Source organism: Salvelinus namaycush, chromosome 5, assembly GCF_016432855.1.
Source record: "Salvelinus namaycush isolate Seneca chromosome 5, SaNama_1.0, whole genome shotgun sequence".
In the NCBI taxonomy this organism is placed as follows: domain Eukaryota; kingdom Metazoa; phylum Chordata; class Actinopteri; order Salmoniformes; family Salmonidae; genus Salvelinus; species Salvelinus namaycush.
The window spans coordinates 50893022-50964843 of NC_052311.1; the positions used below are offsets into that span (position 1 = coordinate 50893022).

The window sequence follows — 71822 nt, forward strand, 5'->3', positions numbered from 1 at the left end:
ACTAGCCTACCTGGTTAAATAAATGTGAAATAAATAAAAAATATGGTGTAATTTGAGACTCTACCTTTAATGCACCATGTAAAGTGTTGGTCCCATGTTTCATGAGCTGAAAAAAGATCCCAGAGATGTTCCATAGGCACAAAAAGCTTTCTTCTCTTAAAATTAGTGCACACACATGTATTTACATCCCCATTTCTCCTTTGCCAAGATAATTCATCCACCTGACAGTTGTGGCATAACAAGAAGCTGATTAAACAGTATGATCAATACACATGTGCATCTTGTGCTGGGGGCAATAAAAGACCACTGTAAAGTGTACAGTGATGTCACACAACACAATGCCACAGATTAGATTAGCGCCTAATATTTTTTTTTAAATTGACTGATTTCCTTATATGAACTGTAGAAAAGGCCAATGGAGTTGGTGGAATAATCCTCTAATTCATGGCCACTTACTCAGCTGGGCCAGAGCGCTTTAATTAGGTCAGGTGGCAATGACCGACAGATCTCATCCACATAAAAGGAGGAAAACGGCATCGCCTGATCTCGCTGCTTTCTCTTCCTTAACTCCGTCTGCTTGAAGTTCTGTGCGTCCATGAATCCACGTAAGTCCACCGACTCTGTTACCTTTCATCTGAACTATCTGTTGCGAGCGGGAGAGTGGGCCATCAGTTATTGTTTATAGTTATTATCGCGGAGCGCGGCTTGGAGCGCACGCTTCAAACATATTGTGTAATGTGAATTGTAAATGATCGCGGCCATACGGATCCTCATAGGCCAATTATGCAATCGATATGGTTAATATGTAATTAAATTAATTCCATGTACACATGAAGACCAATTGAAAGGGTGAAATGAGAAACGTCATTGTTTGCTAACTGATCGACTTTGATATCAAACTAAAGGAGATTATAGATTGAATGACCATTCACTGTTTGTATTTATTTCATGATTTATGAGAAATAGTTAAGAGCCTAAATGACTCACAGGTGATTACTATTGACTTCTTAATGAACTGGATTGTTGAATTCCCTAATTATGTTAATAATGAATGATTGTTATGATTTGATCTTTGTGATTATGAATTTGATTGGATACGTGTTATTTTGTTTCCTTTGTTATGCAGCACAGACTACTCAGTAAATATACCACTTTATGGTTAAAGGAATTCCTGCCTCAGTCTCATCCATTCTTCTGTCACCTGACACGTGACCACCTGTTCACCTTCACTGTCAGTCATCCTACCTGTCCAGCTACCCACACAGATTCCACTAATCTTTCAATGGTCTGTCGAGCCGGATGATGACTGAACCAAAGACAGGTGAAATGGAGGAGGAGAGGGAAGAATTGTCTCCACTGGAAGGAAGAGAGGAGGAGAGGGCAGCTGAGGGAAAGGTCTTGGAACAAAGGAAATATCCAGGAGCTAAGCCTAAAGCAACAAAGGCTTCATCCTCAACCACCAGCAGCACTAGAAGAACCAGGCAAGCACCTGGTTATCTTAAGGATTATGTGGTCGAGATTTCAACATCAAAGGGCAAGCCCACTAGAGCTCAAGGTGGTGATGGATCAACTGTACGTTTCAGCCATCAACCATCTCCTCTGAGCCAAGCACCGGAAACTGCGTTGGAGCAGGAAAGTGGTCTACAGGAAGAACCCATGGAGGTGACTCCCACAGCACAGGTCAACCAGCTTCCTGAGGCAGGCTCCGCTCACTCCTTAACTAAAGGGAAATCGTCGAGGCACTCTAGACGGAGTGGGAGTTCGACCAGTGGATACCCCTTTGGAAGTGGCCATGGCAGCCGCCATTCACTAGCCCTCAGCGATTCACAGACCGCTGTCCTACAAGAGAGGATGAAACTATTAGCTTTGGAGGAAATTGAGCGTCAGATTGAGGAGGAACGACAGGCTGATGAACGATGTCACCTATTGGATGTGCAGGCCCGTAGTGCTCTACAGGAACGGGAATTCATTGCCAAGGACCTGGCACAACAGCGACGGCACCGTCAAGCCAGAAGGGAATTGGAGGAGGCACGGATGGTCTCATCCTTCCTGGAGAGGAACGAACAGGGAGTTGACCTGACCACCCCTCCACATGGACCTGACCTGTCTGCCTTTCTTTCCCAATCTGCCCCTCTGGTACAGCATGGCACACAGTCCCCGGAGGCTCCGGGGTCAACAGCCAACACGGAGCACGGGGGACAGGCCGCTCCACCAACGCCCTCTATGCCAGTGACACCAGTTAGCATTCCTCCATGTGGACAAAGCATCACTCCTTCGCCTTTCCGCCAATTACCAACCACGGCAAATCATTCCTCTCGTCCAGGGCCAGGCCAGTCCTCAAACATCAGGTGGAAGGGCTCTCACCCAATTCCGTCTGCCACCAATGGAGAGTCTGGGACAGTAGGGGACCGGCCCAATGAGGCCACAGTGGGCTCATCAGAAGTCCCGGGTTTATCCTTCACGCAACCAGAAGAGGGAGCCAATATTATGAAACTTCTAGTAGCCTCAGCCTATGGAATTCCCAGACCCAAACTGCCATACTTAGAGAGCGGAAAGGAGAGTGAATTTGTCCTTTTGGAAATGGCATTGGAGAGCCTACTGGGTATTCACAGTCATCTGTCAGAACGCTACAAATACCAAGTACTAATGGATCATTTGCGGTTTCCCAGTGCATACAGGCTGGCCCAATCTTTTATGCACTCCGCAACACCATACACTGCCGCTCTCCAGGCCCTGAAGGCGAGATATGGTGAGCCACGCCAGCTAGTCCAGAATGAACTAAACAACATCCTGAACACGTCTCCAATTAAACTGGGAGACCATGCTGCCTTCCAAGAGTTCTCCCTGGCTGTCCAATCCCTGACCTCAATGCTCCAATCTGTTGAAGGAGAAGATGGGAACGAGCTGAAATGTGGCTCCCACGTGGACAGGCTTCTCAGCAAGCTTCCAGTGTACCTCAGAGACAGTTTCATTGAACATTGTTTGAACAAGGGCATCCTGAAAGAGGGCTCGAGAAGCACCTATGCTCTCAGAGACCTGGCCGCATGGTTGGAGGTGAAGGCAAAGGCGAAGAGTATCGCTCACCAGGCCACAATCTCAGCCATAGCCACCGGGGGAAGGAAGGAGTTTGAACGCCAGGGGGGACAGAAAAGACCAAATCCCACTACCATGTACTTAAATAGTGAAGCCGGGGAGGAACCCGGGAAGAAGACCCCTCTCAAGAGCAAGAACATCAAATTCCAGCCTTACTGCCCATATTGCAATAGTAAGGGACACTTCCTTGGCTCATGCACCAGGGTAAAAAAGCTCACTCAAACTCAATTGAAGGCCTGGATCACTTCAGGCGAGCGATGCTACAAGTGTGCCCGTAGCCATAAGGCGGAGATCTGCACATTGAGGAAACCCTGCAATCGCTGTAAGGAAATCCATCTCACAGTGTTGCATGATGTAATTCCCCAAGCACAGAAGGAGCAGAGTATGCTCATGGTAGGAGCTGCAAAGGAGCTGTACCTCGACCAGCAGAACCGGTCTCCAAGGGTCATGTTGAAGGTGGTCAAGGTCACTCTGCAAAGTGAAGGGAGAAGCATTGATACATTCGCCGTTCTAGATGATGGGTCAGAAAGAACGATCATTCTCACGGCGGCCACCCGTCAGCTAAACCTGGAGGGGACTCCCGAGACCCTTAACCTCAGAACGGTGCGACATGATGTTATCCAAATGAAAGGCTCTGCTGTGACCTTTAGCATTTCACCTTCAGGAAACCGGGACGTGGCCTATAACATCCCCAATGCCTTCACGGCAGATGGCTTGAATCTTGCGGAGCACTCCTGCCCGGTAAGTGTTCTACAGAAACAATATCCTCATCTACGAGGATTGCCTCTTCCTAACCTGGCCAGAGTAGCGCCACTTATCCTGATTGGGTCAGACCACCCACATCTCGTCACCCCGACTGAGCCTATACGAGCTGGACCAGAAGGAGGGCCCATTGCTGTCCATACAGCCTTGGGTTGGGCTGTGCAAGGTCCAGTCCATCTACTTCTCTCCACCCAAGCTGTACAGACACAGCAAGTCCTCTTCACCAGAAGCAATCCAGCTCCATCCCCCTGTGCGGCCACTGACCTCCTTCGGAATGTAGAGATGCTCTGGAAGATGGACACCTTCTCCAACCGGAAGCTACAGGAGGTCACCCGCTCAAAACATGACTCCTATGCATTAGACCTCCTGGAGAAGCGCACCACCACTGAACTGGATGGCGTTCAGAGGTACGCAACCCCACTGCTACGGGTGCCCAACCATCCTCTTCTGGCAACCACAACACGGGCTGTACTCCCACTACTGCGTGGAACGGAGCGACGCCTGGTGAAGAATCCTGAGCTTGCTGAAGTTCATAACCGGGAGATTCATAACCTTGTGAAGGCAGGCTATGTCACAAAAGTGACCGCTCATGAAGAGGGAAACCCACTCAGCGAATCCTGGTATCTCCCTCACCATGTTATCCAGCAACACGGTGGGAAGTACAGACTTGTCTTCAACTGTTCATTCCAAGCTGCTGGTCAAAGCCTGAATGACTGTCTACTCCTGGGACCAACCTTAGGTCCTTCCTTGCTCGGTGTCCTTCTCCGGTTCCGGCAGCACTCTACAGCCATCAGTGGAGACATCAAAGCCATGTTTCATCAGATTCGTCTACTGCCTTCCGACACCACACTGCTCCGGTTCAAATGGCGAGATATGGAACGAGACGCAGAGCCCACCATCTATGAATGGCAAGTACTCCCATTTGGCACCACCTGCAGTCCTTGCTGTGCCATATACGCTCTGCAGAGACACGCACGGGAGCACCCAGACAGTGACCCAGAAGTATGGGATTCAGTGGAAAATGCCTTCTATGTGGATAACTGCTTACAGAGCATCCCATCCATGGCTGAAGCGAAAGCACTCCTCGATAAAGTACGGAATCTCCTGTTCAAAGGGGGATTTGAGGTCCGACAGTGGGCGAGTAACAGAGCGGAGGTTATCCAGCACCTCCCGCCACAAGCTAGGTCCAGTAGCAGTGAACTCTGGCTATCGCAGTCTGGTGCTAACCCACAAGAGCCCACTCTAGGACTGAGATGGAGCTGCATACCGGATACCCTTGGGTACAAGCACCGCTCAGCCCTGAGTACCGAAACCCCCACTCTGCGCACCATCTATCGGACACTGGCCAGTCAATACGATCCCCTTGGGTATATCCTGCCATACACAACCCGGGCCAAAGTCTTAGTCCAGGACCTGTGGCAGACCAAGAGGGACTGGGATGAACCGATCCATCCGGCTGACCTAGTGGAACGATGGATCTGTTGGGAAACAGAGTTATCCGAGCTCTCTGAAGTCCAAATGCCAAGATGTTATGTACCACCCTGTGCTGACCAACTGGGATCATGCCTGGAATTGCATGTGTTCTGTGACGCTTCGGAGCGAGCTTATGGGGCGGTTTCCTATCTAAGAGTGGAGGATAAGGCAGGACACACCCATGTCTCCTTTGTCATGGCCAGGTCCAGGGTCGCACCCAAGAAGTAGTTGTCAATGCCTAGGCTGGAACTCAGTGCTGCCCTTTCCGGAGCCCAGTTGGCCTCTACCTTGCGAGCCGAGCTCACCTTGCCAATCCAAAGGGTCATCTACTGGAGTGATTCGACCACTGTATTGACCTGGCTCACATCGGAGTCCTGCAGGTATAAGGTGTTTGTCGGAACTCGCATTTCGGAAATCCAAGACCTGACAGAAGTCCAGGACTGGAGGTATGTTGATAGCATAAACAATCCTGCTGATGACGTTACTCGCGGTAAAACCCTTAAGGAACTGGCTCAACCCCATCGCTGGAGCTTGGGACCACCATTCTTGTCCCAACCAGAGAACGAGTGGCCGAAAGCCCCCAGGCGTGCGGCTCCTCCGCAACCAATTGAAACTCATGAGTTAAGGAAGTCCGCCCAATGTTACAGCATCTCTACGGAACCAACAACAGCTCTCCCTGACCTAGCACAATCCCAAACACTGCCGGATCTGATCGCCGCCACAAACCAGACCTCAGGTGGGGTGGCTTCTATACCCACCTCCCTCGCGGCAGAGACACTACTCCTCCAGCATGCACAAGCAGTTAGCTTCCCTGAGGAGCTAAAAGCTCTGAAAGCTGGTAGGGAAGTTGCTAAGGAGAGCCGTCTTCTCTCTCTCGCCCCAGAATATGATCAAATCCTTGGAGTGATCAGTGTCGGAGGGAGGCTGCGCCGAGCAGAAGTTTTGGACCCCGACGCTATCCACCCAATTATCCTTGACTCCAGACACCCTCTTACCAGGCTCCTCATCAAGAGTTATGATGAAAAGCTTCTCCACCCAGGGCCAGAGAGGGTCTATGGGGAGATGAGGCGGAAGTACTGGATACTTGGAGGACGAGGAGCCATTCGTAAGCACCAATACGCCTGCGTAGAATGTCAGAGATGGCGGGCTGGAGCCACTGTGCCCAAAATGGCAGATTTACCCCCTGCTCGCTTGCGCCTTCTCAAACCACCCTTCTGGTCAACAGGAGTAGATTGCTTTGGCCCCTTGACGATCAAGCTAGGTCGTCGAGTGGAAAAGCGCTGGGGCATTCTATTCAAGTGTTTGACGACTAGGCGTGTCCACCTGGACCTACTGGAGAGTTTGGATACTGAAGCCTTCCTCATGGCCCTACGGCGGTTTATCTCCCGACGGGGGAAACCCTACGAGATCCTGGCTGACAGAGGCACAAACTTCAAGGCAGGAGAAGCCAGGTTGGAGGAAGCCTTCCAAGCCATGGAACCCAGCCTCCAGGATAGGCTGATGGACCAACAAATCTTATTCAAATTTAACCCTCCAGGAGCTCCTCATTTTGGAGGAACATGGGAGCGAGAGATCAAATCTGTAAAGACGGCCTTACGAGTCGTCCTGGGGGACCAAACTGTCACTGAAACTGTCTTGCGGACCGTCCTGATAGAGGTGGAAGGGATATTGAACTCCAAACCCTTGGGATATCTCTCTGCAGATATCGCTGACCCCGATCCGGTTACACCGAATATGCTCTTGATGGGACGCCGAGATGCGTCACTTCCTCAAGCCATGTATGCTGATACCAACCTCGTTGGCAGACGCCGGTGGCGACACAGCCAGATCTTGGCTGACCATTTCTGGGCCCGATTCATTCGGGATTACCTACCAAGCCTACAGCACAGAGGGAAATGGCGGAGAGAAATGGCCAGCCTGGAAACTGGCCAAGTAGTAATGGTGGTGGACCCTCAGCTGCCTCGAGCCTCCTGGCCGGTGGGACGTATCACTAAGACCATGCCTGGGACCGATGGTCGCGTTAGATCAGTGGAGATCCAGGTAAAGAACCGGACATATATTAGGCCAGTTGCTCGACTAATTCCTCTCCCTGAGATGACGGAGGACGGGGAGCAATGAGCCTTTTTGAGGAGTGTGGAATTTAACAAATTTCCAGGGTGGCTGTAGAAAAGGCCAATGGAGTTGGTGGAACAATCCTTTAATTCATGGCCACTTACTCAGCTGGGCCAGAGCGCTTTAATTAGGTCAGGTGGCAATGACCGACAGATCTCATCCACATAAAAGGAGGAAAACGGCATCGCCTGATCTCGCTGCTTTCTCTTCCTTAACTCCGTCTGCTTGAAGTTCTGTGCGTCCATGAATCCACGTAAGTCCACCGACTCTGTTACCTTTCATCTGAACTATCTGTTGCGAGCGGGAGAGTGGGCCATCAGTTATTGTTTATAGTTATTATCGCGGAGCGCGGCTTGGAGCGCACGCTTCAAACATATTGTGTAATGTGAATTGTAAATGATCGCGGCCATACGGATCCTCATAGGCCAATTATGCAATCGATATGGTTAATATGTAATTAAATTAATTCCATGTACACATGAAGACCAATTGAAAGGGTGAAATGAGAAACGTCATTGTTTGCTAACTGATCGACTTTGATATCAAACTAAAGGAGATTATAGATTGAATGACCATTCACTGTTTGTATTTATTTCATGATTTATGAGAAATAGTTAAGAGCCTAAATGACTCACAGGTGATTACTATTGACTTCTTAATGAACTGGATTGTTGAATTCCCTAATTATGTTAATAATGAATGATTGTTATGATTTGATCTTTGTGATTATGAATTTGATTGGATACGTGTTATTTTGTTTCCTTTGTTATGCAGCACAGACTACTCAGTAAATATACCACTTTATGGTTAAAGGAATTCCTGCCTCAGTCTCATCCATTCTTCTGTCACCTGACACGTGACCACCTGTTCACCTTCACTGTCAGTCATCCTACCTGTCCAGCTACCCACACAGATTCCACTAATCTTTCAGAACTGTAATTCAGTAAAATCTTTGAAATGTGAAATGTTTGTTCAGTGTATATGGAAAGATTGTCTGAGCTATATGCTGCTACTGCCTGTGTGTTTGTGTGTATAGAGCAGTTGGCCTATGATGTCATGTCCTGTCTGTCACTCTTCGGAACATTCTAGAACACACACACTCACTCACCCACCACATCACATCAAGGAATAAAAATAAGAATCCTTGCATCACATCACTCTGCAGTGTTCCCGGACTCACATTAACCAACTGACTAGATCACTGATCCAAACTGATACATTGAGGAGATTGAAATATTGTTAACCTAAACATTTTCCTCCGCATGCTACCTAGCAGTAGCCACCACAGCCATTTTGAAATGGCCGTGTCAGCCAATCAGCTCCGTTGTTGCTCAAACGGGGACATGCCATTCCATAATGGCTGCTTTGTCTACTGCTAGCTAGCATGAGGACGGAAAGGGCATGTTGCCGGAAAACAAGCAGTATTTCAATCTTTTCGATGTATCAGTTTGGATAAAAGTAACATTTGGAGAACAGTGTTATATCCCATCACTGCACTGAGGCAGCAGGTGGCCTAGTGGTTAGATTGTTGGGCCTGGTACCAAAAGGTTGCTAGATCGACTCTCTGAGCTGACAAGGTAAAAATCTGTTTCTCCCCTGATCAAGGCAGTTAACCCACTATTCCTAGTCTGTCATTGTAAATAAGAGTTTGTTCTTAACTGACTTGCCTAGTTAGACAAAATGGAGGTATGTTTTCAGACCCATATCTCACACCAGCTCCGCAGGGTCTTAATCTAACCACGATGGCGTTCCCTCTAATTGTTTTCGGCACTGAGCAAATTTCAGTCCTAGTATTTTCCCAAACTAACTGATCTTAGAAGTCTGGATAGTTGAAGGGAATATGGAGGTAACTACACCGAGCATAATGGAAGGCCATATTGCTTTCACCCATTCAGGCATCAGTGTCCTTGTATCCAACTGGGACAGAGGCTAGGATTCAATCCAAAAAGCTAGCTCGCTTCCGTCTATATACGTTTTTACTCACCTAGACCAAGGTTAGTGACACAATATAGACAATATGGTTCTAGCTCTATCTAGCCAATAGAGAATGATAGAGATATCATCTTTATAAACACTGAATGTACAAAAAGTTAAGAATACCTGCTCTTTCCATGACATAGACTGACCAGGTAAATCCAGATGAAAGCTATGATCACTTACTGATGTCACTTGTTAAATCCACTTCATCAGTATAGATTTAGGGGAGGAGACAGGTTAAAGGATTTTTAAGCCTCGAGACAATTGAGACATGGATTTTGTATGTGTTACATTCAGAGAGTGAATGGGCAAGACAAAACATTTACGTGCCTATAAAACGGGGTATGTTATTAGGTGGCGGTTTCCCGTGTGTATCAAGAATGTCCACCACCCAAAGGACATCCAGCCATCCTGACACAGCTGTGGAAAGCCATGGAGTCAACATGGGCCAGTATCCCTGTAGAGTCCATGCCCCGATGAATTTAGGCTTTTCTGAGGACAAAAGGGGGGGGATGGGGTGGGACTTCCTATAGGTTAAGGTAAGATCACAGAATTCCATACAGGTCACCAGGGGGGATCAGCCAATGAATTATGCTCATGAGAAAACATTCCATATCTGCAGCTGGCAGTAAACCACCAACCTTGGCTTTATACCTGTTCAAACACACTCTTGTTGGCAGTGTGCACTCTTTCAGTTTGTTTGCCAACTCATAGACGTAGTAGAAGAAGAAAATGGACTACTTAAAAAGGGAGATGGCCTCAATGGCGCTGCCCGTGCTCTTGCAGACACCATAATGGGCCAGATACAATGATACGATGTCTATCTAAGTATATGGTTACGGAGAATAGTCCCATATGAGATTGTTAGGTCACGTCATCCCCTTTCGTGTTGTCGTCGTGGCAACAGGTCGGGAACAGTTCCTGAGTGAAGGCGAGGCATGCAGCCGTGTCTGCCCGTCTCCGTAGTTCGTCAGTTTTCCAGCCTCGTAGTCCAGCAGCATTCTGATGCGGGAGTGGTGACAGTGGCCAGCCACCGTTTCCAGGTGTAACAGTATAACTTTAGTCCGTCCCCTCGCCCCGACCCGGGCGCGAACCAGGGACCCTCTGCACACATCAACAACAGTCACCCACGAAGCATCGTTACCCATCGCTCCACAAAAGCCTCGGCCCTTGCAGAGCAAGGGGAACCACTACTTCAACGTTTCAGAGCAAGTGACGTCACCGACTGAAAGGCTGCTAGCGCGCACCACCGCTACCTAGCTAGCCATTTCACATCGGTTACACAGGCACCCATTGTGCCAGGTGCTCAGCTGGCGCTCATCCAGCTGGAGGCTCTAGGGAAGATCGTTCATTCCCACCATACACCGTTTCCCCTTTTCCTTCCTAGGGATGCCCTCGTACGTTCTCCTGGGAGAGGAGCAGGTGATCGTTGGCCGTGCAAGGGTCAAAGGTCAGGGTGCAGCGGTCTGAGGAGGAGGGCGAAGGGAACATGTGAGAAGACAATTAGGTGTACATAATATCTATGATAGTTTTATGTTAAAGTAAGGAACAACCACATACATTCGCTGAGGTCCTGCTTCCCAGCTAGGTTACATGGAGCAGCTGGACTGGGGATCACAGCCAGGATGGTGCACTTATCCTGGGCTGAACCTACTGAAGTGGGTTGGGGGATGGGGAAGAGAAGGGAGATTGGTGGAGAGACACAGAGACATATTTTAAAAGATTGGAGATTACTATCCCTAACAATAAAATCCTTCATACATTGAGGTAAGGTTACCATGCTTGTCCTGCCCCACAGCTGTAGACACAGCCTCGTACAGGTCCTCAGACACTAGCTGGAGATCCCTTACAGGATGTCTGTCACCCCACTGAGCCCCTCCTACAGTTTAGGGGTCACACCCACTTGAATGTTCTTCATATGACAAACCTCCACCAGCCGAGTCTCCAACAGAGCAAATGAGGAAAATATGATATATTATGATTTATGTTAGTAACAATACAATATGGGAATTTTATCCCAAAGCTACCTACAGCTAACATATATATTTATGTATGTGATCTATGTAAATAAAGGAGTATAACACAGCTGTAAAACTGTGAAGGACTATATGGTGGAGGCCTACCCATTTCCCAGGAGCATTGTAAAAAGTGGATTTGGGTACAGTGTTTATTTCCCCCTAATATCTTTGAAGATTACACCTAAAATAATTAGGCCTACTTCTTTCTACTGCTGATCTGAGACCATTAGGGTTAAACATTACAGATATAAATGCAATACATGGAGTAGAAAAGATTGCCTGCCCACCAAAGAATCAACATACGTTCTACATGGTCTATTTCTATCTGAATGTAACACCTCAATCAAGCTTGTTAATTGATCGTTAAGTCCTGTTTGTCAGGTAAAAGGTCATTAGTGGCCTATATAAGCCTCATACAGGCCACGGGAAGACATTACCTGTTGATAACACAGACTATTCTCATGATCATGGGAGGTGTGAGAGAATTACTGCTCTTTGTGATGACTGTGGGGGTTGTCAAAGGTTGGTTCACTAATGTTTTATTTGGATTGAAGGGATTTGTTCGGGAAATATGCGGAACTTTACAAGTGTGAGATTAAAATTTGACTGTCTGTTTCTTCCGCGTTGGTCAACTTTTATTCTTCACTGCTATTAATATATGTAGTTATTTTGTGTCAACTCCACTTCTGTTAACACTTTCTCCTCAGTTTCTTGTTACCCTGTTGGAAAGTCCCAGAAGCAAGAGCAAGTCTCTCTGCAGAGCAGACTTGGAGGTAAGTGTTTCTTTCCACAACCCTTCTAGCTTTGTACTGTGTCTATGGTGCTGCTGTGTTTGACACTCATTCAACACCATAGAGTAACTCAGTTGTCTAAATAATGTTGTCAAACCCTTTGATTTGGTCATTTTGCTTGTGTACCTTAACCTACGTTTTTCAGAGCTGTCATCAAATGACGTCTCCATTGTGCATGCCCTGGCCTTGCTCCGATCCATAGGGTCTGACGCTAAACAAGACAGAGAAGGTACGGCCTGAAACATACTTTTAAATCTGTGTTGGGTTCATGTTGCTCAATATTCGAATGGCAATTTGGCCTAGACCGTGTAGAACAGCTGTGTTGCTGTAGAATACCCAACTGTTCCTTTATGTTTTCTCTCTAGAGTATTTAGAGACTAATGAAGTAGAATCCCAAGCTTCTCCAAACCATGGTAGCTCTACGGCAAATGATGCCCTGTCCTCTGACGACGCTACCTCTGAAGCAGCCACTGGCCCGTCTGACGACGCTACCTCTGAAGCTGCCACTGGCCCGTCTGACGACGCTACCTCTGAAGCTGCCACTGGCCCGTCTGACGACGCTACCTCTGAAGCGGCCACTGGCCCGTCTGACGACGCTACCTCTGAAGCGGCCACTGGCCCGTCTGACGACGCTACCTCTGAAGCGGCCACTGGCCCGTCTGACGACGCTACCTCTGAAGCGGCCACTGGCCCGTCTGACGACGCTACCTCTGAAGCGGCCACTGGCCCGTCTGACGACGCTACCTCTGAAGCGGCCACTGGCCCGTCTGACGACGCTACCTCTGAAGCTGCCACTGGCCCGTCTGACGAGGCTACCTCTGACACTGCCACTGGCCCGTCTGACGACGCTGCCAATGGTCCGTCTGACGACGCTAGCGCTGCCACTGGTCCATCTGACGACGCTAGCGCTGCCACTGGTCCGTCTGACGACGCTACCGCTACCTCTGAAGCTACCACTGGCCCGTCTGACGACGCTACTTCTGAAGCTGCCACTGGCCCATCTGACGACGCTACCTCTGAAGCTGCCACTGGCCCGTCTGACGACGCTACCTCTGAAGCTGCCACTGGCCCGTCTGACGACGCTACCTCTGAAGCTGCCACTGGCCCGTCTGACGACGCTAGCGCTGCCACTGGTCCGTCTGACGACGCTACCTCTGAAGCTGCCACTGGCCCGTCTGACGACGCTACCTCTGAAGCAGCCACTGGCCCGTCTGACGACGCTACCTCTGAAGCAGCCACTGGCCCGTCTGACGACGCTACCTCTGAAGCTGCCACTGGCCCGTCTGACGACGGTACCTCTGACGCTGCCACTGGCCCGTCTGACGACGCTGCCACTGGCCCGTCTGACGACGCTGCCACTGGCCCGTCTGACGACGCTACCGCTGAAGCTGCCACTGGCCCGTCTGACGACGCTACCGCTGAAGCTGCCACTGGCCCGTCTGACGACGCTACCTCTGATGCTACCACTGGCCCGTCTGACGACGCTACCTCTGAAGCAGCCACTGGCCCGTCTGACGACGCTACCTCTGAAGCAGCCACTGGCCCGTCTGACGACGCTACCTCTGAAGCAGCCACTGGCCCGTCTGACGACGCTAGCGCTGCCACTGGTCCGTCTGACGACGCTACCTCTGAAGCTGCCACTGGCCCGTCTGACGACGCTACCTCTGAAGCTGCCACTGGCCCGTCTGACGACGCTACCTCTGAAGCTGCCGCTGGCCAGTCTGACCATGCCATTGAGGAACTGTTCACTTCTGCATCTGAGCCCCCGTTGACCACAAACATGGATATCTGATGTGGGACATGGTGCTCGGGGTCCATGCAAGAGTTCATGGGTATTCTAGTCCAGGTTGTGTGTGTAACTGCATTTTCTTGTTTTGGCTCAATTAAACGTTAACTGTAATACTTGTCCTCAGTATTGTTTTGACGGTTCCTACTTGGAGTTGAGGTCTATGACTTGAGTAACTGTGGTGATGGCAACATTTATTTTGCATTATAACCATGCTTTGGCATCAGCAATGTTTACTTTGACCCCTGTGCTTAAATCACCATTTGCCTTAAGCTACATTTGGTCAAATTATGCTAGTAGCATCACATGATGTGGAATGGGTTCTTGTTCATTTAAACTTGATGGTTGTGGAACTGAGTGTTTGGGGTTGGTACATATGAGGCTGTTGCTAGAATCGGGGTTAATGGTGTCAGTGCTAACTAATATCACGGTTGTCAACTTGCATTTAAATGACTCTGCTGGGTGTCTTCTCTCGTAACTGACTTGGTTTCCTATTAGTGAATGCTTACATGTAAAACCAGCTCTCGTATCATTAGCCCATCGTTTTGGCGGTTGGTCTTCATATCCCAGTGCCAATCCAAACTTTCAGGTTTAAATAAGTCAATGCTAACCTGTCTTAGCTGGCAGGCTGCTATCAGGTCCAGGCTCTCCCAGAGTTGCTTGTAGCGCCGCTAACCTAGGGTTTGAGGGCAGGAACAGTTTGACCAGGATTTCCCACCCACTCCGATTTACATGGGATAAACCATTGGAAGAAACCGGTAAATTTCTATGAGAAGCGTGAGGAAGTCTGTTCATACAGGCCTTCTCTAGCCGCATGATGAACGCTCAGGGTGTGCGTCGTAGCAAACCGTACTTAGTCGCCATGAATTCAAAAAGCATGTACACGCAACCTTTAAATGCAGTTAATACAGCAACAAAATTGGCTCCAACTTTTGAGCTACCGGTAGGTATCTGCTGTAATTCAAACATTTCTGTGGCACCGCTTTACTCATTTATGCCAACCAAATCCAGATAGCTAATGTTCTGAAAGAGCTGTAAAACCTGGACCCATACAAATCAGCTGGGCTTGACAATCTAGACCCTCTATTTCTGAAACTATCCTCCGCCATTGTCGCAACCCCTATTACCAGCCTATTCAACCTCTCATATCGTCTGAGATCCCCAAGGATTGGAAAGCTTCCGCTGTCATCCCCCTCTTCAAAGGGGGAGACACCCTGGACCCAAACTGTTACAGACCTATATCCATCCTGCCTAAGGTCTTCGAAAGCCAAGTTAATAAACAGATCACTGACCATCTCGAATTCCACCGTACCTTCTCCACTGTGCAATCCGGTTTCCGAGCCGGTCACGGGTGCACCTCAGCCACGCTCAAGGTACTAAACGATATAACCGCCACCGATAAAAGACAGTACTGTGCAGCCGTCTTCATCGACCTGGCTAACGCTTTCGACTCTGTCAATCACCATATTCTTATCGGCAGACTCGGTAGCCTCGGTTTTTCTGATGACTGCCTTGCCTGGTTCACCAACTACTTTGCAGACAGAGCTCAGTGTGTCAAATCGGAGGGCATGTTGTCTGGTCCTCTGGCAGTCTCTATGGGGGTACCACAGGGTTCAATTCTCGGGCCGACTCTTTTCTCTGTATATATCAATGATGTTGCTCTTGCTGCGGGAGATTCCCTGTTCCACCTCTACGCAGACGACACAATTCTGTATACTTCTGGCCCTTCCTTGGACACTGTGTTATCTAACCTCCAAACGAGCTACAATGCCATACAACACTCCTTCCGTGGCCTCCAACTGCTCTTAAACGCTAGTAAAACCAAATGCATGCTTTTCAACAGTTCGCTGCCTGCACCCGCCCGCCCGACTAGCATCACCACCCTGGACGGTTCCGACCTAGAATATGTGGACATCTATAAATACCTAGGTGTCTGGCTAGACTGTAAACTCTCCTTCCAGACTCATATTAAACATCTCCAATCCAAAATCAAATCAAGAATCGGCTTTCTATTTCGCAACAAAGCCTCCTTCACTCACGCCGCCAAACTTACCCTAGTAAAACTGACTATCCTACCGATCCTCGACTTCGGCGATGTCATCTACAAAATAACTTCCAATACTCTACTCAGCAAACTAGATGCAGTTTATCATAGTGCCATCCGTTTTGTTACTAAAACACCTTATACCACCCACCACTGCGACCTGTATGCTCTAGTCGGCTGGCCCTCGCTACATATTCGTCGCCAGACCCGCTGGCTCCAGGTCATCTATAAGTCAATGCTAGGTAAAGCTCCGCCTTATCTCAGTTCACTGGTCACGATAACAACACCCACCCGTAGCACGTGTTCCAGCATGTATATCTCACTGGTCATCCCCAAAGCCAACACCTCTTTTGGCTGCCTTTCCTTCCAGTTCTCTGCTGCCAGTGACTGGAACCAATTGCAAAAATCGCTGAAGTTGGAGACTTTTATTTCCCTCACCAACTTTAAACATCAACTATCTGAGCAGCTAACCGATCGCTGCAGCTGTACATAGTCCATCTGTAAATAGCCCATCCAATCTACCTACCTCATCCCCATACTGTTTTTATTTTATTTACTTTTCTGCTTTTTTGCACACCAGTATCTCTACTTGCACATCATTATCTGCTCATTTATCACTCCAGTGTTAATCTGCTAAATTGTAATTATTCGCTCCTATGACCTATTTATTGCCTACCTCCTCATGCCTTTTGCACACACTGTATATAGACTTTCTTTTTTCTACTGTGTCATTGGCTTGTTTATTGTTTATCCCATGTGTAACTCTGTGTTGTTCTCTGTGTCACACTGCTTTGCCTTATCTTGGCCAGGTCGCAGTTGCAAATGAGAACTTGTTCTCAACTAGCCTACCTGGTTAAATAAATGTGAAATAAATAAAAAATATGGTGTAATTTGAGACTCTACCTTTAATGCACCATGTAAAGTGTTGGTCCCATGTTTCATGAGCTGAAAAAAGATCCCAGAGATGTTCCATAGGCACAAAAAGCTTTCTTCTCTTAAAATTAGTGCACACACATGTATTTACATCCCCATTTCTCCTTTGCCAAGATAATTCATCCACCTGACAGTTGTGGCATAACAAGAAGCTGATTAAACAGTATGATCAATACACATGTGCATCTTGTGCTGGGGGCAATAAAAGACCACTGTAAAGTGTACAGTGATGTCACACAACACAATGCCACAGATTAGATTAGCGCCTAATATTTTTTTTTAAATTGACTGATTTCCTTATATGAACTGTAGAAAAGGCCAATGGAGTTGGTGGAATAATCCTCTAATTCATGGCCACTTACTCAGCTGGGCCAGAGCGCTTTAATTAGGTCAGGTGGCAATGACCGACAGATCTCATCCACATAAAAGGAGGAAAACGGCATCGCCTGATCTCGCTGCTTTCTCTTCCTTAACTCCGTCTGCTTGAAGTTCTGTGCGTCCATGAATCCACGTAAGTCCACCGACTCTGTTACCTTTCATCTGAACTATCTGTTGCGAGCGGGAGAGTGGGCCATCAGTTATTGTTTATAGTTATTATCGCGGAGCGCGGCTTGGAGCGCACGCTTCAAACATATTGTGTAATGTGAATTGTAAATGATCGCGGCCATACGGATCCTCATAGGCCAATTATGCAATCGATATGGTTAATATGTAATTAAATTAATTCCATGTACACATGAAGACCAATTGAAAGGGTGAAATGAGAAACGTCATTGTTTGCTAACTGATCGACTTTGATATCAAACTAAAGGAGATTATAGATTGAATGACCATTCACTGTTTGTATTTATTTCATGATTTATGAGAAATAGTTAAGAGCCTAAATGACTCACAGGTGATTACTATTGACTTCTTAATGAACTGGATTGTTGAATTCCCTAATTATGTTAATAATGAATGATTGTTATGATTTGATCTTTGTGATTATGAATTTGATTGGATACGTGTTATTTTGTTTCCTTTGTTATGCAGCACAGACTACTCAGTAAATATACCACTTTATGGTTAAAGGAATTCCTGCCTCAGTCTCATCCATTCTTCTGTCACCTGACACGTGACCACCTGTTCACCTTCACTGTCAGTCATCCTACCTGTCCAGCTACCCACACAGATTCCACTAATCTTTCAATGGTCTGTCGAGCCGGATGATGACTGAACCAAAGACAGGTGAAATGGAGGAGGAGAGGGAAGAATTGTCTCCACTGGAAGGAAGAGAGGAGGAGAGGGCAGCTGAGGGAAAGGTCTTGGAACAAAGGAAATATCCAGGAGCTAAGCCTAAAGCAACAAAGGCTTCATCCTCAACCACCAGCAGCACTAGAAGAACCAGGCAAGCACCTGGTTATCTTAAGGATTATGTGGTCGAGATTTCAACATCAAAGGGCAAGCCCACTAGAGCTCAAGGTGGTGATGGATCAACTGTACGTTTCAGCCATCAACCATCTCCTCTGAGCCAAGCACCGGAAACTGCGTTGGAGCAGGAAAGTGGTCTACAGGAAGAACCCATGGAGGTGACTCCCACAGCACAGGTCAACCAGCTTCCTGAGGCAGGCTCCGCTCACTCCTTAACTAAAGGGAAATCGTCGAGGCACTCTAGACGGAGTGGGAGTTCGACCAGTGGATACCCCTTTGGAAGTGGCCATGGCAGCCGCCATTCACTAGCCCTCAGCGATTCACAGACCGCTGTCCTACAAGAGAGGATGAAACTATTAGCTTTGGAGGAAATTGAGCGTCAGATTGAGGAGGAACGACAGGCTGATGAACGATGTCACCTATTGGATGTGCAGGCCCGTAGTGCTCTACAGGAACGGGAATTCATTGCCAAGGACCTGGCACAACAGCGACGGCACCGTCAAGCCAGAAGGGAATTGGAGGAGGCACGGATGGTCTCATCCTTCCTGGAGAGGAACGAACAGGGAGTTGACCTGACCACCCCTCCACATGGACCTGACCTGTCTGCCTTTCTTTCCCAATCTGCCCCTCTGGTACAGCATGGCACACAGTCCCCGGAGGCTCCGGGGTCAACAGCCAACACGGAGCACGGGGGACAGGCCGCTCCACCAACGCCCTCTATGCCAGTGACACCAGTTAGCATTCCTCCATGTGGACAAAGCATCACTCCTTCGCCTTTCCGCCAATTACCAACCACGGCAAATCATTCCTCTCGTCCAGGGCCAGGCCAGTCCTCAAACATCAGGTGGAAGGGCTCTCACCCAATTCCGTCTGCCACCAATGGAGAGTCTGGGACAGTAGGGGACCGGCCCAATGAGGCCACAGTGGGCTCATCAGAAGTCCCGGGTTTATCCTTCACGCAACCAGAAGAGGGAGCCAATATTATGAAACTTCTAGTAGCCTCAGCCTATGGAATTCCCAGACCCAAACTGCCATACTTAGAGAGCGGAAAGGAGAGTGAATTTGTCCTTTTGGAAATGGCATTGGAGAGCCTACTGGGTATTCACAGTCATCTGTCAGAACGCTACAAATACCAAGTACTAATGGATCATTTGCGGTTTCCCAGTGCATACAGGCTGGCCCAATCTTTTATGCACTCCGCAACACCATACACTGCCGCTCTCCAGGCCCTGAAGGCGAGATATGGTGAGCCACGCCAGCTAGTCCAGAATGAACTAAACAACATCCTGAACACGTCTCCAATTAAACTGGGAGACCATGCTGCCTTCCAAGAGTTCTCCCTGGCTGTCCAATCCCTGACCTCAATGCTCCAATCTGTTGAAGGAGAAGATGGGAACGAGCTGAAATGTGGCTCCCACGTGGACAGGCTTCTCAGCAAGCTTCCAGTGTACCTCAGAGACAGTTTCATTGAACATTGTTTGAACAAGGGCATCCTGAAAGAGGGCTCGAGAAGCACCTATGCTCTCAGAGACCTGGCCGCATGGTTGGAGGTGAAGGCAAAGGCGAAGAGTATCGCTCACCAGGCCACAATCTCAGCCATAGCCACCGGGGGAAGGAAGGAGTTTGAACGCCAGGGGGGACAGAAAAGACCAAATCCCACTACCATGTACTTAAATAGTGAAGCCGGGGAGGAACCCGGGAAGAAGACCCCTCTCAAGAGCAAGAACATCAAATTCCAGCCTTACTGCCCATATTGCAATAGTAAGGGACACTTCCTTGGCTCATGCACCAGGGTAAAAAAGCTCACTCAAACTCAATTGAAGGCCTGGATCACTTCAGGCGAGCGATGCTACAAGTGTGCCCGTAGCCATAAGGCGGAGATCTGCACATTGAGGAAACCCTGCAATCGCTGTAAGGAAATCCATCTCACAGTGTTGCATGATGTAATTCCCCAAGCACAGAAGGAGCAGAGTATGCTCATGGTAGGAGCTGCAAAGGAGCTGTACCTCGACCAGCAGAACCGGTCTCCAAGGGTCATGTTGAAGGTGGTCAAGGTCACTCTGCAAAGTGAAGGGAGAAGCATTGATACATTCGCCGTTCTAGATGATGGGTCAGAAAGAACGATCATTCTCACGGCGGCCACCCGTCAGCTAAACCTGGAGGGGACTCCCGAGACCCTTAACCTCAGAACGGTGCGACATGATGTTATCCAAATGAAAGGCTCTGCTGTGACCTTTAGCATTTCACCTTCAGGAAACCGGGACGTGGCCTATAACATCCCCAATGCCTTCACGGCAGATGGCTTGAATCTTGCGGAGCACTCCTGCCCGGTAAGTGTTCTACAGAAACAATATCCTCATCTACGAGGATTGCCTCTTCCTAACCTGGCCAGAGTAGCGCCACTTATCCTGATTGGGTCAGACCACCCACATCTCGTCACCCCGACTGAGCCTATACGAGCTGGACCAGAAGGAGGGCCCATTGCTGTCCATACAGCCTTGGGTTGGGCTGTGCAAGGTCCAGTCCATCTACTTCTCTCCACCCAAGCTGTACAGACACAGCAAGTCCTCTTCACCAGAAGCAATCCAGCTCCATCCCCCTGTGCGGCCACTGACCTCCTTCGGAATGTAGAGATGCTCTGGAAGATGGACACCTTCTCCAACCGGAAGCTACAGGAGGTCACCCGCTCAAAACATGACTCCTATGCATTAGACCTCCTGGAGAAGCGCACCACCACTGAACTGGATGGCGTTCAGAGGTACGCAACCCCACTGCTACGGGTGCCCAACCATCCTCTTCTGGCAACCACAACACGGGCTGTACTCCCACTACTGCGTGGAACGGAGCGACGCCTGGTGAAGAATCCTGAGCTTGCTGAAGTTCATAACCGGGAGATTCATAACCTTGTGAAGGCAGGCTATGTCACAAAAGTGACCGCTCATGAAGAGGGAAACCCACTCAGCGAATCCTGGTATCTCCCTCACCATGTTATCCAGCAACACGGTGGGAAGTACAGACTTGTCTTCAACTGTTCATTCCAAGCTGCTGGTCAAAGCCTGAATGACTGTCTACTCCTGGGACCAACCTTAGGTCCTTCCTTGCTCGGTGTCCTTCTCCGGTTCCGGCAGCACTCTACAGCCATCAGTGGAGACATCAAAGCCATGTTTCATCAGATTCGTCTACTGCCTTCCGACACCACACTGCTCCGGTTCAAATGGCGAGATATGGAACGAGACGCAGAGCCCACCATCTATGAATGGCAAGTACTCCCATTTGGCACCACCTGCAGTCCTTGCTGTGCCATATACGCTCTGCAGAGACACGCACGGGAGCACCCAGACAGTGACCCAGAAGTATGGGATTCAGTGGAAAATGCCTTCTATGTGGATAACTGCTTACAGAGCATCCCATCCATGGCTGAAGCGAAAGCACTCCTCGATAAAGTACGGAATCTCCTGTTCAAAGGGGGATTTGAGGTCCGACAGTGGGCGAGTAACAGAGCGGAGGTTATCCAGCACCTCCCGCCACAAGCTAGGTCCAGTAGCAGTGAACTCTGGCTATCGCAGTCTGGTGCTAACCCACAAGAGCCCACTCTAGGACTGAGATGGAGCTGCATACCGGATACCCTTGGGTACAAGCACCGCTCAGCCCTGAGTACCGAAACCCCCACTCTGCGCACCATCTATCGGACACTGGCCAGTCAATACGATCCCCTTGGGTATATCCTGCCATACACAACCCGGGCCAAAGTCTTAGTCCAGGACCTGTGGCAGACCAAGAGGGACTGGGATGAACCGATCCATCCGGCTGACCTAGTGGAACGATGGATCTGTTGGGAAACAGAGTTATCCGAGCTCTCTGAAGTCCAAATGCCAAGATGTTATGTACCACCCTGTGCTGACCAACTGGGATCATGCCTGGAATTGCATGTGTTCTGTGACGCTTCGGAGCGAGCTTATGGGGCGGTTTCCTATCTAAGAGTGGAGGATAAGGCAGGACACACCCATGTCTCCTTTGTCATGGCCAGGTCCAGGGTCGCACCCAAGAAGTAGTTGTCAATGCCTAGGCTGGAACTCAGTGCTGCCCTTTCCGGAGCCCAGTTGGCCTCTACCTTGCGAGCCGAGCTCACCTTGCCAATCCAAAGGGTCATCTACTGGAGTGATTCGACCACTGTATTGACCTGGCTCACATCGGAGTCCTGCAGGTATAAGGTGTTTGTCGGAACTCGCATTTCGGAAATCCAAGACCTGACAGAAGTCCAGGACTGGAGGTATGTTGATAGCATAAACAATCCTGCTGATGACGTTACTCGCGGTAAAACCCTTAAGGAACTGGCTCAACCCCATCGCTGGAGCTTGGGACCACCATTCTTGTCCCAACCAGAGAACGAGTGGCCGAAAGCCCCCAGGCGTGCGGCTCCTCCGCAACCAATTGAAACTCATGAGTTAAGGAAGTCCGCCCAATGTTACAGCATCTCTACGGAACCAACAACAGCTCTCCCTGACCTAGCACAATCCCAAACACTGCCGGATCTGATCGCCGCCACAAACCAGACCTCAGGTGGGGTGGCTTCTATACCCACCTCCCTCGCGGCAGAGACACTACTCCTCCAGCATGCACAAGCAGTTAGCTTCCCTGAGGAGCTAAAAGCTCTGAAAGCTGGTAGGGAAGTTGCTAAGGAGAGCCGTCTTCTCTCTCTCGCCCCAGAATATGATCAAATCCTTGGAGTGATCAGTGTCGGAGGGAGGCTGCGCCGAGCAGAAGTTTTGGACCCCGACGCTATCCACCCAATTATCCTTGACTCCAGACACCCTCTTACCAGGCTCCTCATCAAGAGTTATGATGAAAAGCTTCTCCACCCAGGGCCAGAGAGGGTCTATGGGGAGATGAGGCGGAAGTACTGGATACTTGGAGGACGAGGAGCCATTCGTAAGCACCAATACGCCTGCGTAGAATGTCAGAGATGGCGGGCTGGAGCCACTGTGCCCAAAATGGCAGATTTACCCCCTGCTCGCTTGCGCCTTCTCAAACCACCCTTCTGGTCAACAGGAGTAGATTGCTTTGGCCCCTTGACGATCAAGCTAGGTCGTCGAGTGGAAAAGCGCTGGGGCATTCTATTCAAGTGTTTGACGACTAGGCGTGTCCACCTGGACCTACTGGAGAGTTTGGATACTGAAGCCTTCCTCATGGCCCTACGGCGGTTTATCTCCCGACGGGGGAAACCCTACGAGATCCTGGCTGACAGAGGCACAAACTTCAAGGCAGGAGAAGCCAGGTTGGAGGAAGCCTTCCAAGCCATGGAACCCAGCCTCCAGGATAGGCTGATGGACCAACAAATCTTATTCAAATTTAACCCTCCAGGAGCTCCTCATTTTGGAGGAACATGGGAGCGAGAGATCAAATCTGTAAAGACGGCCTTACGAGTCGTCCTGGGGGACCAAACTGTCACTGAAACTGTCTTGCGGACCGTCCTGATAGAGGTGGAAGGGATATTGAACTCCAAACCCTTGGGATATCTCTCTGCAGATATCGCTGACCCCGATCCGGTTACACCGAATATGCTCTTGATGGGACGCCGAGATGCGTCACTTCCTCAAGCCATGTATGCTGATACCAACCTCGTTGGCAGACGCCGGTGGCGACACAGCCAGATCTTGGCTGACCATTTCTGGGCCCGATTCATTCGGGATTACCTACCAAGCCTACAGCACAGAGGGAAATGGCGGAGAGAAATGGCCAGCCTGGAAACTGGCCAAGTAGTAATGGTGGTGGACCCTCAGCTGCCTCGAGCCTCCTGGCCGGTGGGACGTATCACTAAGACCATGCCTGGGACCGATGGTCGCGTTAGATCAGTGGAGATCCAGGTAAAGAACCGGACATATATTAGGCCAGTTGCTCGACTAATTCCTCTCCCTGAGATGACGGAGGACGGGGAGCAATGAGCCTTTTTGAGGAGTGTGGAATTTAACAAATTTCCAGGGTGGCTGTAGAAAAGGCCAATGGAGTTGGTGGAACAATCCTTTAATTCATGGCCACTTACTCAGCTGGGCCAGAGCGCTTTAATTAGGTCAGGTGGCAATGACCGACAGATCTCATCCACATAAAAGGAGGAAAACGGCATCGCCTGATCTCGCTGCTTTCTCTTCCTTAACTCCGTCTGCTTGAAGTTCTGTGCGTCCATGAATCCACGTAAGTCCACCGACTCTGTTACCTTTCATCTGAACTATCTGTTGCGAGCGGGAGAGTGGGCCATCAGTTATTGTTTATAGTTATTATCGCGGAGCGCGGCTTGGAGCGCACGCTTCAAACATATTGTGTAATGTGAATTGTAAATGATCGCGGCCATACGGATCCTCATAGGCCAATTATGCAATCGATATGGTTAATATGTAATTAAATTAATTCCATGTACACATGAAGACCAATTGAAAGGGTGAAATGAGAAACGTCATTGTTTGCTAACTGATCGACTTTGATATCAAACTAAAGGAGATTATAGATTGAATGACCATTCACTGTTTGTATTTATTTCATGATTTATGAGAAATAGTTAAGAGCCTAAATGACTCACAGGTGATTACTATTGACTTCTTAATGAACTGGATTGTTGAATTCCCTAATTATGTTAATAATGAATGATTGTTATGATTTGATCTTTGTGATTATGAATTTGATTGGATACGTGTTATTTTGTTTCCTTTGTTATGCAGCACAGACTACTCAGTAAATATACCACTTTATGGTTAAAGGAATTCCTGCCTCAGTCTCATCCATTCTTCTGTCACCTGACACGTGACCACCTGTTCACCTTCACTGTCAGTCATCCTACCTGTCCAGCTACCCACACAGATTCCACTAATCTTTCAGAACTGTAATTCAGTAAAATCTTTGAAATGTGAAATGTTTGTTCAGTGTATATGGAAAGATTGTCTGAGCTATATGCTGCTACTGCCTGTGTGTTTGTGTGTATAGAGCAGTTGGCCTATGATGTCATGTCCTGTCTGTCACTCTTCGGAACATTCTAGAACACACACACTCACTCACCCACCACATCACATCAAGGAATAAAAATAAGAATCCTTGCATCACATCACTCTGCAGTGTTCCCGGACTCACATTAACCAACTGACTAGATCACTGATCCAAACTGATACATTGAGGAGATTGAAATATTGTTAACCTAAACATTTTCCTCCGCATGCTACCTAGCAGTAGCCACCACAGCCATTTTGAAATGGCCGTGTCAGCCAATCAGCTCCGTTGTTGCTCAAACGGGGACATGCCATTCCATAATGGCTGCTTTGTCTACTGCTAGCTAGCATGAGGACGGAAAGGGCATGTTGCCGGAAAACAAGCAGTATTTCAATCTTTTCGATGTATCAGTTTGGATAAAAGTAACATTTGGAGAACAGTGTTATATCCCATCACTGCACTGAGGCAGCAGGTGGCCTAGTGGTTAGATTGTTGGGCCTGGTACCAAAAGGTTGCTAGATCGACTCTCTGAGCTGACAAGGTAAAAATCTGTTTCTCCCCTGATCAAGGCAGTTAACCCACTATTCCTAGTCTGTCATTGTAAATAAGAGTTTGTTCTTAACTGACTTGCCTAGTTAGACAAAATGGAGGTATGTTTTCAGACCCATATCTCACACCAGCTCCGCAGGGTCTTAATCTAACCACGATGGCGTTCCCTCTAATTGTTTTCGGCACTGAGCAAATTTCAGTCCTAGTATTTTCCCAAACTAACTGATCTTAGAAGTCTGGATAGTTGAAGGGAATATGGAGGTAACTACACCGAGCATAATGGAAGGCCATATTGCTTTCACCCATTCAGGCATCAGTGTCCTTGTATCCAACTGGGACAGAGGCTAGGATTCAATCCAAAAAGCTAGCTCGCTTCCGTCTATATACGTTTTTACTCACCTAGACCAAGGTTAGTGACACAATATAGACAATATGGTTCTAGCTCTATCTAGCCAATAGAGAATGATAGAGATATCATCTTTATAAACACTGAATGTACAAAAAGTTAAGAATACCTGCTCTTTCCATGACATAGACTGACCAGGTAAATCCAGATGAAAGCTATGATCACTTACTGATGTCACTTGTTAAATCCACTTCATCAGTATAGATTTAGGGGAGGAGACAGGTTAAAGGATTTTTAAGCCTCGAGACAATTGAGACATGGATTTTGTATGTGTTACATTCAGAGAGTGAATGGGCAAGACAAAACATTTACGTGCCTATAAAACGGGGTATGTTATTAGGTGGCGGTTTCCCGTGTGTATCAAGAATGTCCACCACCCAAAGGACATCCAGCCATCCTGACACAGCTGTGGAAAGCCATGGAGTCAACATGGGCCAGTATCCCTGTAGAGTCCATGCCCCGATGAATTTAGGCTTTTCTGAGGACAAAAGGGGGGGGATGGGGTGGGACTTCCTATAGGTTAAGGTAAGATCACAGAATTCCATACAGGTCACCAGGGGGGATCAGCCAATGAATTATGCTCATGAGAAAACATTCCATATCTGCAGCTGGCAGTAAACCACCAACCTTGGCTTTATACCTGTTCAAACACACTCTTGTTGGCAGTGTGCACTCTTTCAGTTTGTTTGCCAACTCATAGACGTAGTAGAAGAAGAAAATGGACTACTTAAAAAGGGAGATGGCCTCAATGGCGCTGCCCGTGCTCTTGCAGACACCATAATGGGCCAGATACAATGATACGATGTCTATCTAAGTATATGGTTACGGAGAATAGTCCCATATGAGATTGTTAGGTCACGTCATCCCCTTTCGTGTTGTCGTCGTGGCAACAGGTCGGGAACAGTTCCTGAGTGAAGGCGAGGCATGCAGCCGTGTCTGCCCGTCTCCGTAGTTCGTCAGTTTTCCAGCCTCGTAGTCCAGCAGCATTCTGATGCGGGAGTGGTGACAGTGGCCAGCCACCGTTTCCAGGTGTAACAGTATAACTTTAGTCCGTCCCCTCGCCCCGACCCGGGCGCGAACCAGGGACCCTCTGCACACATCAACAACAGTCACCCACGAAGCATCGTTACCCATCGCTCCACAAAAGCCTCGGCCCTTGCAGAGCAAGGGGAACCACTACTTCAACGTTTCAGAGCAAGTGACGTCACCGACTGAAAGGCTGCTAGCGCGCACCACCGCTACCTAGCTAGCCATTTCACATCGGTTACACAGGCACCCATTGTGCCAGGTGCTCAGCTGGCGCTCATCCAGCTGGAGGCTCTAGGGAAGATCGTTCATTCCCACCATACACCGTTTCCCCTTTTCCTTCCTAGGGATGCCCTCGTACGTTCTCCTGGGAGAGGAGCAGGTGATCGTTGGCCGTGCAAGGGTCAAAGGTCAGGGTGCAGCGGTCTGAGGAGGAGGGCGAAGGGAACATGTGAGAAGACAATTAGGTGTACATAATATCTATGATAGTTTTATGTTAAAGTAAGGAACAACCACATACATTCGCTGAGGTCCTGCTTCCCAGCTAGGTTACATGGAGCAGCTGGACTGGGGATCACAGCCAGGATGGTGCACTTATCCTGGGCTGAACCTACTGAAGTGGGTTGGGGGATGGGGAAGAGAAGGGAGATTGGTGGAGAGACACAGAGACATATTTTAAAAGATTGGAGATTACTATCCCTAACAATAAAATCCTTCATACATTGAGGTAAGGTTACCATGCTTGTCCTGCCCCACAGCTGTAGACACAGCCTCGTACAGGTCCTCAGACACTAGCTGGAGATCCCTTACAGGATGTCTGTCACCCCACTGAGCCCCTCCTACAGTTTAGGGGTCACACCCACTTGAATGTTCTTCATATGACAAACCTCCACCAGCCGAGTCTCCAACAGAGCAAATGAGGAAAATATGATATATTATGATTTATGTTAGTAACAATACAATATGGGAATTTTATCCCAAAGCTACCTACAGCTAACATATATATTTATGTATGTGATCTATGTAAATAAAGGAGTATAACACAGCTGTAAAACTGTGAAGGACTATATGGTGGAGGCCTACCCATTTCCCAGGAGCATTGTAAAAAGTGGATTTGGGTACAGTGTTTATTTCCCCCTAATATCTTTGAAGATTACACCTAAAATAATTAGGCCTACTTCTTTCTACTGCTGATCTGAGACCATTAGGGTTAAACATTACAGATATAAATGCAATACATGGAGTAGAAAAGATTGCCTGCCCACCAAAGAATCAACATACGTTCTACATGGTCTATTTCTATCTGAATGTAACACCTCAATCAAGCTTGTTAATTGATCGTTAAGTCCTGTTTGTCAGGTAAAAGGTCATTAGTGGCCTATATAAGCCTCATACAGGCCACGGGAAGACATTACCTGTTGATAACACAGACTATTCTCATGATCATGGGAGGTGTGAGAGAATTACTGCTCTTTGTGATGACTGTGGGGGTTGTCAAAGGTTGGTTCACTAATGTTTTATTTGGATTGAAGGGATTTGTTCGGGAAATATGCGGAACTTTACAAGTGTGAGATTAAAATTTGACTGTCTGTTTCTTCCGCGTTGGTCAACTTTTATTCTTCACTGCTATTAATATATGTAGTTATTTTGTGTCAACTCCACTTCTGTTAACACTTTCTCCTCAGTTTCTTGTTACCCTGTTGGAAAGTCCCAGAAGCAAGAGCAAGTCTCTCTGCAGAGCAGACTTGGAGGTAAGTGTTTCTTTCCACAACCCTTCTAGCTTTGTACTGTGTCTATGGTGCTGCTGTGTTTGACACTCATTCAACACCATAGAGTAACTCAGTTGTCTAAATAATGTTGTCAAACCCTTTGATTTGGTCATTTTGCTTGTGTACCTTAACCTACGTTTTTCAGAGCTGTCATCAAATGACGTCTCCATTGTGCATGCCCTGGCCTTGCTCCGATCCATAGGGTCTGACGCTAAACAAGACAGAGAAGGTACGGCCTGAAACATACTTTTAAATCTGTGTTGGGTTCATGTTGCTCAATATTCGAATGGCAATTTGGCCTAGACCGTGTAGAACAGCTGTGTTGCTGTAGAATACCCAACTGTTCCTTTATGTTTTCTCTCTAGAGTATTTAGAGACTAATGAAGTAGAATCCCAAGCTTCTCCAAACCATGGTAGCTCTACGGCAAATGATGCCCTGTCCTCTGACGACGCTACCTCTGAAGCAGCCACTGGCCCGTCTGACGACGCTACCTCTGAAGCTGCCACTGGCCCGTCTGACGACGCTACCTCTGAAGCTGCCACTGGCCCGTCTGACGACGCTACCTCTGAAGCGGCCACTGGCCCGTCTGACGACGCTACCTCTGAAGCGGCCACTGGCCCGTCTGACGACGCTACCTCTGAAGCGGCCACTGGCCCGTCTGACGACGCTACCTCTGAAGCGGCCACTGGCCCGTCTGACGACGCTACCTCTGAAGCGGCCACTGGCCCGTCTGACGACGCTACCTCTGAAGCGGCCACTGGCCCGTCTGACGACGCTACCTCTGAAGCTGCCACTGGCCCGTCTGACGAGGCTACCTCTGACACTGCCACTGGCCCGTCTGACGACGCTGCCAATGGTCCGTCTGACGACGCTAGCGCTGCCACTGGTCCATCTGACGACGCTAGCGCTGCCACTGGTCCGTCTGACGACGCTACCGCTACCTCTGAAGCTACCACTGGCCCGTCTGACGACGCTACTTCTGAAGCTGCCACTGGCCCATCTGACGACGCTACCTCTGAAGCTGCCACTGGCCCGTCTGACGACGCTACCTCTGAAGCTGCCACTGGCCCGTCTGACGACGCTACCTCTGAAGCTGCCACTGGCCCGTCTGACGACGCTAGCGCTGCCACTGGTCCGTCTGACGACGCTACCTCTGAAGCTGCCACTGGCCCGTCTGACGACGCTACCTCTGAAGCAGCCACTGGCCCGTCTGACGACGCTACCTCTGAAGCAGCCACTGGCCCGTCTGACGACGCTACCTCTGAAGCTGCCACTGGCCCGTCTGACGACGGTACCTCTGACGCTGCCACTGGCCCGTCTGACGACGCTGCCACTGGCCCGTCTGACGACGCTGCCACTGGCCCGTCTGACGACGCTACCGCTGAAGCTGCCACTGGCCCGTCTGACGACGCTACCGCTGAAGCTGCCACTGGCCCGTCTGACGACGCTACCTCTGATGCTACCACTGGCCCGTCTGACGACGCTACCTCTGAAGCAGCCACTGGCCCGTCTGACGACGCTACCTCTGAAGCAGCCACTGGCCCGTCTGACGACGCTACCTCTGAAGCAGCCACTGGCCCGTCTGACGACGCTAGCGCTGCCACTGGTCCGTCTGACGACGCTACCTCTGAAGCTGCCACTGGCCCGTCTGACGACGCTACCTCTGAAGCTGCCACTGGCCCGTCTGACGACGCTACCTCTGAAGCTGCCGCTGGCCAGTCTGACCATGCCATTGAGGAACTGTTCACTTCTGCATCTGAGCCCCCGTTGACCACAAACATGGATATCTGATGTGGGACATGGTGCTCGGGGTCCATGCAAGAGTTCATGGGTATTCTAGTCCAGGTTGTGTGTGTAACTGCATTTTCTTGTTTTGGCTCAATTAAACGTTAACTGTAATACTTGTCCTCAGTATTGTTTTGACGGTTCCTACTTGGAGTTGAGGTCTATGACTTGAGTAACTGTGGTGATGGCAACATTTATTTTGCATTATAACCATGCTTTGGCATCAGCAATGTTTACTTTGACCCCTGTGCTTAAATCACCATTTGCCTTAAGCTACATTTGGTCAAATTATGCTAGTAGCATCACATGATGTGGAATGGGTTCTTGTTCATTTAAACTTGATGGTTGTGGAACTGAGTGTTTGGGGTTGGTACATATGAGGCTGTTGCTAGAATCGGGGTTAATGGTGTCAGTGCTAACTAATATCACGGTTGTCAACTTGCATTTAAATGACTCTGCTGGGTGTCTTCTCTCGTAACTGACTTGGTTTCCTATTAGTGAATGCTTACATGTAAAACCAGCTCTCGTATCATTAGCCCATCGTTTTGGCGGTTGGTCTTCATATCCCAGTGCCAATCCAAACTTTCAGGTTTAAATAAGTCAATGCTAACCTGTCTTAGCTGGCAGGCTGCTATCAGGTCCAGGCTCTCCCAGAGTTGCTTGTAGCGCCGCTAACCTAGGGTTTGAGGGCAGGAACAGTTTGACCAGGATTTCCCACCCACTCCGATTTACATGGGATAAACCATTGGAAGAAACCGGTAAATTTCTATGAGAAGCGTGAGGAAGTCTGTTCATACAGGCCTTCTCTAGCCGCATGATGAACGCTCAGGGTGTGCGTCGTAGCAAACCGTACTTAGTCGCCATGAATTCAAAAAGCATGTACACGCAACCTTTAAATGCAGTTAATACAGCAACAAAATTGGCTCCAACTTTTGAGCTACCGGTAGGTATCTGCTGTAATTCAAACATTTCTGTGGCACCGCTTTACTCATTTATGCCAACCAAATCCAGATAGCTAATGTTCTGAAAGAGCTGTAAAACCTGGACCCATACAAATCAGCTGGGCTTGACAATCTAGACCCTCTATTTCTGAAACTATCCTCCGCCATTGTCGCAACCCCTATTACCAGCCTATTCAACCTCTCATATCGTCTGAGATCCCCAAGGATTGGAAAGCTTCCGCTGTCATCCCCCTCTTCAAAGGGGGAGACACCCTGGACCCAAACTGTTACAGACCTATATCCATCCTGCCTAAGGTCTTCGAAAGCCAAGTTAATAAACAGATCACTGACCATCTCGAATTCCACCGTACCTTCTCCACTGTGCAATCCGGTTTCCGAGCCGGTCACGGGTGCACCTCAGCCACGCTCAAGGTACTAAACGATATAACCGCCACCGATAAAAGACAGTACTGTGCAGCCGTCTTCATCGACCTGGCTAACGCTTTCGACTCTGTCAATCACCATATTCTTATCGGCAGACTCGGTAGCCTCGGTTTTTCTGATGACTGCCTTGCCTGGTTCACCAACTACTTTGCAGACAGAGCTCAGTGTGTCAAATCGGAGGGCATGTTGTCTGGTCCTCTGGCAGTCTCTATGGGGGTACCACAGGGTTCAATTCTCGGGCCGACTCTTTTCTCTGTATATATCAATGATGTTGCTCTTGCTGCGGGAGATTCCCTGTTCCACCTCTACGCAGACGACACAATTCTGTATACTTCTGGCCCTTCCTTGGACACTGTGTTATCTAACCTCCAAACGAGCTACAATGCCATACAACACTCCTTCCGTGGCCTCCAACTGCTCTTAAACGCTAGTAAAACCAAATGCATGCTTTTCAACAGTTCGCTGCCTGCACCCGCCCGCCCGACTAGCATCACCACCCTGGACGGTTCCGACCTAGAATATGTGGACATCTATAAATACCTAGGTGTCTGGCTAGACTGTAAACTCTCCTTCCAGACTCATATTAAACATCTCCAATCCAAAATCAAATCAAGAATCGGCTTTCTATTTCGCAACAAAGCCTCCTTCACTCACGCCGCCAAACTTACCCTAGTAAAACTGACTATCCTACCGATCCTCGACTTCGGCGATGTCATCTACAAAATAACTTCCAATACTCTACTCAGCAAACTAGATGCAGTTTATCATAGTGCCATCCGTTTTGTTACTAAAACACCTTATACCACCCACCACTGCGACCTGTATGCTCTAGTCGGCTGGCCCTCGCTACATATTCGTCGCCAGACCCGCTGGCTCCAGGTCATCTATAAGTCAATGCTAGGTAAAGCTCCGCCTTATCTCAGTTCACTGGTCACGATAACAACACCCACCCGTAGCACGTGTTCCAGCATGTATATCTCACTGGTCATCCCCAAAGCCAACACCTCTTTTGGCTGCCTTTCCTTCCAGTTCTCTGCTGCCAGTGACTGGAACCAATTGCAAAAATCGCTGAAGTTGGAGACTTTTATTTCCCTCACCAACTTTAAACATCAACTATCTGAGCAGCTAACCGATCGCTGCAGCTGTACATAGTCCATCTGTAAATAGCCCATCCAATCTACCTACCTCATCCCCATACTGTTTTTATTTTATTTACTTTTCTGCTTTTTTGCACACCAGTATCTCTACTTGCACATCATTATCTGCTCATTTATCACTCCAGTGTTAATCTGCTAAATTGTAATTATTCGCTCCTATGACCTATTTATTGCCTACCTCCTCATGCCTTTTGCACACACTGTATATAGACTTTCTTTTTTCTACTGTGTCATTGGCTTGTTTATTGTTTATCCCATGTGTAACTCTGTGTTGTTCTCTGTGTCACACTGCTTTGCCTTATCTTGGCCAGGTCGCAGTTGCAAATGAGAACTTGTTCTCAACTAGCCTACCTGGTTAAATAAATGTGAAATAAATAAAAAATATGGTGTAATTTGAGACTCTACCTTTAATGCACCATGTAAAGTGTTGGTCCCATGTTTCATGAGCTGAAAAAAGATCCCAGAGATGTTCCATAGGCACAAAAAGCTTTCTTCTCTTAAAATTAGTGCACACACATGTATTTACATCCCCATTTCTCCTTTGCCAAGATAATTCATCCACCTGACAGTTGTGGCATAACAAGAAGCTGATTAAACAGTATGATCAATACACATGTGCATCTTGTGCTGGGGGCAATAAAAGACCACTGTAAAGTGTACAGTGATGTCACACAACACAATGCCACAGATTAGATTAGCGCCTAATATTTTTTTTTAAATTGACTGATTTCCTTATATGAACTGTAGAAAAGGCCAATGGAGTTGGTGGAATAATCCTCTAATTCATGGCCACTTACTCAGCTGGGCCAGAGCGCTTTAATTAGGTCAGGTGGCAATGACCGACAGATCTCATCCACATAAAAGGAGGAAAACGGCATCGCCTGATCTCGCTGCTTTCTCTTCCTTAACTCCGTCTGCTTGAAGTTCTGTGCGTCCATGAATCCACGTAAGTCCACCGACTCTGTTACCTTTCATCTGAACTATCTGTTGCGAGCGGGAGAGTGGGCCATCAGTTATTGTTTATAGTTATTATCGCGGAGCGCGGCTTGGAGCGCACGCTTCAAACATATTGTGTAATGTGAATTGTAAATGATCGCGGCCATACGGATCCTCATAGGCCAATTATGCAATCGATATGGTTAATATGTAATTAAATTAATTCCATGTACACATGAAGACCAATTGAAAGGGTGAAATGAGAAACGTCATTGTTTGCTAACTGATCGACTTTGATATCAAACTAAAGGAGATTATAGATTGAATGACCATTCACTGTTTGTATTTATTTCATGATTTATGAGAAATAGTTAAGAGCCTAAATGACTCACAGGTGATTACTATTGACTTCTTAATGAACTGGATTGTTGAATTCCCTAATTATGTTAATAATGAATGATTGTTATGATTTGATCTTTGTGATTATGAATTTGATTGGATACGTGTTATTTTGTTTCCTTTGTTATGCAGCACAGACTACTCAGTAAATATACCACTTTATGGTTAAAGGAATTCCTGCCTCAGTCTCATCCATTCTTCTGTCACCTGACACGTGACCACCTGTTCACCTTCACTGTCAGTCATCCTACCTGTCCAGCTACCCACACAGATTCCACTAATCTTTCAATGGTCTGTCGAGCCGGATGATGACTGAACCAAAGACAGGTGAAATGGAGGAGGAGAGGGAAGAATTGTCTCCACTGGAAGGAAGAGAGGAGGAGAGGGCAGCTGAGGGAAAGGTCTTGGAACAAAGGAAATATCCAGGAGCTAAGCCTAAAGCAACAAAGGCTTCATCCTCAACCACCAGCAGCACTAGAAGAACCAGGCAAGCACCTGGTTATCTTAAGGATTATGTGGTCGAGATTTCAACATCAAAGGGCAAGCCCACTAGAGCTCAAGGTGGTGATGGATCAACTGTACGTTTCAGCCATCAACCATCTCCTCTGAGCCAAGCACCGGAAACTGCGTTGGAGCAGGAAAGTGGTCTACAGGAAGAACCCATGGAGGTGACTCCCACAGCACAGGTCAACCAGCTTCCTGAGGCAGGCTCCGCTCACTCCTTAACTAAAGGGAAATCGTCGAGGCACTCTAGACGGAGTGGGAGTTCGACCAGTGGATACCCCTTTGGAAGTGGCCATGGCAGCCGCCATTCACTAGCCCTCAGCGATTCACAGACCGCTGTCCTACAAGAGAGGATGAAACTATTAGCTTTGGAGGAAATTGAGCGTCAGATTGAGGAGGAACGACAGGCTGATGAACGATGTCACCTATTGGATGTGCAGGCCCGTAGTGCTCTACAGGAACGGGAATTCATTGCCAAGGACCTGGCACAACAGCGACGGCACCGTCAAGCCAGAAGGGAATTGGAGGAGGCACGGATGGTCTCATCCTTCCTGGAGAGGAACGAACAGGGAGTTGACCTGACCACCCCTCCACATGGACCTGACCTGTCTGCCTTTCTTTCCCAATCTGCCCCTCTGGTACAGCATGGCACACAGTCCCCGGAGGCTCCGGGGTCAACAGCCAACACGGAGCACGGGGGACAGGCCGCTCCACCAACGCCCTCTATGCCAGTGACACCAGTTAGCATTCCTCCATGTGGACAAAGCATCACTCCTTCGCCTTTCCGCCAATTACCAACCACGGCAAATCATTCCTCTCGTCCAGGGCCAGGCCAGTCCTCAAACATCAGGTGGAAGGGCTCTCACCCAATTCCGTCTGCCACCAATGGAGAGTCTGGGACAGTAGGGGACCGGCCCAATGAGGCCACAGTGGGCTCATCAGAAGTCCCGGGTTTATCCTTCACGCAACCAGAAGAGGGAGCCAATATTATGAAACTTCTAGTAGCCTCAGCCTATGGAATTCCCAGACCCAAACTGCCATACTTAGAGAGCGGAAAGGAGAGTGAATTTGTCCTTTTGGAAATGGCATTGGAGAGCCTACTGGGTATTCACAGTCATCTGTCAGAACGCTACAAATACCAAGTACTAATGGATCATTTGCGGTTTCCCAGTGCATACAGGCTGGCCCAATCTTTTATGCACTCCGCAACACCATACACTGCCGCTCTCCAGGCCCTGAAGGCGAGATATGGTGAGCCACGCCAGCTAGTCCAGAATGAACTAAACAACATCCTGAACACGTCTCCAATTAAACTGGGAGACCATGCTGCCTTCCAAGAGTTCTCCCTGGCTGTCCAATCCCTGACCTCAATGCTCCAATCTGTTGAAGGAGAAGATGGGAACGAGCTGAAATGTGGCTCCCACGTGGACAGGCTTCTCAGCAAGCTTCCAGTGTACCTCAGAGACAGTTTCATTGAACATTGTTTGAACAAGGGCATCCTGAAAGAGGGCTCGAGAAGCACCTATGCTCTCAGAGACCTGGCCGCATGGTTGGAGGTGAAGGCAAAGGCGAAGAGTATCGCTCACCAGGCCACAATCTCAGCCATAGCCACCGGGGGAAGGAAGGAGTTTGAACGCCAGGGGGGACAGAAAAGACCAAATCCCACTACCATGTACTTAAATAGTGAAGCCGGGGAGGAACCCGGGAAGAAGACCCCTCTCAAGAGCAAGAACATCAAATTCCAGCCTTACTGCCCATATTGCAATAGTAAGGGACACTTCCTTGGCTCATGCACCAGGGTAAAAAAGCTCACTCAAACTCAATTGAAGGCCTGGATCACTTCAGGCGAGCGATGCTACAAGTGTGCCCGTAGCCATAAGGCGGAGATCTGCACATTGAGGAAACCCTGCAATCGCTGTAAGGAAATCCATCTCACAGTGTTGCATGATGTAATTCCCCAAGCACAGAAGGAGCAGAGTATGCTCATGGTAGGAGCTGCAAAGGAGCTGTACCTCGACCAGCAGAACCGGTCTCCAAGGGTCATGTTGAAGGTGGTCAAGGTCACTCTGCAAAGTGAAGGGAGAAGCATTGATACATTCGCCGTTCTAGATGATGGGTCAGAAAGAACGATCATTCTCACGGCGGCCACCCGTCAGCTAAACCTGGAGGGGACTCCCGAGACCCTTAACCTCAGAACGGTGCGACATGATGTTATCCAAATGAAAGGCTCTGCTGTGACCTTTAGCATTTCACCTTCAGGAAACCGGGACGTGGCCTATAACATCCCCAATGCCTTCACGGCAGATGGCTTGAATCTTGCGGAGCACTCCTGCCCGGTAAGTGTTCTACAGAAACAATATCCTCATCTACGAGGATTGCCTCTTCCTAACCTGGCCAGAGTAGCGCCACTTATCCTGATTGGGTCAGACCACCCACATCTCGTCACCCCGACTGAGCCTATACGAGCTGGACCAGAAGGAGGGCCCATTGCTGTCCATACAGCCTTGGGTTGGGCTGTGCAAGGTCCAGTCCATCTACTTCTCTCCACCCAAGCTGTACAGACACAGCAAGTCCTCTTCACCAGAAGCAATCCAGCTCCATCCCCCTGTGCGGCCACTGACCTCCTTCGGAATGTAGAGATGCTCTGGAAGATGGACACCTTCTCCAACCGGAAGCTACAGGAGGTCACCCGCTCAAAACATGACTCCTATGCATTAGACCTCCTGGAGAAGCGCACCACCACTGAACTGGATGGCGTTCAGAGGTACGCAACCCCACTGCTACGGGTGCCCAACCATCCTCTTCTGGCAACCACAACACGGGCTGTACTCCCACTACTGCGTGGAACGGAGCGACGCCTGGTGAAGAATCCTGAGCTTGCTGAAGTTCATAACCGGGAGATTCATAACCTTGTGAAGGCAGGCTATGTCACAAAAGTGACCGCTCATGAAGAGGGAAACCCACTCAGCGAATCCTGGTATCTCCCTCACCATGTTATCCAGCAACACGGTGGGAAGTACAGACTTGTCTTCAACTGTTCATTCCAAGCTGCTGGTCAAAGCCTGAATGACTGTCTACTCCTGGGACCAACCTTAGGTCCTTCCTTGCTCGGTGTCCTTCTCCGGTTCCGGCAGCACTCTACAGCCATCAGTGGAGACATCAAAGCCATGTTTCATCAGATTCGTCTACTGCCTTCCGACACCACACTGCTCCGGTTCAAATGGCGAGATATGGAACGAGACGCAGAGCCCACCATCTATGAATGGCAAGTACTCCCATTTGGCACCACCTGCAGTCCTTGCTGTGCCATATACGCTCTGCAGAGACACGCACGGGAGCACCCAGACAGTGACCCAGAAGTATGGGATTCAGTGGAAAATGCCTTCTATGTGGATAACTGCTTACAGAGCATCCCATCCATGGCTGAAGCGAAAGCACTCCTCGATAAAGTACGGAATCTCCTGTTCAAAGGGGGATTTGAGGTCCGACAGTGGGCGAGTAACAGAGCGGAGGTTATCCAGCACCTCCCGCCACAAGCTAGGTCCAGTAGCAGTGAACTCTGGCTATCGCAGTCTGGTGCTAACCCACAAGAGCCCACTCTAGGACTGAGATGGAGCTGCATACCGGATACCCTTGGGTACAAGCACCGCTCAGCCCTGAGTACCGAAACCCCCACTCTGCGCACCATCTATCGGACACTGGCCAGTCAATACGATCCCCTTGGGTATATCCTGCCATACACAACCCGGGCCAAAGTCTTAGTCCAGGACCTGTGGCAGACCAAGAGGGACTGGGATGAACCGATCCATCCGGCTGACCTAGTGGAACGATGGATCTGTTGGGAAACAGAGTTATCCGAGCTCTCTGAAGTCCAAATGCCAAGATGTTATGTACCACCCTGTGCTGACCAACTGGGATCATGCCTGGAATTGCATGTGTTCTGTGACGCTTCGGAGCGAGCTTATGGGGCGGTTTCCTATCTAAGAGTGGAGGATAAGGCAGGACACACCCATGTCTCCTTTGTCATGGCCAGGTCCAGGGTCGCACCCAAGAAGTAGTTGTCAATGCCTAGGCTGGAACTCAGTGCTGCCCTTTCCGGAGCCCAGTTGGCCTCTACCTTGCGAGCCGAGCTCACCTTGCCAATCCAAAGGGTCATCTACTGGAGTGATTCGACCACTGTATTGACCTGGCTCACATCGGAGTCCTGCAGGTATAAGGTGTTTGTCGGAACTCGCATTTCGGAAATCCAAGACCTGACAGAAGTCCAGGACTGGAGGTATGTTGATAGCATAAACAATCCTGCTGATGACGTTACTCGCGGTAAAACCCTTAAGGAACTGGCTCAACCCCATCGCTGGAGCTTGGGACCACCATTCTTGTCCCAACCAGAGAACGAGTGGCCGAAAGCCCCCAGGCGTGCGGCTCCTCCGCAACCAATTGAAACTCATGAGTTAAGGAAGTCCGCCCAATGTTACAGCATCTCTACGGAACCAACAACAGCTCTCCCTGACCTAGCACAATCCCAAACACTGCCGGATCTGATCGCCGCCACAAACCAGACCTCAGGTGGGGTGGCTTCTATACCCACCTCCCTCGCGGCAGAGACACTACTCCTCCAGCATGCACAAGCAGTTAGCTTCCCTGAGGAGCTAAAAGCTCTGAAAGCTGGTAGGGAAGTTGCTAAGGAGAGCCGTCTTCTCTCTCTCGCCCCAGAATATGATCAAATCCTTGGAGTGATCAGTGTCGGAGGGAGGCTGCGCCGAGCAGAAGTTTTGGACCCCGACGCTATCCACCCAATTATCCTTGACTCCAGACACCCTCTTACCAGGCTCCTCATCAAGAGTTATGATGAAAAGCTTCTCCACCCAGGGCCAGAGAGGGTCTATGGGGAGATGAGGCGGAAGTACTGGATACTTGGAGGACGAGGAGCCATTCGTAAGCACCAATACGCCTGCGTAGAATGTCAGAGATGGCGGGCTGGAGCCACTGTGCCCAAAATGGCAGATTTACCCCCTGCTCGCTTGCGCCTTCTCAAACCACCCTTCTGGTCAACAGGAGTAGATTGCTTTGGCCCCTTGACGATCAAGCTAGGTCGTCGAGTGGAAAAGCGCTGGGGCATTCTATTCAAGTGTTTGACGACTAGGCGTGTCCACCTGGACCTACTGGAGAGTTTGGATACTGAAGCCTTCCTCATGGCCCTACGGCGGTTTATCTCCCGACGGGGGAAACCCTACGAGATCCTGGCTGACAGAGGCACAAACTTCAAGGCAGGAGAAGCCAGGTTGGAGGAAGCCTTCCAAGCCATGGAACCCAGCCTCCAGGATAGGCTGATGGACCAACAAATCTTATTCAAATTTAACCCTCCAGGAGCTCCTCATTTTGGAGGAACATGGGAGCGAGAGATCAAATCTGTAAAGACGGCCTTACGAGTCGTCCTGGGGGACCAAACTGTCACTGAAACTGTCTTGCGGACCGTCCTGATAGAGGTGGAAGGGATATTGAACTCCAAACCCTTGGGATATCTCTCTGCAGATATCGCTGACCCCGATCCGGTTACACCGAATATGCTCTTGATGGGACGCCGAGATGCGTCACTTCCTCAAGCCATGTATGCTGATACCAACCTCGTTGGCAGACGCCGGTGGCGACACAGCCAGATCTTGGCTGACCATTTCTGGGCCCGATTCATTCGGGATTACCTACCAAGCCTACAGCACAGAGGGAAATGGCGGAGAGAAATGGCCAGCCTGGAAACTGGCCAAGTAGTAATGGTGGTGGACCCTCAGCTGCCTCGAGCCTCCTGGCCGGTGGGACGTATCACTAAGACCATGCCTGGGACCGATGGTCGCGTTAGATCAGTGGAGATCCAGGTAAAGAACCGGACATATATTAGGCCAGTTGCTCGACTAATTCCTCTCCCTGAGATGACGGAGGACGGGGAGCAATGAGCCTTTTTGAGGAGTGTGGAATTTAACAAATTTCCAGGGTGGCTGTAGAAAAGGCCAATGGAGTTGGTGGAACAATCCTTTAATTCATGGCCACTTACTCAGCTGGGCCAGAGCGCTTTAATTAGGTCAGGTGGCAATGACCGACAGATCTCATCCACATAAAAGGAGGAAAACGGCATCGCCTGATCTCGCTGCTTTCTCTTCCTTAACTCCGTCTGCTTGAAGTTCTGTGCGTCCATGAATCCACGTAAGTCCACCGACTCTGTTACCTTTCATCTGAACTATCTGTTGCGAGCGGGAGAGTGGGCCATCAGTTATTGTTTATAGTTATTATCGCGGAGCGCGGCTTGGAGCGCACGCTTCAAACATATTGTGTAATGTGAATTGTAAATGATCGCGGCCATACGGATCCTCATAGGCCAATTATGCAATCGATATGGTTAATATGTAATTAAATTAATTCCATGTACACATGAAGACCAATTGAAAGGGTGAAATGAGAAACGTCATTGTTTGCTAACTGATCGACTTTGATATCAAACTAAAGGAGATTATAGATTGAATGACCATTCACTGTTTGTATTTATTTCATGATTTATGAGAAATAGTTAAGAGCCTAAATGACTCACAGGTGATTACTATTGACTTCTTAATGAACTGGATTGTTGAATTCCCTAATTATGTTAATAATGAATGATTGTTATGATTTGATCTTTGTGATTATGAATTTGATTGGATACGTGTTATTTTGTTTCCTTTGTTATGCAGCACAGACTACTCAGTAAATATACCACTTTATGGTTAAAGGAATTCCTGCCTCAGTCTCATCCATTCTTCTGTCACCTGACACGTGACCACCTGTTCACCTTCACTGTCAGTCATCCTACCTGTCCAGCTACCCACACAGATTCCACTAATCTTTCAGAACTGTAATTCAGTAAAATCTTTGAAATGTGAAATGTTTGTTCAGTGTATATGGAAAGATTGTCTGAGCTATATGCTGCTACTGCCTGTGTGTTTGTGTGTATAGAGCAGTTGGCCTATGATGTCATGTCCTGTCTGTCACTCTTCGGAACATTCTAGAACACACACACTCACTCACCCACCACATCACATCAAGGAATAAAAATAAGAATCCTTGCATCACATCACTCTGCAGTGTTCCCGGACTCACATTAACCAACTGACTAGATCACTGATCCAAACTGATACATTGAGGAGATTGAAATATTGTTAACCTAAACATTTTCCTCCGCATGCTACCTAGCAGTAGCCACCACAGCCATTTTGAAATGGCCGTGTCAGCCAATCAGCTCCGTTGTTGCTCAAACGGGGACATGCCATTCCATAATGGCTGCTTTGTCTACTGCTAGCTAGCATGAGGACGGAAAGGGCATGTTGCCGGAAAACAAGCAGTATTTCAATCTTTTCGATGTATCAGTTTGGATAAAAGTAACATTTGGAGAACAGTGTTATATCCCATCACTGCACTGAGGCAGCAGGTGGCCTAGTGGTTAGATTGTTGGGCCTGGTACCAAAAGGTTGCTAGATCGACTCTCTGAGCTGACAAGGTAAAAATCTGTTTCTCCCCTGATCAAGGCAGTTAACCCACTATTCCTAGTCTGTCATTGTAAATAAGAGTTTGTTCTTAACTGACTTGCCTAGTTAGACAAAATGGAGGTATGTTTTCAGACCCATATCTCACACCAGCTCCGCAGGGTCTTAATCTAACCACGATGGCGTTCCCTCTAATTGTTTTCGGCACTGAGCAAATTTCAGTCCTAGTATTTTCCCAAACTAACTGATCTTAGAAGTCTGGATAGTTGAAGGGAATATGGAGGTAACTACACCGAGCATAATGGAAGGCCATATTGCTTTCACCCATTCAGGCATCAGTGTCCTTGTATCCAACTGGGACAGAGGCTAGGATTCAATCCAAAAAGCTAGCTCGCTTCCGTCTATATACGTTTTTACTCACCTAGACCAAGGTTAGTGACACAATATAGACAATATGGTTCTAGCTCTATCTAGCCAATAGAGAATGATAGAGATATCATCTTTATAAACACTGAATGTACAAAAAGTTAAGAATACCTGCTCTTTCCATGACATAGACTGACCAGGTAAATCCAGATGAAAGCTATGATCACTTACTGATGTCACTTGTTAAATCCACTTCATCAGTATAGATTTAGGGGAGGAGACAGGTTAAAGGATTTTTAAGCCTCGAGACAATTGAGACATGGATTTTGTATGTGTTACATTCAGAGAGTGAATGGGCAAGACAAAACATTTACGTGCCTATAAAACGGGGTATGTTATTAGGTGGCGGTTTCCCGTGTGTATCAAGAATGTCCACCACCCAAAGGACATCCAGCCATCCTGACACAGCTGTGGAAAGCCATGGAGTCAACATGGGCCAGTATCCCTGTAGAGTCCATGCCCCGATGAATTTAGGCTTTTCTGAGGACAAAAGGGGGGGGATGGGGTGGGACTTCCTATAGGTTAAGGTAAGATCACAGAATTCCATACAGGTCACCAGGGGGGATCAGCCAATGAATTATGCTCATGAGAAAACATTCCATATCTGCAGCTGGCAGTAAACCACCAACCTTGGCTTTATACCTGTTCAAACACACTCTTGTTGGCAGTGTGCACTCTTTCAGTTTGTTTGCCAACTCATAGACGTAGTAGAAGAAGAAAATGGACTACTTAAAAAGGGAGATGGCCTCAATGGCGCTGCCCGTGCTCTTGCAGACACCATAATGGGCCAGATACAATGATACGATGTCTATCTAAGTATATGGTTACGGAGAATAGTCCCATATGAGATTGTTAGGTCACGTCATCCCCTTTCGTGTTGTCGTCGTGGCAACAGGTCGGGAACAGTTCCTGAGTGAAGGCGAGGCATGCAGCCGTGTCTGCCCGTCTCCGTAGTTCGTCAGTTTTCCAGCCTCGTAGTCCAGCAGCATTCTGATGCGGGAGTGGTGACAGTGGCCAGCCACCGTTTCCAGGTGTAACAGTATAACTTTAGTCCGTCCCCTCGCCCCGACCCGGGCGCGAACCAGGGACCCTCTGCACACATCAACAACAGTCACCCACGAAGCATCGTTACCCATCGCTCCACAAAAGCCTCGGCCCTTGCAGAGCAAGGGGAACCACTACTTCAACGTTTCAGAGCAAGTGACGTCACCGACTGAAAGGCTGCTAGCGCGCACCACCGCTACCTAGCTAGCCATTTCACATCGGTTACACAGGCACCCATTGTGCCAGGTGCTCAGCTGGCGCTCATCCAGCTGGAGGCTCTAGGGAAGATCGTTCATTCCCACCATACACCGTTTCCCCTTTTCCTTCCTAGGGATGCCCTCGTACGTTCTCCTGGGAGAGGAGCAGGTGATCGTTGGCCGTGCAAGGGTCAAAGGTCAGGGTGCAGCGGTCTGAGGAGGAGGGCGAAGGGAACATGTGAGAAGACAATTAGGTGTACATAATATCTATGATAGTTTTATGTTAAAGTAAGGAACAACCACATACATTCGCTGAGGTCCTGCTTCCCAGCTAGGTTACATGGAGCAGCTGGACTGGGGATCACAGCCAGGATGGTGCACTTATCCTGGGCTGAACCTACTGAAGTGGGTTGGGGGATGGGGAAGAGAAGGGAGATTGGTGGAGAGACACAGAGACATATTTTAAAAGATTGGAGATTACTATCCCTAACAATAAAATCCTTCATACATTGAGGTAAGGTTACCATGCTTGTCCTGCCCCACAGCTGTAGACACAGCCTCGTACAGGTCCTCAGACACTAGCTGGAGATCCCTTACAGGATGTCTGTCACCCCACTGAGCCCCTCCTACAGTTTAGGGGTCACACCCACTTGAATGTTCTTCATATGACAAACCTCCACCAGCCGAGTCTCCAACAGAGCAAATGAGGAAAATATGATATATTATGATTTATGTTAGTAACAATACAATATGGGAATTTTATCCCAAAGCTACCTACAGCTAACATATATATTTATGTATGTGATCTATGTAAATAAAGGAGTATAACACAGCTGTAAAACTGTGAAGGACTATATGGTGGAGGCCTACCCATTTCCCAGGAGCATTGTAAAAAGTGGATTTGGGTACAGTGTTTATTTCCCCCTAATATCTTTGAAGATTACACCTAAAATAATTAGGCCTACTTCTTTCTACTGCTGATCTGAGACCATTAGGGTTAAACATTACAGATATAAATGCAATACATGGAGTAGAAAAGATTGCCTGCCCACCAAAGAATCAACATACGTTCTACATGGTCTATTTCTATCTGAATGTAACACCTCAATCAAGCTTGTTAATTGATCGTTAAGTCCTGTTTGTCAGGTAAAAGGTCATTAGTGGCCTATATAAGCCTCATACAGGCCACGGGAAGACATTACCTGTTGATAACACAGACTATGCTCATGATCATGGGAGGTGTGAGAGAATTACTGCTCTTTGTGATGACTGTGGGGGTTGTCAAAGGTTGGTTCACTAATGTTTTATTTGGATTGAAGGGATTTGTTCGGGAAATATGCGGAACTTTACAAGTGTGAGATTAAAATTTGACTGTCTGTTTCTTCCGCGTTGGTCAACTTTTATTCTTCACTGCTATTAATATATGTAGTTATTTTGTGTCAACTCCACTTCTGTTAACACTTTCTCCTCAGTTTCTTGTTACCCTGTTGGAAAGTCCCAGAAGCAAGAGCAAGTCTCTCTGCAGAGCAGACTTGGAGGTAAGTGTTTCTTTCCACAACCCTTCTAGCTTTGTACTGTGTCTATGGTGCTGCTGTGTTTGACACTCATTCAACACCATAGAGTAACTCAGTTGTCTAAATAATGTTGTCAAACCCTTTGATTTGGTCATTTTGCTTGTGTACCTTAACCTACGTTTTTCAGAGCTGTCATCAAATGACGTCTCCATTGTGCATGCCCTGGCCTTGCTCCGATCCATAGGGTCTGACGCTAAACAAGACAGAGAAGGTACGGCCTGAAACATACTTTTAAATCTGTGTTGGGTTCATGTTGCTCAATATTCGAATGGCAATTTGGCCTAGACCGTGTAGAACAGCTGTGTTGCTGTAGAATACCCAACTGTTCCTTTATGTTTTCTCTCTAGAGTATTTAGAGACTAATGAAGTAGAATCCCAAGCTTCTCCAAACCATGGTAGCTCTACGGCAAATGATGCCCTGTCCTCTGACGACGCTACCTCTGAAGCAGCCACTGGCCCGTCTGACGACGCTACCTCTGAAGCAGCCACTGGCCCGTCTGACGACGCTACCTCTGAAGCTGCCACTGGCCCGTCTGACGACGCTACCGCTGAAGCGGCCACTGGCCCGTCTGACGACGCTACCTCTGAAGCGGCCACTGGCCCGTCTGACGACGCTACCTCTGAAGCGGCCACTGGCCCGTCTGACGACGCTACCTCTGAAGCTGCCACTGGCCCGTCTGACGACGCTACCTCTGAAGCGGCCACTGGCCCGTCTGACGACGCTACCTCTGAAGCGGCCACTGGCCCGTCTGACGACGCTACCTCTGAAGCTGCCACTGGCCCGTCTGACGACGCTACCTCTGAAGCTGCCACTGGCCCGTCTGACGAGGCTACCTCTGACACTGCCACTGGCCCGTCTGACGACGCTGCCAATGGTCCGTCTGACGACGCTAGCGCTGCCACTGGTCCGTCTGACGACGCTACCGCTACCTCTGAAGCTACCACTGGCCCGTCTGACGACGCTACCTCTGAAGCTGCCACTGGCCCGTCTGACGACGCTAGCGCTGCCACTGGTCCGTCTGACGACGCTACCTCTGAAGCTGCCACTGGCCCGTCTGACGACGCTACCTCTGAAGCTGCCACTGGCCCGTCTGACGAGGCTACCTCTGACACTGCCACTGGCCCGTCTGACGACGCTGCCAATGGTCCGTCTGACGACGCTAGCGCTGCCACTGGTCCGTCTGACGACGCTACCGCTACCTCTGAAGCTACCACTGGCCCGTCTGACGACGCTACTTCTGAAGCTGCCACTGGCCCATCTGACGACGCTACCTCTGAAGCTGCCACTGGCCCGTCTGACGACGCTACCTCTGAAGCTACCACTGGCCCGTCTGACGACGCTACCTCTGAAGCTGCCACTGGCCCGTCTGACGACGCTACCTCTGAAGCTGCCACTGGCCCGTCTGACGACGCTTCCTCTGAAGCTGCCACTGGCCCGTCTGACGACGCTTCCTCTGAAGCTGCCACTGGCCCGTCTGACGACGCTACCTCTGAAGCTGCCACTGGCCCGTCTGACGACGCTACCTCTGAAGCTGCCACTGGCCCGTCTGACGACGCTACCTCTGAAGCTGCCACTGGCCCGTCTGACGACGCTACCTCTGAAGCTGCCACTGGCCCGTCTGACGACGCTACCTCTGAAGCTGCCACTGGCCCGTCTGACGACGCTACCTCTGAAGCTGCCACTGGCCCGTCTGACGACGCTACCTCTGAAGCTGGCCCGTCTGACGACGCTACCTCTGAAGCTGCCGCTGGCCAGTCTGACCATGCCATTGAGGAACTGTTCACTTCTGCTTCTGAGCCCCCGTTGACCACAAACATGGATATCTGATGTGGGACATGGTGCTCGGGGTCCATGCAAGAGTTCATGGGTATTCTAGTCCAGGTTGTGTGTGTGTAACTGCATTTTCTTGTTTTGGATCAATTAAACGTTAACTGTAATACTTGTGTCCTCAGTATTGTTTTGACGGTTCCTACTTGGAGTTGAGGTCTATGACTTGAGTAACTGTGGTGATGGCAACATTTATTTTGCATTATAATCATGCTTTGGCATCAGCAATATGTTTACTTTGACCCCTGTGCTTAAATCACCATTTGCCTTAAGCTACATTTGGTCAAATTATGCTAGTAGCATCACATGACGTGGAATGGGTTCTAGTTCATTTAAACTTGATGGTTGTGGAACTGAGTTTTTGGGGTTTGTACATATGAGGCTGTTGCTAGAATCGGGGTTAATGGTGTCAGTGCTAACTAATATCAGGGTTGTCAACTTGCATTTAAATGACTCTGCTGGGTGTCTTCTCTCGTAACTGACTTGGTTTCCTATTAGTGAATGCTTACATGTAAAACCAGCTCTCGTATCATTAGCCCATCGTTTTGGCGGTTGGTCTTCATATCCCAGTGCCAATCCAAACTTTCAGGTTTAAATAAGTCAATGCTAACCTGTCTTAGCTGGCAGGCTGCTATCAGGTCCAGGCTCTCCCAGAGTTGCTTGTAGCGCCGCTAACCTAGGGTTTGAGGGCAGGAACAGTTTGACCAGGATTTCCCACCCACTCCGATTTACATGGGATAAACCATTGGAGGAAACCGGTAAATGTCTATGAGAAGCGTGAGGAAGTCTGTTCATACAGGCCTTCTCTAGCCGCATGATGAACGCTCAGGGTGTGCGTCGTAGCAAACCGTACTTAGTCGCCATGAATTCAAAAAGCACGTACACGCAGCTGGGCTTGACAATCTAGACCCTCTATTTCTGAAACTATCCACCGCCATTTTCGCAACCCCATTACCAGCCTGTTCAACCTCTCATATCTTCTGAGATCCCCAAGGATTGGAAAGCTGCCGCGGTCATCCCCCTCTTCAAAGGGGGAGACACCCTGGACCCAACTGTTACAGACCTACAAGCTAGTGTCTGAGGACCTGGAGGAGGCTGTGTCTACAGCTGTGGTTCAGGACAAGCATGGTAACCTAACCTCACTGTATGAAGGATTTTATTGTTATGGATAGTCATCTCCAATCTGTTCAAATATCACTGTTAACACATTACCAAGATTATTCACACTTGTCTTCCTATTTCCACATCTGTCATGGTTCCCCACCCCAAGAGGGCATAAAACCAACCTCTCTTTATTGCTACTGCTAATACACCCAAATCCAACAGCTTTTGAGTATCTTATTGCTTTTCTTCTAACCCTGAATGGCAACTTTTTATCTTAGTACACAAGCATGTCACTTTATCCATCCACACCCACTCTACTGCCGCATGGCCACTGCGGCTGAGACTTGCACCCTCTCGTTACAGGTATAGCAGGTAACCAACCCCACCCGGGTCTTACCCCCTAGGTACCCGCCTGTTCGGGTTTACCTTCCGGGACTTACCATATACCACAAAGCTACGACCGGTCGATATACAATGGGATTACTGAATAAGCTCAGGCTTTCTGTACCCTATAATTGGTTCAGCCTACGACTCTCATCTCCCCAAGATGTCAGAATTAGTGATAACAGGTGTAGGAACTGTGCCTACCTTGTTTCTGTTTCACTGATTCAGAATCTCTAGTTCGACTGCAAATCGTGGTGAACCCTGCTCGCAGTGCCAACTGTTAGGTTCTAATTCTCAAAGTAAAAACTCGACGGACACTATGAAAGCTTAAACCAAGTTTATTCTTCCCAGAGGGTCAAGACAGCTGCATTAGACAAAAAAAATATTCACACAAGCACTGATATTTAATCCTTTCTCCTATGCTGAGTCTACTCCTACACCTCTGAACAGCCAATGCATCTCTGTTGCTAGACAGAACCTTTGTGATATCTGTTCTTCCTCACTTCATCTGACCTGACCTCTACCCCAAAGTGCTCACTCCTCCCCAACTCAAGGCTGTCATGGTGATTGGTACCAGACCGTGTCTGGTAGATTTTTCAACCAGAAATTTGCATAGTGTAGCTCTAACTCCAAAAAGTTTTGGGACACTGTAAAGTCCATGGAGAACAAGAGCACCTCCTCCCAGCTGCCCACTGCATTGAGGCTAGGTAACACGGTCACCACCGATAAATCCATGATAATCAAACATTTCAATAAGCATTTCTCTACGGCTGGCCATGCTTTCCTCCTGGCTACCCCAACCCCGGCCAACAGCTCCGCACCCCCCGCAGCTACTTGCCCGAGCCTCCCCAGCTTCTCCTTCACCCAAATCCAGGTAGCAGATGTTCTGAAAGAGCTGCAAAAACTGGACCCATACAAATCAGCCGGGCTAGACAATCTGGACCCTCTCTTTCTAAAATGATCCGCCGCCATTGTTGCAACCCCTATTACCAGTCTGTTCAACCTCTCTTTCGTATCGTCCGAGATCCCTAAAGATTGAAAAGCTGCCGCGGTCATCCCCCTCTTCAAAGGGGGTGACACTCTAGACCCAAACTGTTATAGACCTATATCCATCCTGCCCTGCCTTTCTAAAGTCTTCGAAAGCCAAGTTAATAAACAGATCACTGACCATTTCGAATCCCACCGTACCTTCTCCGCTGTGCAATCCAGTTTCCGAGCTGGTCATGGGTGCACCTCAGCCACGCTCAAGGTACTAAACGATATCATAACCGCCATCGATAAAAGACAGTACTGTGCAGCCGTCTTCATCGACCTTCAAGGCTTTCGACTCTGTCAATCACCGTATTCTTATCGGCAGACTCAACAGCCTTGGTTTCTCAAATGACTGTCTCGCCTGGTTCACCAACTACTTCGCAGACAGAGTTCAGTGTGTCAAATTGGAAGGCCTGTTGTCCGGACCTCTGGCAGTCTCTATGGGGGTACCACAGGGTTCAATTCTCGGGCCGACTCTTTTCTCTGTATACATCAACGATGTCACTCTTGCTGCGTGTGATTCCCTGATCCACCTCTACGCAGACGACAGTATTCTGTATACATCTGGCCCTTCTTTGGACACTGTGTTAACTAACCTCCAAACGAGCTTCAATGCCATACAACACTCCTTCCGTTAACTGCTCTTAAACGCTAGTAAAACCAAATGCATGCTTTTCAACAGTTCGCTGCCCGCACCCGCCCGCCCGACTAGCATCACTACTCTGGACGGTTCTGACCTAGAATACGTGGACAACTACAAATACCTAGGTGTCTGGATAGACTGTAAACTCTCCTTCCAGACTCATATCAAACATCTCCAATCCAAAATAAATCTAGAATCGGCTTTTTATTTCGCAACAAAGCCTCCTTCACTCACGCCGCCAAACTTACCCTAGTAAAACTGACTATCCTACCAATCCTCGACTTTGGCGATGTCATCTACAAAATAGCTTCCAATACTCTACTCAGCAAACTGGATGCAGTCAATCACAGCGCCATCCGTGTTGTTACCAAAGCCCCTTATACCACCCACCACTACGACCTGTATGCTCTTGTCGGCTGGCCCTCGCTACATATTCGTCGCCAGACCCACTGGCTCCAGGTCATCTATAAGCTAGGTAAAGCTCCGCCTTATCTCAGCTCACTGGTCACGATAACAACACCCACCCGTAGCACGCGCTCCAGCAGGTATATCTCACTGGTTATCCCCAAAGCCAACACCTCTTTTGTCCGCCTTTCCTTCCAGTTCTCTGCTGCCAGTGACTGGAACCAATTGCAAAAATCGCTGAAGTTGGAGACTTTTATTTCCCTCACCAACTTTAAACATCAACTATCTGAGCAGCTAACCGATCGCTGCAGCTGTACATAGTCCATCTGTAAATAGCCCACCCCAATCTACCCATCTCATCCCCATATTGTTTTTATTTACTTTTCTGCTCTTTTGCACACCAGTATCACTACTTGCACATCATCATCTGCTCATCATCATCTGCTCATATATCACTCCAGTGTTAGTCTGCAAAATTTTTCTTACTTTGAAACTATAGCCTATTTATTGCCTTACCTCCTCACGCCATTTGCACACACTGTATAGACTTTCTTTTTTTCTATTGTGTTATTGACTGTACGCTTGTTTATTCCATGTGTAACTCTGTGTTGTTGTTTGTGTCGCACTGCTTTGCTTTATCTTGGCCAGGTCGCAGTTGTAAATGAGAACTTGTTCTCAACTAGCTTACCTGGTTAAATAAAGGTGAAATAAACAAAAAATCCCAGAGGATCCCAGATGGCTAACAATAACATATCCTGACATAATGTAAACGTTATACATTAAGCTCTCTCCCTCAGTGACATGAATTAGTATATTTCATATTCTCAGAACCCAACAGTAGGTTTTAAGGTGTGGCTGCATGTTTGTCGTGGACGCATCGTCACTCTTGCTGTTCTTTTTCCAGATTGCAAGTGAAACACCTTTAGATGTAAATGCCAGTTGGTAACTTTTCCTCACACTTGCTTGTTTAAGGTATGGATGCAACACCCCAGTATGTCTGCAGGGGCTGGTCACTGAGATTTACCATGTTACACATGCTACTAGACTAACCTTCCAAGTAAATATGTTACAAGTCTGAACTGGCCGTTCTTGTCTTTCCTCAACTAATTGAAACCTCAGGGACAGACATGCTAAACGACTTTGATGTCAGAGCTGCCATCAGCCCTCTACACCTCGCTGTGAGTAAAGCCTACCTGCTCCTGTAGTGGTCTCCATATGACAAATGGCACCCTATTCCCTATTTAGTACACTACTTTTGACCAGATCCTTATAGGCCCTGATCAAAGGTAGTTAACTACATAGGGAATAGGGTGCTATCTGGGATGCAGGCATGGTGTTGATTTTCCACAGGAAGTTGACTGTCCAGACAGACTCACACACCAAATTCCTATCTATTCCTGATTAGTGTAAAATACATGCATATTCTACACAGTGATGATGAGGATGATTTCCTTATTTTGCCATTTGAGTTAATCAACCTCAGAGGAGAAGTAGAGTGTTTGCTTCTCAATCCCACGCTTGGCAGGGACCTCAGATGTTGATGCTGGGCGGGAGCAAAAACGGGCTCCCGATTGAAAAACTCTGGTCTACTTTAGAGGTCTAGCACTGTATTTCTGTTCAGAGTGTATCTATTCAGGCGTACCACTGGACTTTGCTTGAGACTGTGTTTGTGTTTCTATTCAGGCATACCACAGCCACCACCATGCTATGGAGGTCCTGGTTCAGTCTCTGCTGGATCTAGACGTGAGGGACAGCCAGGGGCGCACCCTCTGGACCTGTCTGCCTTAAAATGCCATGTGGAGTGTGTTGACGTCCTCATCAACCAGGGAGCCTCCATCCTGGTTAAAGACTTCACCCTAAAGAGGACCCCCATCCACGCTGCAGGTACACATAGGATGAAATAGAGCTTCTGTAATTAAAAAGTTTTCCTGACCAAGATGGCCATTTGTTTGGTAATGTTGCTAGGACGACAATGTCTACTCTAGGGATGTTACATGGTATAGTGTGAACATGCCCACTAGACACTGATCTAAGGTCATTTTTTGTCATGTTTTCCACTAATGATTGATGATCTAGGGAGGGTAAGCTGATTCTAGATCAGTGCACAGGGGAGACTTCTATCCAGAGCCAGGTACACAGCTAGCAGGTGACAGGCTTCGATGGCCTCAGCCCCAAAATTCTTTATTATCTGCTGTGTTAACATCATGAGGATGTCATCTACCAACACCATTGTTCTAGAAATCTGTCTGTTCATGTGAAGGTTATAGTCATCCAGCAATCTGCTCATATCCTCTCTGTTTATCCTCCTCTAGCTACCAACTGTCAATCATCTGACATTCTTATATCCTCTCTGTTTATCCTCCTCTAGCTACCAACGGTCAATCATCTGACATTCTTATATCCTCTCTGTTTATCCTCCTCCAGCTACCAACGGTCAATCATCTGACATTCTTATATCCTCTCTGTTTATCCTCCTCCAGCTACCAACGGTCAATCATCTGGCATTCTTATATCCTCTCTGTTTATCCTCCTCTAGCTACCAACGGCCAATCATCTGACATTCTTATATCCTCTCTGTTTATCCTCCTCCAGCTACCAATGGTCAATCATCTCACATTCTTATATCCTCTCTTTTTATCTTCCTCTAGCTACCAACGGCCAATCATCTCACATTCTTATATCCTCTCTGTTTATCCTCCTCCAGCTACCAATGGTCAATCATCTCACATTCTTATATCTTCTCCGTTTTTCCACCTCTAGCTACTGAAGCTCAATCATCTCACATTCTTATATCCTCTCTTTTTATCTTCCTCTAGCTACCAACGGTCAATCATCTGACCTTCTTATATCCTCTCTGTTTATCCTCCTCTAGCTACCAACGGTCAATCATCTGACATTCTTATATCCTCTCTGTTTATCTTCCTCTAGCTAACAACGGTTATTCGGAGTGTTTGCGTTTGCCTATTGGAAATGCTGACCTCCAGAGTGCAGTGGACGTGCAAGACGGGAATAGACAGTAACTCATTTGGGTTTCGGATACAATTCCTGAAATAAAGAAATTTTGACACTAGGTCTTCATCCCAAATGGCAACCTATACCCTACTTGGTGCACTACTTTAAACCAAAGCCCTATGGGCTCAGGTCAACAGTAGTGTACGATATAGGGAATAGGTTGCCATTTGGGACTCAGCCTGGTTATTACCAGTTTGTAATATGACCTGTTGTCTTGTGTATCAGAACCCCTCTGATGCTGTCGGTGCTGAGCGGACACACAGACTGTGTGTACTCACTGCTCAACAAGGGAGCCAGCGTAGAAGCCAAAGACAAATGGCACAGAACAGCTCTACACAGAAGGGTAGTGAGGAGAGCTGGCTGTACGCGCTCACACACAGAAAGAGAGGGGAAGGCTTGTTCTGATCTAGGGATGGGGCCATTGAACTACTAGGGATGGCTTTGGTGTGGGATCTAGCATGGAATATAAATTATGCCCAAATATACCTATTATGAGTCCTTATTATTTAATAGATTATGAATTATTCAAATCCATTCTTGTCTCCCCTCCCTTCCTCCTAGGCGGTGGCGGGTCACGAGGAGTGCAGCACAGCGCCAGCTTCCTGGATCGGAAAGGTAAGGGGCGGAGCCCTGTCCACCTGGTGGCGACGTCCGGACACATCGTGGTGCTGGGATGGCTTCTACACACCGCCCAGTCAGTGTGGACCCTCCCCGTCATCACAGACAACCAGGGCTACACGCCACTACACTGGGCCTGCTACAACGGTACGTACTGGACAGAGGGACAGCGAAGTGGGCCCGAGGCCACAAACAAATACACACATAAATATAGCGTGTCTTAAATCACCACAGCCAGCTTCGGGAGGGCACGAACCGAGACAGTCGCACAGGAGCCTTAAAAGTCCCTCAGACTGAGAGAGAGAGAAAAGGGGGGAGGGAGAGGGGGAGGAACAACAGGCTGGCTGGCCCACACTCATCCTCTCGTACCACCAGGTGTCCTTCCAGCAGATACTGGACTTCAGAGGAACTGCTGCTTCTATACCCCATCTTTACCTTTACCCACAAAGGTCCTAAACGGTAGAAAGTGTCCGGCCAACAGATAGACACCTTATGACGGCAATAACCTGTAGTCCAAGGGGATAGTAGCACTTCACTGAGAGCAAAACAGACAGGGACCAAAAGATGTGGAAGAAGCATTTTCAAAACCTGTTTTGACTGTAGATATTGGGCTGAGTGTTTGGGCTGAGAAAAGACATTAGGAGTGATGTTTCATTTAAGTTTAATGAGAGTGATTGTCATGTTTATCCGCACACTAAGAGAGTCAGAACGCACCTAGCCTCTTGTCTGTAATCCATGTGGGAGGAGGGGAAATCATACATTTTTTATGAACAAACATTTTAATAAAATCATTCATGTCTTAAGGTCTGTGGGAATCAAAACATCATAGGATTTGCTCTCATGAGTAATTGTAAAGATTTAATGCATCCCAAATGGAACCCTATTCCCTATACTGAATAGTAAACTAATGTTGAACAGGGCCCATAGGGTTCTGGTCAAAAGCAGTGCACTCTAAAGGAAATAGGGTGCCATTTAGGATGCTGGTTTTGCATACCGGTATGTGAGCAACAGGACTTTTTGATGGGACATATTACATTTGTGTTATTAAACCTACCTGTCCTTTGGCCTCTAGAAAGTATTTTAGAAAGTAAATGATTAATTCATGTATTCTTTCTTGTGATCTTTATGTCATCATTTTATGCCTTCGTTAGTTACTGAGGGGTGGTTAGGAGAGTAGGGGCACCTGTATGAGCGAAAACAATGATGCACACTAAGTACTACAACGTTTGTGAAAAGCACTGATACTATCCCGAGGCATGTGAGGTGGAAAACATGTCTCCCTTGGAGAGGAGAAACACTGTAAACCAATGGTAGGACAGCAGCAATTAAGTTTTCTTCTTCTGGAAAATAAATATCTATATTATTTGTCTTTGGTCTTATAATCAATGTTTTTTTTAACAGGTTTTGCTTGCTTTAACTTCTTCAAAAAATAAACCACTCAATCCTTGTATGTGATTGCATGTTCAAATCCCCGTTTTTGTCTCTTTTTGAAAATAATTTTAACTGGAAATATGTGCAATACATTTGCTATGTTCACCAAATCAGCAACAAGAGGTTCACAGGTTTTTTCGTGTCATTATCATTCTTTTAAACGGATGAAACTAGCACGAAACTCCCATGAATTCTTTCAGTATCTGAAGTTTGCTGTATATTTTATGAGTAATCAATGTTATTTAATGATGAACTCTGGGTTATCGCTCTGGGTTATGTTGCGTCCACAACATAACATTTTTAAGGGCAATAGTAGCCTACATTTGTTTACAACTCGCAGAATGTCCATGCGTGAATTTACAACCGCACAGAGCGTTGCATCAGCACGAGATTGGAAGTGCGTCAAATCTGTACAGCATTGTTACGTCATCACTGATAAATGTTGAAACTGATGCGAAACCGCGGGAGCAGTTCAGTGATTCTCGCTAGTGCTGGAGGAGCGTTCATTTTGGCAAGGAAATGTGCTGAATTTTGCAAGGACATGGAGAATAAAGAGTTCAAGGTAGGCATGTTATTTAAGCAATAAGGCCCAAGGGATTGTGGTATATTGTCAATATACCACGGCTAAGGGCTGTTCTTACGCACGACGCAACCCGAAGTGCTAGCTAGGACAAAGCCCTTATTTCACGAATCCCCGAGGTGCCTTATTGCTATTATAAACTGGTTACCAACATAATTAGAGCAGTAAAAAATACATGTTTTGTCATACCCATGGTATACAGTAGTCTGATATACCACGGCTTTCAGCCAATCAGCATTCAGGTCTCGATCCACCCAGTTTATAATTATTTTTAAATCCCCATTTATATTAATTACTGTGGATTAAATATTGTTAAATAAATGAAATTATGTGCTATTCATTCTGTAATATCAAACTACAAAGTCTATGGCCGGGGAGTCATGAGAGTTGGCTAAAGGTACAGTAGAATCTGTTGTGGGTCAAATGGGGGTCTAGGGTCAAAGGTTATTATGACACCACCTTCACATTTCTGTCCTAAATGGCACCCTATTCCCTATGTAGGCTAGTGCACTACTTTTGATCAAGATCCATACACTGGTTGGCTGACGTCACGAAAAACATGCGTGCTCATCAATGCCGGAATGCGTGTATCTTGTTATGACTCTAAACCTCAGCTAGCATGTGCTCATTATGCAAATGTCTTTGTTTGCAATTAACATTTAGAAACTAAATATAGTTTACATGTTGTCAATGTTCTAAGTGAACCCTGTCTATTTACCCTGTCTATTTCTACCCACAGTTACATGCAAGTGTTGTTGCTAAACAACCAACCCGTCTATATAGTCCCACAGTGGAGGTGTCATAATACCCATAAAACCTAGCAGTCAAACAGGGAGGGAAATGGTTCCAAAATATTTTTCCACCATTCATTTTTCCCATAGGCAATTTTAGAAACACATAAAATAAGGTCTGTGTTTCATGTGGGCTTACCCTGGTGTGACATTTTTATAACCATGTAAATATCTCACAGACAAGGTGACTTTTAGCAATACATTTGGCTCTATTTACTCTCAGATTTGAAATTTCTAATTAGCATCAAAGTAGACATGCAAAACTACAAATCCCTGCAAGCTCCTAAACGTAATTTCTAGCTGACATCTTTGCTAACAGGTATTGTGTCAATTTAAAACTTGCACTAAACAGTTCACAGAATTGTCCATTTAAAGAAATGTAGCCAATTTATTAATTACTACATTTAGCTAACATTAGATAGTTAATCAAGAGATTCTTACCTTTGCCTCAATCAGCATGATCATCGTGGCATTTGAAATTCTTTATGATAGCCACATTAACAGCTAATTAGCGTTTAATATTTGGGGGGTAAATACAGGCGAATATGTTGATAAAAGTCACCTTGTCCGAGAGATTTACACAGTTATCAAAATGTCACACCAGGGTAAGCCTACCTGAAACACAGCCCTTATTTTAAGTGTTTCTAAAATCCACTATGGGAAAAATGTATGGTGGAAAAACAATTGGAACCATTTCCCTGCTTGACTACTAGGTTTTATGGGGATTCATTATTGTGCCACTCTATAGGGCTCTGGCCAAAAGAAGTGCACTATATTGTAAATAGGGTGCTATTTCGGACACAAGCATAGATATGATGCACTATGATGTGACCATAGAAATAGAATCACTAGAAAGGATAGAGCCTCTGACCATGGCAATTTGACTGGTAAACTGAACTGTACACCTGACATGATGTTCTGGTGATTCTATTTCTATGCATATGATGCATTGTGATGTGACAATGAGTGTTGGGTTAATGGTGCTTTCAAGGCAAGTGATCTTGGTCAAATCATGACTTCCATGATCTTTAGGTCAGAAAGTTGGAGCTCTAAAAAGATGCCAGAGTTTTTGTCATTTTTTTGTGATATCCAATTGGTAGTTACGATCTAGTCTCATCGCTGCAACTTCCCAACGGGCTCGGGAGAGGTAAAGGTTGAGTCAGGAGTCCTCCGAAACATGACCCGCCAAGCCGCGCTGCGTCTGACTTGGAAATCCAAGTTGGATGACTGTTGAAAACAATTTTTCCCTGCCGGAGTTAGTTTTTTACCCCGATTGTCTTGAACACACTGAAGTCGGAAGTCAGAGAGTTCCCAGTTGTTTTCAACACGGCTAAAGGCGACACAGTAGGTGACTTCAAAACATGACTTTGTGCTGTCTTTCAGGAGTCAGAGGTCAGTGGGAATGACCTCACCCTCATAGACCTGGATGACCCCATCAATGACGGTGATGTTATGAAGGAAGACAGGTAAGTGATTTACACCAATGGCACATTTGTGACTGGTTACAGGATCACATAGGCCTACAGATACAGATTATGTAGTAGGTCAAAGGTCACCGCCTATGGAGAGGTAGGCCCAGAGCCATGTATTTAGAGAGATGGGACATCTATCTGCATTATGTTGCATTTGCATCAATATGTATACATTACATGACACAGTATAATCAAAGATATCCATATGAAAGCTGCTCCCCATGCGCAATATTGACATTTTAAATAATAATATGTAACTGAACATCTATTTTATAATTGACTTATAATGAAAGGGTAAATGAAAGGCTCAAAGCCGCTAACATGGAGTCCTTCCTAAAAGTTTGCCAAATTCTCCCTATATATAACTCTGGATAGGCCGAGTCATCTCAGAGTATTGGAACCATATAATTCGAGTGATTCTATTCTAGTTCTAGAATGGTTCATTCTACTTCTATGATTCTAATTCTATAATTGGAACACATCCTCACACTCACATTATAGTGACCTTAGAGCGATTCCTTTTTCTGTATCTAGATCTGATAAAGATCACAGAGAGGTTGAGAGACAGACCAAGTTGGAAGAGGCTGTTCTAGAGACAGATATCCCAACTCTGTCACTAGAGGCTGAAGGAGAGATTGAGATGCAGGAGGCTGATCTGAAGACAGATGGCACGTCTCAGTCACAGAAGGTTGAAGGAGAGAGTGAGTTGGACGATGCTGTTGCCATTCCACCTCAGTCACAGGAGGTTGAAGGAGAGATTGAGTTGGACGAGGCCATTGTCATCCCATCTCAGTCACAGGAGGTATGATGTATTGTGTTTTGTGTTTTAATGATGCATTGAAGATTAAAATTACAAATGAATTTTCCAAGCTTGAGCTAGTAAAGGTCTTCTAATCTAGGAGGCCAAAGGAGAGAGTGAGTTGAATCAGGTTGATCTGAAGACAGCCACATCAACTCTGACACTGGAGGTCGAAGGAGAGAGTGTGATGCTGGAGAGTGATGATCTAGAAACAGCCGGGCCATCTCAATCCCAGGAGACTGAACGAGTGGCAAAGGTAAATGCTTCCAGATAACAGTGTGTGTGTGTACATTTCTGTTTGTGCATGCAGACAGTAGTTCGTAAACAGACATTCTGTTAACAGTGCTATGGCGAATTTGATTGAATTCCAGCCTAAGTCTGCTTTCTGTCGTCCCCATCAGGCTGCAGTGGTGACCTTCACTACCGTGACCCACAAGGCTGCAGCCTCCCAGACCAGCCTCACCCTCAGCAGGGGAAAGAGAAGCTACCCAGACCTACACACCTTTGTGCAGGACATGAAGGATGGGCAAGTTTCTCTTTGGCTTCCCCATTTACCCCCTAGATATGTTCCCTATTAGAGCCTTGGTCAACAATAGTTCAGTATTTAAGGAATAGGGGCCATTTGGGATGCACCCATAGGGACAATCTCAATTGCATACTCTCTTCTCGCCTCCTTCTTAAAACCATTTGGATGAGAAAGCCCTCCCGTTTGACCTTCTCGTCCAATGGGTTTTGAGAAGGAGGTGAGTAGATTGAGATTCTCCCATAATCTCGGGCAAATACAAGGGACTCAACTGACCAAATGACCAATCAGGGATGTTTGGATGTGGCCTAGTTCCGTAGAGGTCCATCCATAACGTAATCTAAGAGAATAGAGGTAATGTCATGTAGTTTAATTGTGTACCTTTATTTACTTTTCAGCCATTGGAATCTGCTGAGTGAGAATATGCGTGCCGGGGTGAGTTATAGTCACTTCTAAAGTAGTTAATGTTGGTAAGATGGACCAAACATTCCGAACTCTTATTGGTGGAAATCGTGCAGGACCTTTAATTCAGAGGTTCCCAAACTTTTTCACTCAGGCCCCCCTTTCCAGCATTGGGGAACATCCTGAACCACTGCTTTAATTGACTAGCTTGAGTAAACACATGGTGCAGCAGTGCAGCTCCGTTAACAAACTAACTCTGTATGGTCTTTTAACATTTCAGATGAGCAGACATGAGTTTAGTGCCAGGTGCATGGATATTACAAATTGGGTGATGGAGTCTACATCCACTGTGGTCATTCCCGCCCTTGACCTCACCATGCAGATCGAGCTCTCTGATTCGTCAAGCTCTTCTGGATCAGGAAGTAATGAGGCAAGAGAAGTGAACTCTCTTGGCCACAGCGTCAGATTCAGCTTTAGTGGAGGACCCAGTAGGCGCACCAGTTCTAGAACCGCTTGCAGCACACGAACTCCCACCCCTTTCCCCTCCTCTCACAGGTACCTACCCCTATCCCCTCCTCTCACAGGTACCTACCCCTTTCCCCTCCTCTCATAGGTACCTGTACCCCTAGCCCCTCCTCTAACAGGTACTTGTACCCCTAGCCCCTCCTCTCACAGGTACATGTACACCTAGCCCCTCCTCTCACAGGTACCTGTACCCCTAGCCCTTCCTCTCACAGGTACCTACCCCTATCCCCTCCTCTCATAGGTACCTATCCCCTCCTCTCATAGGTACCTACCCCTATCCCCTCCTCTCATAGGTACTTACCCTTATCCCCTCCTCTCATAGGTACTTACCCCTATCCCCTCCTCTCATAGGTATTTACCCCTATCTCCTCTCATAGGTACTTACCCCTATCCCCTCCTCTCATAGGTATTTACCCCTATCTCCTCTCATAGGTACTTACCCCTATCCCCTCCTCTCATAGGTACCTACCCCTATCCCCTCCTCTCATAGGTACCTACCCCTATCCCCTCCTCTCATAGGTATTTACCCCTATCTCCTCTCATAGGTACTTACCCCTATCCCCTCCTCTCATAGGTATTTACCCCTATCCCCTCCTCTCATAGGTACTTACCCCTATCCCCTCCTCTCATAGGTACTTACCCCTATCCCCACCTCTCATAGGTACTTACCCCTATCCCCTCCTCTCATAGGTATTTACCCCTATCTCCTCTCATAGGTACTTACCCCTATCCCCTCCTCTCATAGGTACTTACCTCTTTCCCCTCCTCTTCTGCTAGGTCTTTCTAAAAACATTATTCCCATGTCCCTTGTTATAAGTACAAATATCCATTCTACTTAGATACTTCCAAATTTTTGGATCATATTTTGTATTTTGTTACCATGTACTATTCATTTCTGTTGTGCATTCTGCAGGTCCATGACTTCCTTGCTGAGTGAGGACGAAGAGCGATATGTCTGCTCACCTGAGGGTGGTGATAGAGAGATGAGACACAGACCCCACTCAGCACCACTGAGATCTGTGTTTGGAATCTCTGAGGATTCTGTCTTCAACATGGTCCAGAGCGGCCAGTCGCAGAGTGACATCGTACTGTCGTCCAGTTGGAGTAGACGGGAGAAATACAGACCTGTCAAAAAACCAACGGACACCAGGTTTATGATGGGTATTGTAGAGTTGGTTATGAACCTTCTCAACTCCAGATTGGCTGAGCTAATGCGAAGTCTCAGTCAGGGAACTCTAGGTCCGCTGTCTGGTAGTATCTCAGCAAGTCAGCAGTTTGCCCAAGAGATGCTAAGCATGGTGTCTGCTAAGATGTATTCCCATGCCATAGAGCATATTGCGCATGGCCACAAGTCTCCCCTTGAGTTAGAGAGGGAGCTTGAGGCCATATTGGGTCCTCTGGCTGGACAGGTTATAGTCATCATCATAGATAGCATCTTCAAGGCAAAAGCCAACAGAGGAAACAAGGGGCGAGCGACCAGCCCCTTTACCTATTTTCTCACTGCCATTTCGGCAGAAGTACAAAGCCTAGTTGTTCAGAGATCGGCTAGCAGACCGTCCACCAGACTGTCCAACAACGACCCACTGCTGAACATTTCCAAGTCAAAGGTCTTAAGATCAGTTCTGCTCAAAATGGCAGAACTCTTTGGTCAAGGTCCAAGTGAAACCTGTCTAGTTCCACTAGTCAAGAGTCAGTCCAACAACTCTATTTGCGACTGGACTCTGAATGCAGGCACCATTCATCCAAGTCAATTTCTGTCCGACAACAGAATGACAGAAGTGTCATCCGATGTTGTGGATCTTGTACTTGAGGTTTTTGGGATAACAGGATTTTTGGATAGCAGGAGCCCGTCAAGGCCACAGAGTGCCTGCTCCTACAACTCAGCTAGTGGAGCAATAGATATGAGAGCTCTTGCTGGGGACTTGGTCAGACAGGTGTCTGTCAAACTCAGACCCTTTGTCTCTGAGAGTCAACTCTCCACCATGTCCATGACAGATCTGTCATCATCTATTTCTGACTCCACCTTGAAGCAGTTGTGTTGTAGCTCTGCTGTTGCTGCAGCAACTGTCTGTCAAGCAATCAAAACGGAGCTCGAGAGCCAGAGACCTACCAACCTGTCAGCCAGAGACCTACTATCGTCTCTGGTAGAGACCATTGAGGACATGGATATCTCTGACGTCGTCCAGGGCCCGTCAGCCATTTTGGAGGAGACTGCTATGATAAAGCACCCAGAGATGTCCACCTCGATAATATACAGGTCTTTGCTTCTCGACTCATCTCTCGCCTCCTCTAACATGGTCACTGAGAGCATTATCTTCAACAGCCCACGCCCATCAGAGGAGAATGTGAGTATTCAGAAGGTGCTCCCTGCTGATAAAGTTGACATCCTCCATGGTCAACCAGTGGAGGAGTATATCGTCAAAGCTGAGCAATGCATCACTCAGGTCATTCAAGATGCAGCTGTGACATATACTGGCGTGCTGGATAAAACCGACACTTGTGGGAAACTGTCGGAAGTTCTGTCTGTCTGTGTTTCCGCGGAGAATATTGAGGAGGCATCCTCTGATCTATTTGGTGGAATTATTTCCGACCTGCATGAGGTATCTGAGGTCAATAAGGCCTCCATGCGTACGAAATCAGGTCGCAAAATGTTCTGGGTGGAAGTGAGTTCAGGTTCCCAGAAGATTTATACCAAAACCCTGGACAAACTGAGGAAGCTTTTCACCTCTCACCTTCTCACTGAGGGAAAAAATACTCCTGTGCAAATTGAGCTCTATGACACTGGACTACTTGTAACTGAGACCACTGTGGAGGTATCTCCTGTACAGAAGACAGACAGTAATACCTCTATGTCCTCAGCTTCAGCCCACCAGCTCACCCTCGACACCTGCACTAAAGGGGTCATCAAACAGGTGATCTCGGTGCTGAGGTTGGAGACTTCAAAGGAAGACCGCTTCGCTTCCGTTGGGGAGAACACATCAAATGCGTCTTTCGACTTCAACCAGAAGTTGGACTCGATAATTTCGAAATTGGAGGACCTCACCATTTCAAGTGACGTGACGTCAGCCGAGATTGCCATGCTCACGCGATCTCGTAGTGCAGCCAGCAGAACCTCTAACATTTCCATCCAGAGCTTTCACAGTGCTGAGTTCCGAGCTACGGCCAAACAGATTGTGCGTGAGGCCATTCTCAGAGCTGCTAGCGAAGCCAACTGTTCTTTGCCACAGAGCATGCCTAGCATCACCTTCTCACACCATGTGGTTTCTACAACTGAAGATATATTGAATATGATCATGCAAGACCTTGAAAGTGTATCCCAGTACACAGTGGAGGACGCAGACTCCTTCCCACTAGGAGAGAAAAAGCTGCAGTCCCAACTCAATCCCAGAGTTGTCTTTGACAACTCATTTTTTGCTGCTCAAATCATGTACCACAGAGTAAAGGATAGACTGAATGTCTTTTTGTCTTTTCCACCCGTGTCAGTCACCACAGCTAAAGATGTGCTGGACTCCACCCCTGTGGAGACACTCAGATGCTCGAAGTCCCCTGACACTGCTCTTGTTAAGGACAGGAGCCGCCCTCCGTCTGTGAGAAGTGAGAAGCCATTTTCAAAAGTCCGTTTGACTAAAAGGTTTAAAGCCCTTGTGTCTTCGAGTGGCTCCTCCACAGACCACCATGTAATTGACACGTGCAGTGAGGATGTCAGTCTGCCCACCAGGAGTATGTTAGTTGTGAGCGACACCAGTTTGAAGAGAGCCTCTCCTCTCCATGGTTGTGGATTGAGTGAAAGTTGTGAACCTCTTGAGGCTCTACAAGACGGAACAGTGGCATTCAGCCAAGAAGGCTTTAGCAAAACTGCAAAGAAGACACTCAGCTTGATCCTAAATGTGATCAAGTGCAGATTGGCCAACTCTGAGAGTTCATCTGTTGGGCAGAATGCAAGTGAGGAGTGTCTGATAGCCACTAACATGTTAGACTCTCTACTGGAGAGCCTTGACCTGTTGCCTGACATGAGCGCTGCCGATGAGATCACAAGGACAGAATGCCATACCTCTAACGCAATGGACAAGACAGGTTCACAGTCAGCGCTTGTGAGCCAACAAGAAATGAACATATCTGACACCAGTATCATAGTGAAAACTATAATGGACACATTGAAGACAGACGACCTAGAGATGACTTCAGCAGAAGAAAATCTGGATAGGCTTCTGTCAATTGAAGCCCTTCAAGATGCGTCTGGCAACCTGATCGCAAAGGTCCATGGTCTCATTCAGGAGATAACCATAAGACGCCAGCCTCAATCCATGACTGGCCACAGAAGCCTCTCTCAACCAGCGCTGCCAAAGCCAGCACTGAGGAAGCTGTCAAAGGACGATGCGTCAGAGCTCGTTTACAGCTTTGCCCACACTTCTGTTAGCAGACTCCTGGGGCAGTGTTTGGGTAGGCCTATGCCACCCATTGCTGACAGGGTTTTGGATCAGGTCATCAAGTTGATGACAGACATGGTGATGGACAGTCTGACTGATCTGTCCAAGTCTGCAATGGAGGGTGGTAAGTGAAAGTACCTCTTTTCATCTGCATAGGACTTCATTGTAACATGATGCTCAATACATTGCGTTTTATGATGTGAACTTTGCTGGTTGTGTCCAAAATGGCACCTTCTTCCATGTTTAGTGCACTACTTTTGACCAGAGCCAGACCCTATGGGCCCTGTTCAAAAGTTGTGCACTATAAAGGGAAGAGAATGCCTTTTGGAACGCAGTGACTGCTTTCCATTGTTGCGTCCTCTTCTCCCAGTTATTGTACCCAGGTCGGTCACACCAGCTGGCTCTTCTTACTTAGACACCAGCAATGCCGCAAGTGACATCACTCATGGCGTTGTGGCTGACCTTAATGCTACTGAGGAATTCCCCGCCAGGGGCCTTAGCCCGGCTGATGTAAAGGCTGACGGCATGGCCCGCCTTCCCTCTGCCAGAGGGGAAGAGATTAAGAAGAACAGGAAGTGGCGCTTCCTACCCAAAATTGGCAAGATTCCAAAGATCAGGATGAAGGTAGGAGGCTCAGTGTTTTGAGATGACCTCTGTAAGGCAGGGCTGAAATGTACCCTACAGATTCACTAAACCCCTATTGTCTCTCAGCATTAGAACAATGCTGTTGTCATTGTCTTTAGGAGGTTGAGTGAGGCCGCTGTAATACAATCCTAATACACATGGGAGAGAGTCAATGTCTGTAGTGCACTACTTTTGACCAGAGCACTATGGGCCCTTGTCAGAAGTAGTGCCTTACGTAGCCAATAGGGTGCCTTTAGGGATGCATACCATATATTTTACACAGGCTCAGTTGTCCTGATGTGTTTTGTCAACAGCTGTTCAAGACAAAAGAGGAACCGAAGAGCCACCCTGAACAGGATGCGCTGCCTACCAAACGTCTCAGAGAGACTCGTATTTCACAGAGTAAGTGATAAGCATCGATAATGTCATATTGATGTATCACCCTATGGCCAGCTTGTTAAAACAGTGACTACAGATACAGGCGGAAAGACAGACGGATAGACAGGCAGACAGACAGACAAACACACACGTTCATTTTCTGATTATGAAATATTCTTATCACAGATGCTGAGTGTGAGGTTCCAGAGGTTCCATCCACTTCCCCACCCAAGGAGGACCTGACAACCACACTGGCCCCTGCTCCCCAGGAGTCCCAGTCCCGTAAACGCCCTCTCATAGTCAGGGTGTTACGAGCTATCTCCAGAGCCGTCTCCAAACCATTCAGAGGAGCTTTTGGGAAGAAGAATTAGCCAAATGCCTGATTTTATTACTATTTTAATCAGAGCCTTTATTTAATAAAACATTACTGCATTGATTTCTGTCTTACTGTTTGTGCAAGATAATGGTAAAGTACTTCAAACCACATAGTCAAACGTATTTATAGTGAAGCACTTCATATATTTTTTATTTTATTTAACCTTCATTTAACTAGGCAAGTCAGTTAAGAACAAATTATTATTTACAATGACGGCCTACCCCGGCCAAACATGTCATCATTTGGAAAGGTAGGCCAAACGACCTTTACTCATCATTGGGAAAGGTAGGCCAAACGGCCTTTACTTATCATTGGGAAAGGTAGGCCAAACGACCTTTACTTATCATTGGGAAAGGTAGGCCAAACGGCCTTTACTTATCATTGGGAAAGGTAAGCCAAACGACCTTTACTCATCATTGGGAAAGGTAGGCCAAACGGCCTTTACTCATCATTGGGAAATGTAGGCCAAACGGCCTTTACTCATCATTGGGAAAGGTAGGCCAAACGGCCTTTACTTATCATTGGGAAAGGTAGGCCAAACGGCCTTTACTTATCATTGGGAAAGGTAGGCCAAACGGCCTTTACTTATCATTGGGAAAGGTAAGCCAAACGGCCTTTACTCATCATTGGGAAAGCGAGGCCAAACGGCCTTTACTCATCATTGGGAAAGGTAGGCCAAACGGCCTTTACTCATCATTGGGAAAGGTAGGCCAAACGGCCTTTACTTATCATTGGGAAAGGTAGGCCAAACGGCCTTTACTTATCATTGGGAAAGGTAGGCCAAACGGCCTTTACTCATCATTGGGAAAGGTAGGCCAAACGGCCTTTACTTATCATTGGGAAAGGTAGGCCAAACGGCCTTTACTCATCATTGGGAAAGGTAGGCCAAACGGCCTTTACTTATCATTTGGAAAGGTAGGCCAAACGGCCTTTACTTATCATTGGGAAAGGTAGGCCAAACGACCTTTACTCATCATTGGGAAAGGTAGGCCAAACGGCCTTTACTTATCATTGGGAAAGGTAGGCCAAACGGCCTTTACTTATCATTGGGAAAGGTAGGCCAAACGACCTTTACTCATCATTGGGAAAGGTAGGCCAAACGGCCTTTACTTATCATTGGGAAAGGTAGGCCAAACGGCCTTTACTCATCATTGGGAAAGGTAGGCCAAACGGCCTTTACTCATCATTGGGAAAGGTAGGATGTGTTTTGGACACATCCTTTCTGTGCTCCAGCAATTTAAGAACAGATGCCTCCTTCCATCAGCCGTATGCACCTTGTTCAGTATCTGTCACTTTACAGTACTGTAGTTCATGATCTGGTTCTACTTACTTTATGACATTCCTCCTCGTTCTTATAGGCTGGAGCAGACTTAGTCTCAAAATAAGACCGGTTTAAAATAGTTTTAGCCTGTTAAAGCAGGGTTTCCCAAACCTTTATTTTTCAAGGTGAAGGGGGAGGTTCGGACAGAGCTAAAGGACGTCCATTTTTTTTGCACTGATCACAGACGTGGTCAAGTGTAAATATGACTTCTTACATGAGCCTGACAGTGCATCTCACGAAAGACTGAACACTATCTCAGGCTAACATAGTTTGGAAAGCAATTGGCTATTGCTTCAAAGAGAAGACAATGAAAAGACTAATCTGTCTTTTAGTTATCAAAATTCTCAACTTAATTGAGCGAACAGTATTTTTGCCATTGGCTATATCCCCGGTGAGTGTGCATATTCACTTTCTTTATCCCTGGGTCAGTGCCACTTTAAAGTCATATTGAAAAAGATTCTGCTAATCTCTATAGTCATATAAAGTGTAGTAGAATTGCATGATACAAAATATTTTAACAAGGGGGGGAAAAAATCCTGTAAAGAGAAACATATCTGACATAGCCTAGCCTAGCCTTACTCCACCACGCGCTGCATTGAACAGCCGTTTTTTTGTGAACAGTGATTGAGTTATATTATTAACCTAAATGATGACTATCCAATTTACTAATCACATTAGCAATAGTCAGCTATCTTACAAAAGTCTGTAAATGTGATGATGCATAGAATGCTTTATATATTTTTTATGGTGAAAATGAGCTTCCCCTTAACTTGAGACTCGCGCGCCTATGAGCAAGACAGTTAGGCCTAAACACTCCGTTTTCCTTTGCTAATGTTTCCCCCGTCCGTCTGTCGGCTGTCAGTTATGTCAATGACTGTGTACATACCGCACGTCAATCACCGACACCGGAAGTCCCATGACCGTCACAGCCCTAGTTGTATGCTTGAGTTTGTTCAAGAGAGGCTTTGACGCCAGATTTGAGCAGATCTTGCTTTAGTTTTCCTCAGCCTGTGTTTTGTTTCTCTCTCCTTTTCCTGTTAGATGGTGATGCTGCTTCTCTCCAGAGGAGCCAACATTAATGCTTTTGACGAGAAGGACCGCCGAGCAATCCACTGGGCTGCTTACATGGGTAATGAGTTGACCACACATTTACATTCTGACTAATGTCCTTATCCCAGTGAGTGAATGAATTGGCTGTGTGTTAGCCTCACAGCTCAGCTGTATGGTCCACCTCTAGTGTGTTATTATGTCAGAATGATGGACTAAGTATGTTGATAAGATGTAGGTTTTCAATTGTACTAACACGATGTAGGTATTGTTTATGGTGCTGTGTACCACTGTAAACTAACCTCTCTCTCCCTCTATATCTCTGCCTATCTCTCTGTCTCTCTCCATCTGTCTGTCTCTCTCTCCATCTCTGTTTCTCTCTTTGTCTCTCTTTTCCCCCCCATAGGGCACATTGAGGTGGTGAAACTGCTGGCCTCTCATGGATCAGAGGTGTCCTGTAAAGACAAGAAGGCCTACACCCCTCTCCACTCTGCAGCCTCCAGCGGCATGATCAGCATAGTCAAGTACCTCCTGGACCTTGGGGTGGATGTGAGTCAATGCATACATACACCTCCCCACATTCAACTGTGTAGTCACTGTTCAATTACAACTCCACGAAAAGACAGAGCTCTAGTGTGTTGGAGAATGATTTCCTTCAAGTAATGAAGAGATGGAGGTTGGGCCAGGGGGTTGGGATCAGTGGGTTGGGACAAGTGTGTTGGGACCAGTGGGTTGGGACCAGGGGATTGGGGCCAGGGGGTTGGGACCAGGGGGTTTTCATAACCAAGTAATGAAGAGATGGAGGTTGGGCCAGGGGGTTGGGACCAGTGGGTTGGGACAAGTGTGTTGGGACCAGCGGGTTGGGACCAGGGGATTGGGGCCAGGGGGTTGGGACCAGGGGGGTTTCATAACCAAGTAATGAAGAGATGGAGGTTGGGCCAGGGGGTTGGGACCAGTGGGTTGGGACAAGTGTGTTGGGACCAGGGGGTTGGGACCAGTGTGTTGGGACCAGGGGGTTGGGACCAGTGTGTTGGGACCAGGGGGTTTTCATAACCAAGTAATGAAGAGATGGAGATTGGATCCAGAGGGTTGGATCCAGGAGGTTGGAGCCAGTGGGTTGGGACCCAGTGTGTCGGGACACAGTGTGTTGGGTCAGGGGGTTTTCCTAACCAAGTGACCTGATCAGGAATGTATTGTCTCTCTCTCTATCAACATGTTAAATGTGCAACCAGAGGAAAAGAAACTCTGGACCACCTTTACTCCATATTCAAAGATGCATACAAAGCTCTCCCTCGCCCTCCATTTGGCTAATCTGACCATATTTCTATCCTCCGGATTCCTGCTTACAAGCAACAATTAAAGCAGGAAGCACCAGTGACTAGATCAATAAAAAAGTGGTCAGATGAGGCAGATGCTAAACTACAGGACTGTTTTGCTAGCACAGACTGGAATATTTTCCGGGATTCTTCCGATGGCATTGAGGATTACACCACATCAGTCACTGGCTTCATCAATAAGTGCATCGATGACGTCGTCCCCACAGTGACTATACGTACATAACCCAACCAGAAGTCATGGATTACAGGCAAAATCCAACCTTAGCTAAAAGGGTAGAGCTGCCGCTTTCAAGGAGCGGGACTCTAACCTGGAAGCTTATAAGAAATCCCGATATGCCCTCCGACGAACCATCAACCAGGCAAAGCATCAATACAGGACAAAGATCACATCATACTACACCGCCTCCGATGCTGGTCGGATGTGGCAGGGCTTGCAAACTATTACAGACTACAAAGGGAAGCACAGCCGAGAGCAGCCCAGTGACACGAGCCTACCAGACGAGCTAAATTATTTATATGCTCGCTTCGAAGCAAGTAACACTGTAACATGCATGAGAGCACCAGCTGTTCCGGACTACTGTGTGATCACATTCTCCGCAGCTGATGTGAGTAAGACCTTTAAACAGGTCAACATTCACAAGGCCACAGGGCCAAACGGATTACCAGGATGTGTACCCGAGCATGCGCTGACCAACTGGCAAGCGTCTTCACTGATATTTTCAACCTCTC

General features: G+C 47.6%; 3 protein-coding genes and 2 long non-coding RNA genes across 5 annotated transcripts; all 5 read left to right on the plus strand.

Moving 5' to 3' along the window:
- Positions 1 to 11896: 11896 nt before the first annotated feature.
- Positions 11897 to 14018, plus strand: LOC120047171 (polysialoglycoprotein-like). Its single transcript, XM_038992704.1, has 4 exons — positions 11897 to 11957; positions 12143 to 12208; positions 12372 to 12455; positions 12592 to 14018. The coding sequence occupies exons 1-4, from the start codon at positions 11897 to 11899 to the stop codon at positions 14016 to 14018; spliced, it is 1638 nt and encodes a 545-aa protein (XP_038848632.1).
- A 14773-nt stretch (positions 14019 to 28791) lies between these two features.
- On the plus strand, positions 28792 to 30913 carry LOC120047172 (polysialoglycoprotein-like). Its single transcript, XM_038992705.1, has 4 exons — positions 28792 to 28852; positions 29038 to 29103; positions 29267 to 29350; positions 29487 to 30913. Exons 1-4 carry the CDS (start codon positions 28792 to 28794, stop codon positions 30911 to 30913), a joined length of 1638 nt encoding a protein of 545 aa, XP_038848633.1.
- Positions 30914 to 45686: 14773 nt separating this feature from the next.
- LOC120047173 (polysialoglycoprotein-like) lies at positions 45687 to 47862 on the plus strand. The gene is made up of 4 exons (XM_038992706.1): positions 45687 to 45747; positions 45933 to 45998; positions 46162 to 46245; positions 46382 to 47862. Exons 1-4 carry the CDS (start codon positions 45687 to 45689, stop codon positions 47860 to 47862), a joined length of 1692 nt encoding a protein of 563 aa, XP_038848634.1.
- Positions 47863 to 56987: 9125 nt separating this feature from the next.
- Positions 56988 to 59905, plus strand: LOC120047807. The gene is made up of 3 exons (XR_005476931.1): positions 56988 to 57053; positions 59246 to 59328; positions 59869 to 59905. It is a non-coding gene; the product is annotated as an uncharacterized LOC120047807 (long non-coding RNA).
- Positions 59906 to 66951: 7046 nt separating this feature from the next.
- LOC120047631 lies at positions 66952 to 67448 on the plus strand. The gene is made up of 2 exons (XR_005476909.1): positions 66952 to 67036; positions 67199 to 67448. It is a non-coding gene; the product is annotated as an uncharacterized LOC120047631 (long non-coding RNA).
- Positions 67449 to 71822: the final 4374 nt, after the last annotated feature.

Excerpts from the sequence above, each read along its gene's own strand:
- LOC120047171 (XM_038992704.1), top strand. The coding sequence starts at position 11,897 with ATGATCATGGGAGGTGTGAGAGAATTACTGCTCTTTGTGATGACTGTG. Across the intron at positions 12,209-12,371 it reads TCTGCAGAGCAGACTTGGAG|AGCTGTCATCAAATGACGTC; the intron begins GTAAGTGTTTCT and ends TACGTTTTTCAG. Across the intron at positions 12,456-12,591 it reads CGCTAAACAAGACAGAGAAG|AGTATTTAGAGACTAATGAA; the intron begins GTACGGCCTGAA and ends TTTTCTCTCTAG.
- LOC120047172 (XM_038992705.1), top strand. The coding sequence starts at position 28,792 with ATGATCATGGGAGGTGTGAGAGAATTACTGCTCTTTGTGATGACTGTG. Across the intron at positions 29,104-29,266 it reads TCTGCAGAGCAGACTTGGAG|AGCTGTCATCAAATGACGTC; the intron begins GTAAGTGTTTCT and ends TACGTTTTTCAG. Across the intron at positions 29,351-29,486 it reads CGCTAAACAAGACAGAGAAG|AGTATTTAGAGACTAATGAA; the intron begins GTACGGCCTGAA and ends TTTTCTCTCTAG.
- LOC120047173 (XM_038992706.1), top strand. The coding sequence starts at position 45,687 with ATGATCATGGGAGGTGTGAGAGAATTACTGCTCTTTGTGATGACTGTG. Across the intron at positions 45,748-45,932 it reads GACTGTGGGGGTTGTCAAAG|TTTCTTGTTACCCTGTTGGA; the intron begins GTTGGTTCACTA and ends CTTTCTCCTCAG. Across the intron at positions 46,246-46,381 it reads CGCTAAACAAGACAGAGAAG|AGTATTTAGAGACTAATGAA; the intron begins GTACGGCCTGAA and ends TTTTCTCTCTAG.